Below are 60,948 nucleotides of genomic sequence, written 5' to 3'. Positions count from 1 at the left end.
TCCTACAAAAACGTAAACATTATTACATAAACGCCATTACGTAGGTAGGTAACCTACTCAAATTCGCGTAATTCTCAAGGTAATCCGACGTTTATAGAAATAAGTAGATTTTATAAAAGTTATTGATGAATATGACATGAGTTTTATTTAATTTATTTAGGCAACATATCAAGTATTAGTTTTAAATATGGATAACATTGATACTTACAAAAAATACAGTATTGAAGCACCCAAAAAGCACATTTGCACTAGCCACCTTTTTAATTTTCATAGCGACTTATAAAAATGTTTGCATTGGGTATAATAAGTAACACACAGTCGAAAATACAACTTGTTTTGAATTAACGTGCGTTCTGCGATGAATAGATGCGTCGGTTGGGGAGATACGCTCTGCTGGTCAGGTGGGGTGACTAATAATTAAGGAATTTTCGTTAAAAATTAATGCTCGAGTTATTTTGCGCGTCAGTTTGACCACGGCTTATGTAAATAAAACAACAGTTAGTTTTAATATAGCACCATTTATTATGTTTTATTTTTACAACACGAATTAATAATAATGCACTTTCATTGGTACCTATGTTAATTCTTACAAAATGAATGAAATACAAATGATTTGAGTTTTCTTTAGTGTTAATTCCGCCAATACCCGTCTTTAAACAATTCGACACGTGTTTCGCCTCTACTCGAGGCATCCTCAGGATGTGTTGTCTCGCCAAAATCAAAAGAGTCTCGTGCCAGATTTTGGCGAAATTTTTGAATTGTTTAAAGTAGGGGATAGGCGGAATTAACACTAAGGAAAACTCAAATCATTTGTATAATTATGGATTTCCGCAAGGTAACGCCTACTTCAATAAAAAGAAATGAATGAATGAAAAATTAATTTATTATGCTTAATTCCTCTTAAATTAATAACAAAATCTTTATTACACGGCAACATTTTCTCTGCACATGGTCGGAATGTGAAGCCCCCTCAAATTCCTCCTTCACCCCCTCGTGGTCGCGCTGTTACAATCAGTACGGTTTGCAGTTTCATTACCGTTAGGTGCATGTGATGATATTTCATGCTAAAACTGCTTTGTTTTAAAGTTTTCATTGTTACGTTTTGAATTTATTGTTGCTAATAGTTCTGAAGTTTCTTATCGCTAGAGCTGTATGAAAAATAAATAACTTTTTATTTATTGAAAATAATATCCTAGTGATGTTTCTTTTGAACGACCCGTATAGATTAGTGGTTAGTGACGCTGCCTACTGAGCTAGAGGTTCTGGGTTCGAATCCCGGTAGGTTAATCATTTATATGATATGAATATAATATTGACACACTTTTTACACAAATTATCTTGCCCCAAGTTAAGCATATATAGCCTGTGTTATGTGTTACAAGACAATGATATATTTAATACAATATACTTACTTAAACATACATAAATATATTTAAACATCCATGACTCGGAAACAAACATCCATATTCATCATATAAATGCTCGTACCTACCGGGATTCGAACCCGGGACCTCTAGCTTAGTAGGTAGGATCGCTAACCACTCGGCTATACAGGCTATACGAATATGAATGTTTGTTTCCGAGTCATGGATGTTTATTTGTATTTATGTATGTTTAAGTAATTATGTAAATATATTTTATTATATCGTTGTCTTGTACCCATAGTACAGGCTATGCCTAGTTCCGGGCAAGATAATTTGTGTAAGAGTGTGCCAATATTATTATTATTTAGCGAATATTTAGAAAGAACCATCAGCCTTCTTTACTTATTTCCTCGTCTTGACTATAATTATTGTAATTTGTATTAAAATTCAATATCTTTCTTTCTGAAACCGCCGCATGTTTTCGGTATCGCTGTTATGTCGTCTTGTTCACGCTCGCTTGAATCTTGTAACTCTGAAATCATAAATGTTCGTTTTAATTTGTTTCGCTGCGTTAACGGCAGGCAATGGCGATGTAAAATGTATAAAATACGATCACTAACTTATCGCAACCACTGTCTGTGAACACCCAGGCTTAAACAGCACATGCATCAGATTAATTGAAGTGAAAAGTTCAATGTGTATATACTGTGTAGTGTTTTTGTTTAAATAAGTTGAAATTAATAATTTAATTGTTTTTAAACGTAATGAAATTTCAAAATTTAATTCTCCAAGTTCCAAGTTGTCACTTCTATGGGCTTGCTATTTGTCTCTACAACTGGGAATTTAATATTTAGCAATGATAACCTGCATGGATGTCAGCAGTCAGTTAAACTATTTGACCATCAGGCTCAAGATTACTTTTTTTTATAAAAGTAAGGGGCAAGACTGATGATGGTAATTGAAACGCCTTGCCAGTTACAATGCAGTGCCGCTCAGGATTCTTGAAAAACCTGAGCGGCACTATAATTGCGCTCGTCATCTTGAGACGTAAGATGTTAAGTCTTATTTGCCCAGTAATTTCACTAGCTACGGTACCCTTCAGACCGAAACACAAAAATGCATTAGTAATTCACGGCAGAAATAGGCGCCGTTGTGGTACCCATATTTTAGCCGGCATCCAGTGCAAAGGAGCCTCCCAGTGGTAAAATTTACTTTACATAATTATTAATATAGTATTATGTTTAATTTACATAAAAGCTTATAATTTAGGGGTTCAATGACTACTTTTGAGGAGTTTGGGTGGCAAGTTTAGCAGCCTACCCGGTGGGGTAACGCAAATAGGCGCCCTGTGGTAGTTGCTTATATTATTTTAGAGACACACTGGCCTGTAACTGACCTGATGTCAAGAGATGCATTTTTTTTTTCATCTCAACAATATTATCAATTTTGAAAGGATTATATTAATTATATTGTTTAATAATGTTTTATTAAAAAATGGTTTCGTCGTAAGTCCTACTATTCCACAGCTGAATACCTAATCGGGCAGCCTGGTACTAGATTATGATAATTTTATAGCAATAACAATGATAGTCCAACATGATTTTATTAAAGAGTGCAAAAAACAATGCTGGGAGAGTTTCTTGCGCCGCTACTTTTTTCGTGCGCCATTTGTTTCCGAAGCGTTGGTAGCATTACAAGTGACACCAAAAATAATTCTAAACGAGTCAATTTTGTATAAATAATTTCCTTTATTTATGCTGTTTAAAACACTCTTTAAAACTTGTAAAAGTTAACATTAAAAGTCAACCAAAGATAGGATAAAGGATTTAGAATGCAACAAATCAATTTTAATTATACTTCCACTAGTGCGCCTTTTAGTAACAAAAGTACCTGGTGGTAAGTGCAGCTTCTCAATCACAAACTTCTTCCTCTTCAGCTTAAATGCCAGATCCAGACTGGACGGTACAAAGGGCACCAGAGAGTGCATTGCTGACAGTTTGGTGAGATGAAATAGGCCATGGTATTCGCTGTAAACTGGGTTTGTTTCCTTATTGGAGCCTGAAAATGACTCTATTCTGACAGCATTATCTATGGAATATAGTAGTCTATTCATAAGGTGATCGTCCTGTAATAAATTTATTTATTAATTACGGAAAAATGTTTTGAGGTGAGGTTCCATGGATGTGTGGTGTTCCTCCAAGTGAGGTTTTTCAAGGAACATTCTTCCACATACCGCCATGCTGTCAAATGATCTTCCTAGTTCGGTGTTTCCAAGATTATAGGACATGGCTATGGTCAAAAAAAGCACATACAGTTTTCTAAAAGGCTGACAATGTTAGTCTGATTCCCTGGTGTATGATAATGTAGGTGGCAGTGATCACCTAACATCAGTTGACCCGTACACTTGTTTGTACTCCTCTTCCAAAACAAAAATGCATCAGCAATATTAATAATTACTTTAATTTCAGTCATGAACTTATTAGAATAATCAGCTGATTACAAAATTATTAATGAGAGACCACCAATATTTTTATGACAAGAAGCAAGATATTCACTTGGAATGTGGAATTCTTCTAGCCATTTTCTTTTGCAAAGAGCTCCCCACAGGTGAGAGTAGAAATCAGGTCTATGTTTAACTTTAGACACTGAGGAAATTCACAAACTTAAACCGAAACATGATTTTTAACTTACAGCAATGACAATATTGTGAACAACGGTTTATTGCCTGATTAGAAGTCTTTTTATTTTCCTAAAATATCAATTAAAACTACATAATATGCATAAAATTTGAATACTCACATCAAACAAATGCGAAGGTATCGTTACAAATGCAACAGCATTCTTATCTTGTATTAATCTTCTCAAACAATATAAAAACTTTATCAAGTCCTTTCCATATGCATTACAGTCTAATGGCTCTTCATCACAATCAACAGAAAACCACATTGGTGAACCCAACGCTTGAATACTAATCCGTAAGATGCTTTTATTATTACTATCCCTGTCATATTCTTTATTTGACAAAGTATTTTCAATTTTTCTTATTAAATTATAATATAAATCATTTCTAAATACTGAAAAATGAATTTAAAAAAAAAAATATAAGATTACTTATAATCCTACTAATATTATAAATGTGAAAGTTTGTAGGTCTGGATGTATGTTTGTACTTCTTTAACGCAAAAACTACTGAATAGATTTTGATGAAACATTACAATAATATAGTTTACACACCAGAATAACACATAGGCTATAATTTATAAAAATATTGTTGCTATATTAACCCGAAAAATGAAAAGACTTTTGATCGTGGTTGTTTTTTTTTGGTCGTGGTTGTCGGCTTTAAATAGTAAGTCTGACAAAAAACGGTTGAACACTTAATATAATTTATATGGCAAAACAACGTTTGCCGGGTCAGCTAGTATATTATACACAAAAAGAGATTTTTAATTTTTGTTTGACACATAAAATACTGACTATGACTTAGTATTTTTTGTGGATTTCTTTGTAGATAGTTATTACGTTCCATTACGTTCTATTTTTAACTTATGTATAAATATTTCCTTATACTTTATAATTGAGGAGAGGAGGCGATAGTGTAGGGGTGTGAAGTGTAAGGTGAGGAGAGTGGCGAATAGAGGAGATAGTGTCAAGTATTTTATTTAGAATTAATTATTCTGCAGTGTTAAATCGCTGTTGAGTAATTATCAGAGTACAGATTTGAAAGTTAATAGTTTTAATTGTAAAATCTGTGATATAAAATGATGTTATTATTTTTCCTGACCACTTTACATAACTTTATTCAACAATTTATATGGTTGGCAAAGCTCTTGTGATTACTCTGGTGTTATAATAGAGTATGTGTCTCAGTGATAACTGGTTAGTTAGTCAACCAAATGACTCATATGTATGCTGACCTGTTCGATTTCCATAAAAAATATTTTAAAACAACAGAGGGTACCTTTAGATAACAATATCTGGACGATCGAGCCTTGCTCGGATTTTTAAGAATGTACAAAACTTGAAAAAAATAAATACTATAGGACATCTGGATTCGAACCAGGGTCTTCTGCTTTCCAGATCACCCAATGTCCCATCAGAGCTATTATAGTCTTGTGTATATAATATATATATATATAAAACACGGATAAATTACATTTTTTAATATTGAAACCTAGCTAGGTCGAATTCTCGCCCCCGAAACTACCTGTATACTAAATTTTATTAAAATTGTTGGAGCCGTTTCCGAGATTCAGAATATATATATATATATACATACAAGAATTGCTCATTTAAAGATATTAGATTATAATAATTAATACTAGGGGTGTAAGAGGTTGCACTTTAGTAAGATAACAGATATTCATTACACAAAGATTAAGGACACTGGGATTTTTTTGAACAATTTATTTGGTGATTCTGCTTGGTGAGTTTTTTCAGTACCTAGTTCACATATATGATTTACCTTACTTTATTTTGAGTATGTATTAAAAATATAATAATTGTTGTTAGTAATCAAACTTTGTATCTTTAATTATAAAGGTATTCTATTCTATTCTTTCTAGTGGCTTCTGTGGAAGGGGCACCACAACTTGCCAATGTCACATTTCAGTAGACCAACAAGCTTAGAGTGTGACATTTGAGGTAAATAAGCTATTGTAGTATTACTCATGTGATAAAATTAAAGTTTAGTATAGAATTTTTGGTAGGTTTGTCTAAATTTTGGTTGTTATATGTTTTAGATAAGTATAAGAAAATTATTATTATTAAATATTTATTAATCTCGCTATTATGATTAAAATTAAATCATTATATATTCATTTAATAAATCAATTCTCACCATGTTTTGATTTATCCTCATTAGAATTCTTACATTTTCTTAAATCACAGTAAGTTATACGGCATTTTTTAACTGTTTCAACATCAATATGTTTACTCAAATCAAAATGGTGACCAAAATTTGATTCGTAATCAAATGAAGACTCCACTTTACCCAAACTCTCATATCTCCAAGCTATTTTCATTTCATTATTAACATTACTACTTGTTCTATCATTAGATGGATTAACACAAGGTTGTGGCAATTCCTTAACCTGCAAAATTTATATACTTAATTAATTTCAATTTCACTTACACCTTTGCACAACACGCCACAAGTTAGGATATCATCCCCACCATCTGGATGTGTGGAGGTCCTCCACAGTGCAGTTTTCAAGGAGCTTTCTTCCTCCTACTACGAAGCTGTGGAATGAGCTTCCTTGTGTGGTGTTTCCGGTACAACATGGGTAACTTCAAGAAAAGTGCATACACCTTCCTTAACGGCCGGCAACACTCTTGCGATTCCTCTGGTGTTGCAAGATAGTGTGGGCGGCGGTGATCACTTAACACCAGGTGACCCGTACACTCGTCTGTCCTCCTGTTCCATAAAAAAAAAATGGGCATTTAATTTGTATTATTATCTCACAAAGATGTATAAGGTATTATAATAAAATAAAATAGATGTTAACAACTCCAAAAGCTGTAAAATACCTAAAAATTTGTGATGAGCTGAATGTGGTTTGAACCAAATACAAACTTCAGCTGAACATTCAGTAAAAATAAAAAATTCGGTAAACATCCATTAGCAAATATGCAATCTTCATGACATATATGTTTTTATTACATTTAACATATTTCGAGTTCTTCCGTGTTTAACGAGTTTCTTGTGGCAAGTGTTAAAGGGCTTGTTTTATTTAACAGATTTTTGGTTCTATTATGTTCAATGAAAAACGTACAGACATTTTCTTTAGTTTTTCTTGTCTCAAATAAGCCCAATTTCAGCCAAAGTTCTGTAGAAGCCTCAGAAGTTTGGTTAAGCCAAATGTAAAACAAAGTCAGCCCATCCCTACTAAAAATATTTGAGTCAATTGCTTTTTGTAAACCCTAAAACTTACTGTCTCTTCAGGGCTTTGATCTGCTGAGGCAATAAACAAATGATGGTTGCTCACAACACCTTCAGCAATGAAGTACTTAGTCAAGACTCGACCATAAGATCCCAACACATCCTCCTCTGCAAATATTAATTAATTGCACAACATTTTAGCAGCTGTACTAACAGATTTTTATTACTTAAAAAGTAGTGTAGAGCCAGCTATGCATGTATGCAATTTATAAATTTATCAATAAACTATAACTTAGAGAACCCTATGCAACAAATAAAAGCATTTATTTTACTGATGTTAAATAATCATAAAAGGAACATACCAACACCAAAAATTCCACCTGTTGGCAAACCCCCACCTAGAAACCATATAAAGAGGTTAGAACAGTAAGGGTGAGTCTAAAACACCGATTTTTCTTAATGTTAGACATAAATGTAAGTACATACCAACCACATAATCAAGTGATGGAATACCAGATGACACAAACAGAATATTATTTTTCAATTTGGACCCAGCAACAGTTGGGTGAGCCTCGGTGGTCTTTCGAAAACCAGACGATACATTTAACATTTTAATAATTACAGAGATAACGTCTCCTTAAAAAATAAACGAACACATTTAATATTAATCATTAAAATTTTGAGTTACTGAAATATAAAATTAATATTTTAAATTAAGCAACATAAAAGGATAACAATAACACGAGTTTTGACCTCGTAGAGTAAATAGTGATCTGCTCCCTGGAGTAAATATGTTCCTTGGTGATCTGTCATATGTGTGTTTGACTTTTGACCATGTGGTCAGAACATGGTCAAAACTTACTACAGATGATAGAACACTAACACACGCAGGCGCGTATAAAAAACAAAAGTGTGAATACACCTACCAGCTTTTGACTATTAAAAGCTACTTATACGGTATACTTCGGAGCAAATATCAAGCCTAGAGAAGAAGTTGAAATGTTCAGCACTGGCTTGACTTTTCTAGCTTACGCGAAAAGCAATGCACTGAAGCGAGACAGCTCGCCTGCCTTGAAATTCAAAACAATAACATGAAGCCATTTTATTTAATTTTGTTCACCAGTTTGGTGATCACTGCGTGTGTGATTCAAAGTACTATTTCATGTGATTAAAATTTATATTCAACGTTTCCAAAAACGCATCTGATCCAAAAATATATTGCGTTGCAAGGCTGTAAAAGCCGTAGTAGTGAAAAATCAGATGAAGACGGGAATTTGTTATATCACACGTTAATGTTATGAGCTATTTTTGATAAATGTGTTATAATCTTACGGATTGTGAATGTACTTTGTAAACCGGTTATGTTTATGGATTCCGTATTAAAATAAATAAACTTATACAATAGCCATTTTTTTTAGAAAAATATGCTAAATATTTGTTGCATAGTGTTGTGCAGTCAGATTTAAAATACTTAAGCATAATACTTTAAATTTCTTTGTGTAGGTTCCCGGCGGATGAAAAATTAAAATATGTCTGAGTGACGGCTTCTTGGAGAAAAAATTGGAAGTCTTCAAAACATTCTCGGCTTAGCTCAAAGCATTTTGTTTCTATCTATTGTTCCCCAAGGCTGTGTGCTATCTCATACTCTGTTTCATCGGCATATCATTGCACTGGTGATGCCGTATACATGGGTCATGCAGGTCTCAGGAGTCCTCTCTTCAGAAGGTAGCAGGGTAAAATGAACCTTTTCAAAATTATCCACAGAAGACACAAGTTTGCGAGCCAACCACAAAAAAAAACCATTTGTCGTATCACCGCTCTTCGACAACACCTCCCTTATAGCCTCACCTAGCATCCGAATACTGGGTGTCGAAAGCTCGAGCGATTGTCAATCCGTGATCATCCGGACGGCTAAGCCAAATTGGCAAGAAGCTAGTTGAAATAGAGCAAGTCAATACTTCAAGCCTAAAAACGGCTATTTATGGATTTAAATTGAAGTCAATCGCAGCATGTCGGCTCTTTCTATCGCGCTACTAGGTGTATGTATCTGATGAAAGAGTGCCATTACTTAGAAGGTGTTCAAGTAAAAAGTGCTCGCTCTCCAGTTTATATTATTACTCCAAGATTTGTGCTACTATATATTTTTTTAGTTAGTTTTATTTATTTAGAGCATTAGTAACAAGACCATCAGCTCATATCAAAGTACAATAAAGGACGAATATATAAATGATTTTTCAAAATATTACATTATCTCTCTCACTCCATTACAAGAAAGACCCCCGTTAGGTTTATTCTACTACATATTATTTGCTAAAGCTGCAAGCAAAGCACTACTTTGTTTTATTTTATTAGAATTAGGTGAACTGTTAACTAAGATCTTTCGTCAAGCACTAGACCTACTTTAGCTCCAGATTTCTCAAATTCAGAGCACATGAGGGAAATGGTAATAGATAACCCTGTTTCTAAATTATACTAATGCCTAACTCAGACCTCAGTGTGTGACCTCCGTTTAACAAAATGTGCAGAGCGCTGCCTTTGATAATAATTATCAACCAACCATTATCAACCAATGCAGTCCTCTTTGTAATGATGTCCTATTAAACAGTTACTCCTCTTTGGCTCTTGCCAAGTTGTGATTGTGGCGATTGACGATTTTTGGTTATAAATATATTCACGGAAATATAATATAATTCTTATATTACAGACATATGAATGGTCCATTTAATCCAGTGGCAAGAACATATAAATTGTAATAATGCAGGGCCCCGCAGTTTTTATGGATATATCCTTAGAAGATCAGGTAATACGCAACATAACCCTTCTTAAGTTTTATATGTTTTAGCACAAAATACAATAATTAAAGCTTCTTAATGGAATTCTACTTATTAGAAGTTAAAAATATAATGTAAACTTTAATTTGATTTTCCTCAACTATGGTAAAAAAGATGAGCACCTTTTTTTCTATGCTTCATTAAATACTTAAATCTAAATATGACTGCAGGCGCAGGAGTTGAGAAAATATTTCAAAAGCCTTGGTGCTGAAATATCAGAAGAAAAATCACCAAAAGGTATTGAGGACGACTTGCACAAAATTGTTGGTGTATGTGATATATGCTACAAGGAGAATAATGAAGCAGATATTGAAGCCATATTGAACAGTATTGTGTCCATAATGGTGTCTGTAAGTACCCTAGCATTTTAGTTTCTTATAGTGTGTACACTAACTAATAATTAAATGCATGATGATTAAATGCATTAAGTTATTAAAGTTATCTATAATTGTTTATCATCTTGAGACCAATTAAATCATCTATACAAATCTTATTGAAAAGGTGTTGCCGGAAAGATTCCTTCAAAAAAAGCGCATAAACCTTTAAAGGTCCTGATTCCTCTTTATTTTGAATGTATTCATTCCTTCTATTATAAAATATCCATATATTATTATAAATGATTTGGCATGCTATTGGAAGAATACCTATTTGTTTGAAGTTATTTCTAAGGGATTAAATTCAAAAAAATGTTATAGATATGTCTGTGTTTTTACTTAGAGGCCATTACATGACTCAAGAGCCTTTAAAAACACTCTGTATGTTGTTTGTAGTAGTGTGTAGCAAGAATTATTTGTGCTCTTTTTATAAATTTTTATAACATGATATTTATTTGAGATTTTTGTATGTAACAAGGACATTAAAAAATTATTTCACCTACATAATTCTCCATTAGCAAGTGTCATGGGCGGTTGCTTTTTTTAAATTAAAAATAATGTATATCCTATTACTTTATTTGGGGAAGCAATTGCTGGTCGTGCTTGTGTCTTGCTCATGGCCTCCGCTTTTGTTACCCGGTCAATCCTAATAATTTTCGTAATATAAAAAGAAATTCGTAATATATAGAGTTCAGTTATTTCTTTCGATGATAAAATGCTACTGTAAAACCATTGATCATTTATACTCAAAGGTATTATATTTATAGTATTTATACTCTTTTGTTGCATAAGTTTGCACTCATTGTGTAAACAATATGTAAAATGCTCAAGCTTATACATAAATAACTTCTATGCTCTCGTTTCTCATTAAAACAAAAATGTTATGTGGTGAAAATTGACAATGATTAATGTCAAACAAATAATATGATGTAGTCATCACTACCTACCCCAACCTGAAATTCTTATGGCAAAATCCGTAATAAAAAGATTAGAATAGACCTAATCATCATCATCATATTAGCCGGAAGATATCCACTGAAGGACAAAAGCTTCACCCAAAGATCTCAAGAAGCATGATGATCGATCACACTCTGCCCTCATCCAACCTATTCCGGTATGATCTTATGTATGACTAAAAAATTATAATCTGGGGCTATCTAGACCTAATTGAATAATTGCATTAAAAAAGCAATTAATAATGCAAAAACTCTAATTTGTAAGCATAAAATTATTTTTAACTTCGAAGAGTAAGCCTGACGTTTCTTTTACTTTTGTAATTTTTTTTAAAATATTATTCACAGATACCATTGGAGCGTGGAGAAAATCTTATTGTAGCTTTTAGTCAAAGACTTGGCAAAGCTCCAGGACCTAAGCTTGGTTTCGTGGCTTTACAATCGTAAGTGTACTTTAATATTTATTTATACTGAGTATAACTCAACTTCAAAAGTTATGTTTATGTAATTTCTTTCTTTTATGATATTAGAGCTCTCTGCTTTTCTACAGTCCAGACGAAACTCTGAGGTGAGCTCTGTATTCTTTGGATGGTAAAAAGATGAGTGTGCCAAATATCATTTTATAAGTACACTCAGAATATGTGCAACTGGCACTTCAGTTCTAATGTGTTTATTTTATCTCTCATACTCAAATGGCTCAGTTATGACAACTGACTTATGAAAGTCAGACCTTTTCATCTTCAGTTCCATCTGATTTCTAAAAAAGCATCAAATCCATTTGAAAGTGCTGTGGTTATGATGTACCCATGTTGACAATAAAACATGAGTACCTTATTTAAAGCGAGTACTGTTCTATATGTATGTAATCTGTGGTCCTCTATTATTGTCTATGACTACAGCTAGTGTCTATGTTCTTCCTTCCTCATGTATATGTTCTATTTCTTTTAAAATAAATATTATTATTATTCTTTTAATTATAATTCATGTATAGCGACCTAAAGGGCTGGCAACAGTCCTGTAATTCTTCTTGAGTGTAATACCATAAGAAAATCTAATCTTTCTATTAAGATTCATAATAATATATTGTTGCTGTTGAAAGAACTTACCAAAAATCAATCTCATATATCAAAAAACACAGTTATTTATTAACAATATGAATAAAAACCTCATATTTCAATTGATCACACAACTATGAGCCCAAATAACTTTAATCTTAATGTTAGTTCCATCTATGGATTAAAAAAAGAACATAGTGTTTCCTTACTTGTTGGGTAAAAAATAATCATTATTTTAATTCCTGGAAAGTCTGAGTTATTTCATATATTATACAGTGATAGTATATTTTGGTATAGGTAATGCAGGATAATATATTAGCCGTAGAAATAATTGTACTTATAGAGTTTGCCTGGTAATGTTGGTATTCAAATTTAATTTGTATATCACATAATGTTTTTAATTTGTTGCAGCTTATGGCGGCTATATAACAATCTGGAGCAGGACTCTCCGTTACGGTATCATGTTTACTATCATGTGATAGAGCTTGCAGCCAGGACTGGTGGTGTTGGAGAGGTTTTCAAGAATGTGGAACAGCTGAAGAAGGAGTTTGCATCTTGCCCACCATCCAACGAACAAATGCAAAAATTATACAGATTGTTGCATCAAGTTTTGAAAGATCAGAATAGGTATGTTTTTTGTCTAATATCTGTACTGATATTATAAAGAGGAAATATTTGATTGTTTGTTTGTTTGTGTTTAATAGGCTCCGAAACTACTTAACTGATTTGTAAAATTCTTTCATTATTGGGTAGCTACACTATCTCCGGGTGACATAGGCTTTAATATATTTAAAAAGAATTAGTATCCTTATTAAAACTCCATTAAAGTGTGAGGTGTAAAAAAACTAGCTAAAATATTCTTTACATCACATACCATGCTATATTTTTTTTTATGGAAAAGGAGGACAAATGAGTGTACAGGTGTTAAGTGATCACCGCCAACCACATTCTCTTGTAACACCAGAGGAGTCACAGGAGCGTTGCCGGCCTTTAAGGAAGGTGTACTTTCCAGAACAGATCATTATTTACAAAAATGTCAGTGTACCTTTATTTTAAAAAAATTAATTGAAATGTTGCTACTACATGCTCAGTCTGGGGTGTCAGCTAATAGAATATATATCATGACAGATAAAGAAAAATGATCCTGTATCATGATTAGTATTCACATCATTATAACATTAAACATTTATTTTGTACTTACCCAAATTATTTGTTCCAGTGAACTTGCATCAAAAGTTATGATTGAATTACTAGGCACCTATACAGATGAAAATGCCTCATACGCAAGAGAAGATGCAATCAAATGTATAGTTACAGCACTGGCAGACCCTAATTCATTCCTACTGGATCCTTTATTATCTCTCAAACCCGTGCGCTTCCTGGAGGGAGAATTAATACATGATCTATTAACTATATTCGTGTCTGAGAAATTATCAAGTTATCTGCAGTTTTATAATAATCATAAGGAGTTTGTTCAGTCTCAAGGTTAGTTACATTTTATTTACACGGTAATATGCATAGAATTAAGTTATTCGTTAAAGTATACTCAACTCCCACCAGTGGGAGGCTCCTACACACATGATACTTGCCAGATTATGGGTAATGCTTGAGTTGATCTGTACCTCCACAGATAGCGATGGAAACCTTCTCACTTTATTTGAAGATGTATCTAATATACAGCCTCATCAGATAGAAAATGAGTGCACTATCATTAAATTTTTAAACCGAATTGTATTTATTGTAACTATTTACTGATTTATTATTTAAATGAAATTATAGTAATATATAATATTGCATTTATTAATACAGAAATAGACATGTGAATCTCAATATTTACACATCAAAGCCATTCCTGAACCATTTAAGTATAGGTCCGAAGATACTTAAACTTAAGTATTCCTTATACCTATTAAAGAATCCTTGGGTGACATTAGGGCTGATTTCTTTACCTAAATCTGTACCTACCTCATAAAAGGTCATCTTGTAAAAATAACTCAATGTTTTCAATTGTATAAATAGTTATTTTAAATCAATATTGTTTCGTTGCAAAATCTAGATTAGTTGCAGATTAGTAATGTATGAGTTGGAAGACCACAACACATTGAAACCTACTTAGTATAGCCATCATCAATGGTAATTTCATAATAATAATAATCAACTTAAATAAGATTATTTCAGGGTCTTTAGGAAGCTTCAAAAAATTTTCGAAATTGATTTTGCTTAATTTGTGTTTCTCTATTTTTTAAATTTTGGTCGGATCTGACTATAGGAGTGAACATTTTTAATGCTATACTAAGTAGCTATTTAAGTATTCCTTAAACAACTATGAGTATGGCGGATAGTATCACAAATTAGATTTAAAACCTGACACAGTTTATGGATATTAACAAACATGATTGGAATATTGTTTTATATATTCAATTTCCAGGTTTGAACCACGATCAAAATATAAAAAAGATGCGGATATTGTCCTTCATGCAAATGGCAGAGTCAAATCCAGAACTCACATTTGATGAGATCACGTCAGAGCTGCAGATTGAAGATAAAGATGTCGAGGCTTTTATTATTGAAGGTAAAACTAGTAATACTTTACGAAGTATTTTCTTTGTTTAGTGCGAGTGTTCATTTAAATAATATACATTTCAAAGTATTAAAATGCTTGTAAATAGAACCTGTGTTTTTACTTTAGGTTTTGCGTATTTTTTTTTTTTTATATGGAATAGGAGGGAGGACAAACGAGCGTACGGGTCACCTGGTGTTAGGTGATCACCGCCGCCCACATTCTCTTGCAACACCAGAGGAATCACAAGAGCGTTGCCGGCTTTTAAGGAAGGTGTACGCGCTTTTTTTGAAACCCGGAAACACCGCACAAGGAAGCTCATTCCACAGCTGAGTAGTACGAGGAAGAAAACTCCTTGAACACCGCACTGTGGAGGACCGCCACACATCCAGATGGTGGGGATGATATCCTTATTTGTGGCGTGTAGTGCGAAGGTGGTCCCCCGAAACAGTCACGAAACGTCGGGTTAAATATAAATAAAATAAAAATGTAACTTTTACACAACAACCTAATGTAAAAATACAGTTTCAATTACACGTATTTCTAATCCTTTGAAATGTATTTAATTTGTGAGTAAATCCAGATCTTTCATTTTTTTTATTAAAATAAGGGACGAGATGAGAAGGACGTTCAGCTGATGGTAATTGATACGCGCTTCCCATAAAAATGCAGTGTCACTCAGGATTTCCCTAAAAACCCCAAAAATTCGGAGCGGCACCACAATTGCGCTCATCACCTTGAGACAAGATGCTAAGTATCATTTCAAGGGCGCCGTAGCTAGTCAAATTACTGGGTAATTTCAATAGCTACTACTAATTTAATGGTTTGATTGCCACATAAATGTAATTTTTTGGTAAAATCCACGTGCGATGGCATGGGGACTGGCGGCCATCTTAACGATGTCATAGTGACGACAGGACGATAAAAATCAAAAATCAAAAGTACTTTTTGCAATCTGACGAATGCTGACTGCACATAGTCGTTAATATGACAAAGTTAAGTCCGTGTACCAATACATGGGGTTATACAGGATGAAATCAAAAAACTTAAAACTGATATCTAAAGTATGTTGCCTAATCATTAAAATGACATCAATAACTTTTTTAAAAGGAAACGAGGAGTATCTCAATTTTTGATATTAAACACCCCTATACTTACAACCTTTCTACTAATATCATACTAAATGTATGTTGTATGTATGTATGTATGTTTAATATCAACAATATGTATTTCTCTCGTTTGGTTTTTAAAAAGTTGTTGACGTCATTTTACTGATCAGGTAACGTATTTTCGATATCAGTTTTAATTTTTGAGATATCTGTAATAGTTACGGAATAATCGCCTCGTCATAACGATCGCATCCTGTATATTATAATGTTACCAGTAAACAGTTTACCAGTGGGAGGTTCCTTTGCAAAGGATACCGGCTAGATTATGGGTACCACAAACGATGTCTATTTCTGCCGTGAAGCAGTAACGTGTAAACATTACTATGTTTCGGCCTGAAGGGCGCCGTGGCTAGTGAAATCACTGGGCACATGGGATTTAACATCTTATGTCTCAAGGTGAGGAGCGCAATTGTAGTGCCACTCACAATTTTTGTGTTTTTCAAGAATCCTGAGCGGCACTGCAGTGTCATGGGCAGGTCGTATCAATTACCATCAGCTGAACGTTCTACTCTTCTCGTCCCTTATTATCATAAAAAATGTTATATTTTGATGTGCAGTGCTGAAGACGCGGCTGGTGCGCGCGCGCATGAACCAGGCGCAGCGGTCGGTGACGGTGTCGAGCACCATGCACCGCACGTTCGGACGGGCGCAGTGGCAGCACCTGCGGGACGTGCTGCTGTTGTGGCGGACCAACCTGCAGCAGGCGCACGAGTCCATGAGCTCCGTGACCGCGGCGCAGCTCGAGTACACGCAGCAGAAACCCTGAACACTGCGCCACCGCCACCTGGCTGATATTCAGAAACAACTACCACTCTGTCATATTAAAAAAAAATACAACACAACAGTTACAATATGTACTTTTTAAATACTTTTGTAGAAGTATCATATTTAAATAAAACATTTTTTAAAGGATTAAAACGTGTGTTATTTTAATTATGTCTTTACAGTAGATTTTGCGTAAAAGTTACATTATTATTATTTTAGTAAACCCGACGTTTCGTGACATTTCCAGATCACCTCACGATCACGCAGTCCCCTTGAAACAATTGCACGCATTTTAATACTTTAAAAAGGGTTTATTTGATTAACAAAGAAAATTATTAAAGTAACATATTAGAAAAAAATTTTGGCAATATTGATACAGTCTGTTAACATTTCATCTTACTGTTTCAGATTGATTAGTTATATACAAAATTGTACTTTTTTTGTTTTTCACTATTAACTTTTTACTACAATAATTAGCATTCTAGCGGAATTCATTGTGTCTCTGAAAATCAGCCTTAGTAGCAGGAACTGCGGGGTTTTAATTATAGCTCTGTACATTTTGTATTTTTGAAACGAAAATCAGTAAAAATTCCTGAACATTTCAATTGAATATTCCCGTAATATCTCTGCAAGCAGGGTTACAGACGAATAGAAATAGCCAGAAACATATAGATCCGGGAAGGATCTTGAGCAATGAGACTAACTATTCTAAAACTAAAAGTGATTTTTCATAGCAAATTTTAGTACCACCTCACAAAAATTCACAAATAAGTTAACATCTAAATAGTTAACTGTAAAAGTAATAAGAAAAATGTTACAAAACTATTTATAATCAATTTACTAAGCTTATAAGAATGAATTACGAATAATGACATAATGAGTAATATTCAAACAGTAATTGGACAGAGTAACAACCTAATCAACAGTTGAAGCGAAAGCCAGTAAGACATCGCCTTTCATAGATGTCTCCACCTTCCTCTTTTCTCACTTTCTACACTATCGGCCCAACAAATGCAATTGGCATAAAGTTATATCTGAGAATAAACCTTTACTTTATGCAATACTGAGAAAAAACTTATACGCAAAATGTTTGCTTATGATTGGTTTATTCGGACGTATAACGTTTCCCGCGTTTATATGCAAGGCTACTTGACATTCGCAAAAGTTCAGAATTATATATTTTTTTTAATTTATTTAGTGGCACAGGATGAGAAATAACATTGCATTGACAGTGTTGACAGCGATATAGTCAATATTTTGGATATTCTTGGTGTATAAGCACGTGCGTTGGAAAACATATGTTATTAAAAATCAAAATTAGTTAAGGCGGAACAATAGACAGACAGGTTTATACGTTTATATAACTTAATGCCAAGTTTAGTTTTATATTTATTATACTTTTTGTTAGTAAGGCTGTATATGGTTTTATTTATAAGAAGGCTAACACCTTTCATATTAATGCAGATAAAAATTACAATTATATACAGTTTTATGCGCATGATAATTATATTAGGTATGTATAGTACTTATAATAAAACAAAATTTTTGACTTCTGCACATCCAATCCCGGGATCTATATTATGTTTACACATTAAAAACAGTCTGTCGAAATAATATATAGAATTACTTGACCATTGTATAACTTCTAAATAAAGTCCTTTCTGCCATATTGTGTCAGTGTTTTAATTTACGTGTAACATATTTTATCGGCTCGGAAGAATCGGCTTTTGCCGAACTGTTAACTGAACGACCGGGTTAGTATGTGAAAACAATTTAACACATTTTATGCCCCTACACGAGGCATCCCCAGGAGTTAACTCTCTCTCCAGAGAGACTCTCGTTCCAGGCGGTGGTACATTCAGCATTAGAGTAACAAAACTTAGCGGAATTCAGGATATTTGTTCATTACACTAAAATAATCATCGATTTTATAATAACGCCTAATTTAGTAAATTGTCTTAATAGGTAATTTATACGATAAAATATACAGCGCTCCTAGCGCTTTTTATGTATACAGATGTAACAAAATCGTTATCTAGTCTATGCAATGACGTTTTATACATAGTAGTGATCTCTACTATAATATACTGGACTGGCGGCTGTCAAAGTGCTTTTGTGCCTGTTTGATATTCGCCATTTTAGCGCTGTTGGCCATGTAGTGAGAGTATGCATTACTTAAACTAGTGATGACAACCTTCGCAAACATCAAACATAGATTATTACGTTGATTCTTGAAGTGTAAATAACACGGAAAATTAACGAAATAAAAATCCAAAAATACTTCAGAGTATAGTACGTTCCTTCGCAGCCATTTGTATTATACGTCAAAATAAGTTCTCTGGACGCTCGTGAGTGGCGCTTCAAACGCACAAAAAATTTGCTGTCAAACATATGGAACAGCTTGTCCAGTGGTATTTATACAGGTCAGTGGAATAGACAAATCACGCCGTCCTTACACTTTCAACATCATTACAGCTTCGACAGCTATATCTATAGGCCGCATTTACTCCAGTAGTTTAAAATATGGGTTTTTACGGAAAAGGAGGACAAACGAGCGTGCAGGTGACCTGGTGTTAAAAGACCACCGCCGCCCAACTTCTCTTGCAACACCAGAGGAATCACAGGAGCATTGCCGCTACGCGCTTGTTTTGAAGGTACCCACGGCGTACCCGGAAACACCGCACAAGAAAGCTCATTCCACAGCTTTGTAGTACGTGGTAGAAATCTCCTTGAAAACCGCACTGTGGAGGACCGCCACACATCCAGATGGGATGATATCCTAATTTGTGGCGTGTCGTGCGAAGGTGGAATTTAGCGGGAGGAATCAGGTGAAACAACTCTTTGGAACACTCCCCGTGATAGATGCGGTAGAAAACACACAATGAAGCGACGTCTCTTCGCAGCGCCAAGTGATCCAGCCGTTCACAAGGCACTAGTCAATAAGCAGCAATGTAAAGCATTTATTCAGTTTTGGTTTTATTCTGACAGTGACAGTTGACACCCGTCAACAGCTTACATTGTCTTTATGCACACTTGCCGTTCCGGTATCAGACTGCGAATGATGTCCATATATTGTGTATATAGAACGTCATTGAATCTCTGAGACCAATTCACCATATACCTACGTACTGGAAACTGGATGTATCCAAGGATTTTCTATTAGATAGGATTTAGAAGACCGCCACGCCGCAAAGGTATGAAATAGTTCGAGAAGCTTTGTGGTGTTTATTAGTATATATATTTTTAAATAAGAACCGTAATACCTTAGACCTATATAGATACACAGACAAATCAAACCTGTCACCATCATAAGCCGAAAGACAACCACTGCTGGACAAAGGCCTCCCCCAAAGATTACCACGACGATCGGTCCTGCGCTGCCCTCATCCAACGTATTCCGGCGATCTTGGCCAGATCGTCGGTCCACCTTGTGGAGGGCCATCTGTCCGTCGAACTATGTGCTCTGCCCACTGCCACTTCAGTTTCGCAGTCATTTGGGCTATGTGGATAACTTTGGTGAGAACTAAATGTGGATCCGTTGGAGACTACGGATCTCCTCATTTCTGATTCTCCGAGCATAGCCCTCTCCATTGACCCTGAGCGACCATGAGCAAATGAAATCAAACCTGTACAGACGGGTAAATACATACTACATACATGCTAGTATCTAAGTTTATACTGTCTGTGGTTTTCCTATTTCTATCAATCACATTTACGTCACGAATGGACACAAAAATGAAGCCAATCAAAACAGTGTATCTTACTGAAACCAATAAATGTTCCTTTCAGTAACAGAGCTAGTTAACATATTAAGTATAAGCAATTTAAAATATAAGTCAAATGGATTATGATGACGAGCAAGATACATTTTTGCGAGGCGCATTCAAGTCTTTCGTCTGTGTAGTTCTGTCATTACTCCTTGGTTTTCAAGTCTACTCATATTTATTAACTCCCCACGAAATTGTTAATGGAGATTTTTCAGATATTAAGCATATTATTAATCAACTGTCGCATGGTCTTTCTGAGGTAAGCAAAACAGATAAAATTTGAACGTTCTTGATTTCTTTTTATAACATAGGTTTTATTGGCTTAGCCCTGTTTTTGTGCCAGTTCTCTAGCTTTAGCAACCTTTTCAAGCTTGGTAATGTGTGTTTCCACTTCTTGCCAAGCAGTCCGGCTCCCCAGTGCTTACGTAGATCTTCATACCGCTCGTTGAAGATAGGCCTCCAGACTGCACATTTGTTAGAGCTATGCGTATGCCTATCTTTCGTCTTGACTTTCCCTTCAATCATCAATACAGTATGGGACGCTTATTTTTCGGCACAAAACCGAATCTGAAATGAGCATAAGCTGAGCCTTCTTTTTGGTAACCAACTTGGTAACAAGTTAAGTTTCTGGAGCGGATTGTATTGGACCTCTTCACTGAAGGTTCATTTTGATTATTAGGAATGCTAGATCGATAGATAATTGATACGTCTTGATAGACTGTGATAGCTGTGAATACGTCGGATAAATGCGGCGAACTGTTAGCCTTATTCTCAGCAACGCACTAAAACAAAGTGACTTACGTATCGCGAGTGTAATAGCCTAAACACATGGTCGGATTGGTCCGTTGTCGTACTCGGTACGGTCTGACGGTAATAATAATAATTTTGTGCGATGGATAATACGACATACCATCGAATATGTACCGCTACCCGACCGTGTTGATGGTTCGGCCGTACTAAATCCGATCATGTGTTTTAGGCTATAAGATGTAGTTTTTCATACACACGAATGTAATAAACTTGGCCTGTTGTCATGCGTTGCCTAAAAGTAAAGTCTCTCTCTTGCCGCATAAATTATCTAAGTGGCAATGCATTTACATTGTTTTTTAACAGATTTGTCACTGCTAGCGTTATCTTATCATATCCACACCCCGAAACCATGGGATTCTTCTTTGTATAACGCAAGCCGCTTGTGGAGTAATTCTATAGGTCGACAAGTGTGCACATCAACACTTGTCATTCTGGTGACTGCTTGAGGGGTCTCCTGTATGTCAATGTAAAATATGACAGCCGTTGTGGAACCCATAATGTAGCCAGCATCCTGTGCTAAGGAGCCTCCCACTGCTAAATGCCCTTAGTCGCCTTTTACGACACCTTTGGGTTTGGCACTTCACTATTCTTTTTATGCCCAGGGGAAGCACAGAGCACATTGTGTGGCTGCTCTTACAGATATGAGTGGTTGATTACTCAAAACTTATTAAAACTATTCAGATAAATCGCAAGCACGAACAATTGCAATTTGAAATGGATCATATAGCATCAGCCCTACCTGCTGTGGCGGCTGCGGCAGATCGTGCCAAAGATGCGCTGGGACCTCCTCAACACCAACCAAAACGCGCCCTAGACCTGAACAATTACGACAGACAGGTTGGTAGTAGCTTCAAACTAAAATAAAAATAATATGCTAATATGTGAAGCTCTTTGAAAGTCATGTTTACCAAAGAGGATGTAAATACTACGTAATAAGAGGCCGGACTGCCTGAGTAAAAATTGAAACTTAGTTTAGTATGAAACGCGTAAAAGCGTGTGGCTTTTTGCTCTATAGTAGGTGCATGTCCCAGCCAGCAAAAAGAATGATTCGCTAAGTATCTATTTTACGCATTAAGGTCTATGTATTTACTTTAAACTTCTTCTTAAGTCTGAAGCATACTATTTCTAATGGGTGGTAGTTTTTGACGTTCAATAAGTTACTTTTTAATCCTCTTTGGAAATATTTTAATTTGAATAAGAGGGAAACGTTTCTGATATGGTTTTTAACATCAAAATGATTATGGTAACTATAATTATAATCCCATTTTACAATTTCATTCTTAATATTTCTTATAATTAATACATTGCAGGGGGAATCTTTTAATCAGCAGGGTTAAGATTGCAGGAAAATGACGAAAGTAGGTGGTGCTTGTAATATCTACCCATACCTCAGCTACGAGGTAGTTTTCCTCTATTTTTGTCTAGTTCTTTACATAGATTAGATAGGAGAACATGCAGTGTCTGAGATCATTGAAAGTATGAGTTGGCATAAAAGGCATTTATTTTCTCAAAATTGATTGCTTTAGAATATTTTTTGATGTCAGGTAAAACACCACCACGGCTTTGTAAACAAATGACGCTCTCACAGAGATGAAATGGCGCAAGAAGATTTTTTTGCGTTCTTTTAAATCAAATATACAATTATAACAAAGTTTTTGCTGTAAAATAATAATATCAGCTAGTCCCTGTACGAGCGCGTAGAACTTTGGAGTAGTAGGATTTACGATAGAGTAATTTTTTTAAATAAAACATTTAAATTTATTTATAGATAATGCCTGAACAGTGGCCGGGACTTTAATGTGAAAGTGTATACCTACATTTACCCTTAAAGCTATTATCTATCTTATGAAACCTACTAGAATTCGTTACAAGCAATTCCTTATTTCTTGTGTTATAATAATGAAAATAACCATTTAGTGCACTTTACTATCTAGTTCTTCTCAATAAAAAATTGATTAATTTGTATATATCCCCTAGGTCGTAGACTACGCTTTGGAGACTGCGGGAGGTAGAGTGATAGACACCGGAGACACTATCGAGCATTTTATATACGAGTCCCCAATAAGCTGGGCACTTTACGCGCTCAGTGCCTTCATGTGTCGGGAATGCCTGGGCGCTACCACCGTCATCCGACCCGGCGCTCTGCCTGGAGAATGTTGGGCGTTCAAAGGACCCAGCGGCGAAGTCACCATTCGGCTACTGGGAAATGTTCGTGTAACCGGAGTTAGCTTAGAACATATATCGCCTCAAATATCCCCAACAAAGTAAGTCTAAAAAGTAGTTTTCTGAATCTTTTAAATTTATGATTGCTCCGAGGATCTTCTGTATCTATATACAATTCCTTAAAGTATGAAAATTAAAGAAAATTTATTGAAGTAGGCGTTACTTTGCGGAAATCCATAATTATACAAACTCAAACTTTTGAATCTCGTGCCAGATTTTGGCGAGACAACACGTCCTGAGGATGCCTCGTGTAGAGGCGAAACACGTGTCGAATTGTTTAAAGACAAATATTGGCGGAATTAACACTAAAGAAAACTCAAATAATTTGTATAAAAAATAAATAAAAAAGTGTTTCTGTACCTACTTATGTATGCACGCAAGAAGTTATACTTCTTTGACCTAACGAAGCAGAACCATTAAAAAGATTTATTCCTCGTGCTATTCTACGTTTTCAGAATGAACAATTATGTAAAAAATTTCCAAAGATCGCTTTGACAATAATTAATTATTAAATAATGAATACGGCTGTATGTGCTTGAACCCTTTGCCTGTGCTAATAATTTACGAAGAAACCACAAAAAAATAATGAATGACGCAAACGTCAGAAAATTTTAGGAACCAACTTCAAGTGTTACTTTTGTGTTACAGTGATGCGCGCGCATCTGATAATTTCACTCTTATCATTTTTTTATAACGCGCCTAAAGAAGTATAACTTCAAAAACAAACAGATTAATTGTAGTTGTGTATGGACAGAAGCGCTCCTTTAAATATGGCAGTCATAGTTATTGGAGGACAAAAAAAATATTATTTATTTTATTTTATTTAGGACAAAAAACAATCATACAAACAGTGTTACCTATAACTAATTGTTCAAATAGTTTTAAACGTTTGTTTTTTGAAGTTTACGACATGTTTCTACTAAGTTTACGACATGTTTCCTTTCTAAGTTGGCGTTTCTTATTTTCGGTAAATAATAGTATTTTTTATCACTGTGATGGAATTGCGAATATTTATAAAGAAATGACTGTATTTTTTTATTGATTAACAAATGATTAACAAATACATTACCTACATATCTCAGCGTTGTCAATAATTAAGTCTTAATATAATTTGCATTAGAAATTTATTATGTTGATGCGCACAGTTTAAAGTGTTCATATATGAAATATTGACTAATTTTTTTAATATAAATATTGCAAAGGGTAGGTACCTTTACCTGTAAATAATAGTAAATTATCTAACCTTTAGATCATTTAAATGTCTAGAAAGACTGTGACACCTGAACTAACCTCTACTTTGAGCAATTCACGCACACTAACATAAAGAGTCATACAAATCGCGAGTGTAAGATGTAGCTTGTCACGCACACTAAACTAATATTCCTGGCCTGTTTTTATCGGTTGTCTAACAGCAACAAACTCTACCTATACATTATCTAGTATAAATGATCTAAGATCTAACCTTTGGTGAGATATTTTCGTGATAAATCAGAACTTTTTTTAAATAAATATTAATTCTTAAATATAGGAGTCTTAATACTTCTAATTTTAATTTTATTTCCTCAGAGAAATCTCGTCAGCACCACGTCTCTTTCAAATGGAAGGTCTGGAGTATCGTCGCGACGTGTACCCGCACGATTTTGGCACATTTGAGTACAATAAAGACGGCAAACCGATACAGTACTTTGACGTGAAACATCCGTCCAACAAAGGATTCGACTTGGTTCGAATTAAAGTTATTTCCAACTGGGGCCATTCGGTGTACACTTGTGTGTATCGGGTGCGGGTACACGGAGAACTTGTTCAGAAACAACCTCTGAAAACATTCAAGGAAGAAGACTATCTTCAAATTGACAAGGAATAACAACTCGTATATCATTTACCAGTGGGAGGCTCCTTTGCACCGGGCGCCGGCTAGATTATGGATACCACAACGGCGCCTATTTCTGCCGCGAAGCAGTAATCTGTATGCATTATTGTGTTTCGGTCTGAAGGGCGCCATAGCTAGCGAAATTACTGGGCAATGGGACTTGACATCTTATGTCTCAAGGTGACGAGCGCAGTTGTAGTGCCGAAAAATTCTGAAATTTTTGGGTTTTTCAATAATCTTGAGCGGCACTGCATTGTAATGGGCAGAGCGTATCAATTACCATCAGCTGAACGTCCTGCTCGTCTCGTCCCTTATTTTCATAAAAAAAATATATCATAGCCTTAAAATATACTAGCTTATAGACGAAATGCCCGATAAAGGCAGGCGAATTTTGATTTGTGAAAATGTGCGTTAGCTAGAGGGTTAATATTAAGGAGCTAATGCAAACCGTGGCTGTCTGTTTCATCATTTTAGCTGGAAGACGTCCACTGTTAGACAAAAGCCTCCCCCAAAGATAGCCATGACGATCAGTCCTGCGCTGCCCACATCCAACCAACTCCGGCGATCTTGACCAAATCGTCGGTCCATCTTGTTGCCTACCAACACTGCGTCTTCCGGTACGTGGTCGCCATTCGAGGACTTTACTGCCCCAACGGCCTTCTGTCCGTCTATGTGCCCTTCCCACTGCGACTTCAGTTCAGCACCCATCTGGGCTATGTCGTTGGTTCTCCTACAGATCTTCTCATTTCCGTTCTCGCAGGCTGACTATTTACAACTTGTCCATTGAAATCGGTTACAGTAACATTAGGTTCGCTTTCCTTTTCTATCTTCCTGTATCTCCGTTACAGATATTCTTATCTCTTGCACATTTTGTTTGTCTAACGAACTAACTGCCCGACAATGACAGACCAATTTAAAATTTTCTATGTGTGCGTTAGCGAGTGGTTTAGTATTTAAAGTACTAAGGAGCTTATTTAGACCGTGGCTGACTGTTTACGACTTGTGAATCGAAATCGGTTACAGTATCAATAGTATCAATTTTCTATCTATACACTAGTATATTGTAAGTCTATAATTAATATCGATTTATTAATTTAAACCTCTCATAAATAAGAGTACCTACTTATAGCATACAACGTAATTTTACATGATATCTGTAAAACTGTTTAATATACAATTAGAAAAAGATTTTTTTTTCACTTTAATTTCATAAACTAACCGGCCGCAATAATATAAATAAGTTATGGTTATATAAAATATATTCATATAAAATTGAACAAGTTACCAGGCTTCTTGATAACAGAGTCATCCGGCCACCGCAAGTAATGGCAAAGAGCATGAGGCATGGGCCAGCCATCGCTTCCCTCGAACATATTTCGAAAAAGACAATGCCCTGAACCCGTCCCATTACAAATCCGCAAGCAATGACATTTAAGCGAGCATGATGAAGCCTGGTATGAGAATCTAACCTGCTTACCTCCTCATTGACGTCAAATACACCATTTTGATTTCATTCCCTGAAAAGATAGACGTCATCCCTATGCAATTACTAATTGTGACAGTAATCACGACCATCATGTTCACGAAGCATCCTTACACAAACAATGAAGTCAAGCTCAAATGATCTTTTATTGATGCTCGATTGGGTGGTAGTTTTTGACTCTCAATAAGTGATATTGAATACTATTTTGAATAAAAATATTTGGATTTGAAAAGTGCTACCTACTTATATCATGTGCATCTTTTACTTTCCACAACATGAAAAAACTACTAGCTTTTTTTGACGGTTAATGTCCAGTTTAAATCCATTACCGCCAGGTGCATTGGTGAGTTGTATCCATTGTGTTCTTGCACAAAACGGGTGAAAGCCATAACCAAACGATGTTAATCTGGGTGTCCAGTGCCCAGCAGCCGAATGCAATAAAATGTGTCTTTTGTGACGAGCACAATGACACAAAGAACATAAATTAACATGGACAGAGTGATCATGATGTCCCGCCACGCTCCGGCCGGTTAATGGGTTGAGTTTGTGACCGATCTTTGTGCCGAATACGTGAAAGGATAATGCATCGTTAAGCAAATAAATTACAGCTTGACAGTTCTGGATGCAACTCGGCTTTTTATACAAGCGTGTGTGTCTCTGGTTTATTACTTACATGCCTAGAAAGTTCAGTTAATAATATATTATTAAACGAGCAATTTTTGGAACTTTTGTCTCGGAATCGGATCGAATGGTTTGGATCAAATTAAACATTCCAGTGTTAGGGGCGTAAACAGCTTTTTCCAATATTCTGTAAGTTATAATGTATCCACAGAGCTGAAATCAAGTAATATTTGAATAGTAAGATTAAAATTCATCCTTATAAGTTTGTCGGTTATACTTTTCTCAACCATACGTTTTTCCGGATTTTTCGGGATCCGCAGCCGAAGGATAAGATGAAAACCAAATCCTGGTATTAAGAAATCTGTTTCCAGTTTTTAAAGTTTTTTTTTTAATATATTTATTGCTTTATTTTTATTTTTATCTCAGAAAGTTGATTTTTTATAGAATCCTCGTACATTTTTTTAAATTGAATTTACATATTTTTTTGTTTACTTACTCGAGTAACGCTCAAATTCTTTTGTTGGATCGCATAGATTTTTCTTAAAATAATTTGTTTAACAATGCTGTAAATAATTATTTAAAAACGTGTTGCGTTTAAAAGCAATGATTTGCTTGCCACTTCTTTTCATTAAAGCTCAACTTTTTCGAACCGGTAAATGATAGAAAGAATAATTTTTATGGTGAAATAATTTCCACTGGCACTATTTTGGTCGTTTTTTCACTGTACATTTGGGTAAATAGTTTTGATATATATATCATTGGATAGGTAGGAGTTAACGCACATTTTGAGGGTAGGCGCGGTATCGTAGGTGAAAATTAACCCACCCGTACGATTTAATGAGCGTGGAGCGGCCTAGAACCGTGGCGCTCGCGGCAATAGCCTCTGCGTTACTGGTTAGGTTAGGTTAGGTTAGGTTGCTGTTCCCGGACTCCTCCTACAAAGGCGCGGTATGGTACACCGTGTGGTTTTAGTCGGTTCGATTCCGACACACCACCCTACCGAAAACCACGGTGGGGTGACGGCCCGTGGGGGTTTCCACACGTAAAAAAAAAGTTAGGTTAGGTTAGGTTTCTTTTTCATGAACGAAGTGTCCAAATATGACTATTTTTACAAAATTTATGAAAGTAGAAACTAATAATTCACGCAATATTTGATTATGTCTAGAACAGAAAGGTAATTAAATCGCATCACAAAGAACCTGCAAACTTTGTCATTATGTCACATTATAATAATTAATGGTCGTGTTTGCTTATTGAAGCAAATAGTCTATTCTTTCGTATTGAATATGAGAATTCTTTTGCGACAAATAAGACTTATAAAGGATAGGAGTGGATCCATGAAATTTATCCTTTCACCGGCACCGCCTACAAGCACTATAATATTAATGATGTGTTCTTAGCTCGAAGGTTTCTGGTAGCCTCTGCATGACGAGGATTAATGATCGACGATTGTGTCCAGATCATTCTGTTTGTTCGTCTACTTAACTTACGTAAGTAAATAAACTGGAGCAAATGAAAAAAGCAATTGTGCTATTTTACGAAACCACCATGCAAGTGAATTTTTTTACAAAATAACATATTAATATCAGCATTGAAAAAAAATATATATTATGATTTTTTCTATGGAAAAGGAGGACAAACGAGCGTACGGGTAACCTGGTGTTGTGATCACCGCCGCCTACATTCTCTTGCAACCAGAGGAATCACAGGAGTGTTGCCGGCTTTTAAGGAAGGTGTACGCGCTTTTTTTTGAAAGTACCTACGTCGTATCGTCTTTGAAACACCTTTTAAAACTTAACATATTCATAAAATTAAAAATATAATGTAATAAGAAAAATCTTTGTCAGGTGTGGGATTCGAACCTTCTCTCCCTCTCGGGACCCAGAGCTTAAATCTGGCGTCTTAGACGGCGGACTGGAAAGCAGTACTTAGTTGAAATAAATCATACAATGCGACATGCGATAGATGGGCGAAATAATTTGAGGCGATGTAATACAAGTTTTACTTTAAAACGGATGAAAGTGATTTTATAATTTCTTTTGTAGGATTAAATTTATTTGTTATTTATTTGTTACAATTACATAATTATATTTTAAAACTGCGTGGGTCCATATTTACGCATTTCACAACTAGCCGTCTATTAATGAAACGGCCAATCGTTGAATGCCACGTTAACAAAATGGCTGAACTTCGTTTGGCGATTTTGTAAAATTTAATTTAATATATTTGTTTTTAATAATATACAGTTTTTTTATGAGACGTCCACCCGATGGTAAGTGATCACCCTGCTCATTTGCAGTGCCGTTTCTAACGTGTTCTTTAGGTTTAAGTAAAGTTATCCAAAGTTAATTAGGGTAGGTTGAACTATTTGAACGACTTCAAGAAGAACAAAAGAATATCACAATACATTCAATCTTTGAGATACTGACGTATGTTTTAATGACTAGTAGAGCTCCAATAGAAATAATAAATAACTGTGAATTAAGTGATTCATCTAACTGGGCTCACGCAAAAGTAAATTGACGTAAGAAGGTCGCTCTTCAGATCTAAATGATTTTCAAGTCCAAAATTCAATCGAGTTTTTAACACAAACATAACATAGCTCAAAGAGTTTGCATCTAAGATCACAGCGGGAATGGAACCCACGATTTAACATGGCTTCAACATAAAAAAGCCTATAATGATTTCCTGTACTTATTGTAAACGGGTTTGTAAAACGTAACTGCATAAAGGGTACAATGGATCATCCGCCAAAATATTGAACAAATATTTCTAGGCTATCGCTCGTGAAAGGTTTGTCGCAGTGAAGGATTACCGGCCGTGTTTTATGCTTGACTGTGTAGTTGCACTCTAAAAGATATTGCTACTCGCTTCAGACTACTGTTTGTTTCCGTGTCCGGGCGCAAAATGGAAGATAGAGCGATTTAACTAAATTCTTTCTATTAGTATTTTTTCATTCGAGATCTTATTATTTGTGTACTAAAACGCTCAGATCATTTATACGTCTAGATAGACTGTGAAAGCCGTGAAAACGTCGAAAAAAATTGAGTTTGACTGTTTATTGTGTTAGTTGTGACTGTTAGTGTGCTTGCATTGCTCTATTTTGAGCAATGCAAGCACACAAAGTGGGAGCCTCCTTTGCACAGGATGCTGGCTAGATTATGGGTACCACAATGGCGCCTATTTCTGCCGTGAAGCAGTAATGTGTAAGCATTACAGTGTTTCGGTCTGAAGGGCGCCGTAGCTAGTGAAATTACTGGGTAAATGAGACAACATATTATGTCTCAAGGTGACGAGCGCAGTTGTAGTGCTGCTCAACATTTGTGGGTCTTTCAAGAATCCTGAGTGGCACTGCATTGTAATGGGCAGGGCGTTTCAATTACCATCAGCTGAAGGTCCGGCTCGTCTCGGTCCCTTATTTTCATAAAAAAAGGTTCTTTTATTATAAAAGGAAATACAGACAAGCAGACAGACATTTAAAAAAGTAGAATTGAATTGAAGTTTCAGTCATTCAACGTTTATTCATTACAAAGTTTCTCAAAAACAATGTAATTACAGGCAGGTTACATATTTATACAGTATACTATACTATATAAATATATATGTATAGATTTTACCTATGTCTTTCACGAAGACTGATCGATATTCACTGATATCACAGTAAAATTATCAATGCACAAAAGAATCAAAATTTGCCAAGGTACCTACTACCTATAACATCTACAGTAAGTTATCTTTATTGAAATATAAGACATTTTTGGGTTCATAATGTGAAATAATCATATCTGCTTATTATTAATGAGTTGATATACAAAATATATACTTTAAGTTTCTTTTACATCTTATATTACTAATATTATATCAGTCATCAATGAATGAGTCACTAAATAATTTATAATTATTTTTCCGTCAGTCGATTTGACAGCTTGATTTCGAGTAGACTCGTATACTGCCTGCTTGATTTTACAAAATTGTTCAAAGTGTTATTAAAATTTATACAAACTATAGCATCATATTATAAAGTAAACTGCACTTTTCAATTAAGCGAAACAACACTGCAGAAAAAGAAACTACCACCTTGTTTTCTAAAATAAAAAAAGCATCGGCTTATAACTTGCACCAACCGTCAGATGTTTAACGTGTAGGAGTTGTCTGGGGACGCTTTTTAAATAGTTTCCAAAAGTATTGTTTAGTCTATTCTTTGTGTATCCGTTCTCTATTAGATGCTTATACGCGCTTCAGTGAGTTAGATGAATTTCGCCTTGAGGAAATAGGATTTAAACGATGAAAACATTAGAATTACAAGTCATTGCAACTCAGTTCAGTGCCTCCGGGCAGAAAGGTGCTTGTTGTCATTCTACCCTTTCATTTTATTGTAATGTTTCGACAAACATACATTCTGCACGCGATACAACCAATACTTTAATGTCAATATAGTACTTATATTGTTATTCGTTTCGTTACATGTTAGTACACGTAAAATTGTAGGCACTTACATTATAACGTTAAAATGAAACACAAATACTTGGCAATATGTTATGTTTTTAAAGTGATAACCCTCACTTCTAGGATTATTACACAAATAAAATTTGAAAAACAACATTTTGAAGCCGCAACCTGAGAGTTGAACAAACCAAACAGAATTTTATAACGAGGCGGTACTCGAACGGTTAGCTCAGTTGGTTAGAGCACCGGCACGTAACGCCTGAGGTCGTGGGTTCGAATCCCGCATCGTTCATAAAATGTTGTTATTCAAATTTTATTTGTGGACAAATACTTAGATCATTTATACCTACTTCAAGATAGACTATGACAGTTGTGAAAACTTTGAAAAAAATTTGACTTTAGAACTAACCTTAAAATAGTTAGAATGTGAATTGCTTAAAATAGTTAACAGCCGTTCCCAATATTCAGTCTATCTCTTACTTGAGATTGAAATCGTAACTATCGTTGACTTTTCTGTCCCAATATCGACGGTAACTCACCTTATCCGTACACGCTGCCTGTCAATGGGACGACGTAATAGCTTACCAGCGATAGAAGTTTGTATAGAATTTTCAATTCACGCGTCCCAATATAAGGCGATAAGAATTACTTATCGGGTATATTGGGACAGCTTCAGATTATTGACAGCTAATTACTGACAGTAGAAGGTAGTGATTTATCTCTATCTGTAGATAGTATATTGGGAACGGCCGTAAGAAATTCACGCATACTAAAAAAAAGTGTCATACAAATCGCGAGTGTAAGACGTAGCTTGTCACGCAGACTATACTAATATTTTGGCCTGTTTTTATCAGTTGTCTAACAGCAAGAGACTCTATCTAGACGTATTAATAATCTAAGTCTATGGACTTATGCACTGTTTCCATGAGAAATTATTTCGTGTCTTGTGCCCAGGTGCATAGTCTCACTGGAAAGTCCAAGTAACAAATAAAAATATTTTTTAGGTACTCTTACTATTAGAGATATCTCAATACGATCTAAGACTGTTTTTTGATACAATCCAGTGGGAAGCTCCTTTGCACAGGATGCCGGCTAGATTATGGGTACCACAACGGTGCCTATTTCTGCCGTGAAGCAGTAATGTGTAAGCATTATTGTGTTTCGGTGTGAAGGGCGCCGTAGCTAGTGAAATTACTGGGCAAATGAGACTTAACATCTTATGTCTCAAGGTGACGAGCAGAATTGTAGTGCCGCTCAGAATTATTGGGTTTATCAAGAATCCCGAGCGGCATTGCATTGTAATGGGCAGGGCGTATCAATTACCATCAGCATTACGTCCTGCTTGTCTCGTCCCTTACTGTCATAAAAAAAACATTTATGTTGAAGTCTTCATTCCTGTTTTCGCTGAAAATGAGCTTTTATCTCCTTCTTTCATGGTAGAGGAGGACTAACGAGAGTACGTGTCACCTGATGTTAAATCTCTCTCGGCCCAAGCTCTCTTGCAACAAAACAGGAATCACACGACCATTTAGTTAAATTTGTGTGAATAAATATATAAATTAACCTTTTATATAAACATAAACATTGAAATTTAGTTTAGTATGAAACGTGCAGTCATTTGACATAAGTTTGAAATAGAAGGTAGTATAATTACAATAAGGCGATGGGCGACGAAGTATAACCCGGTTAAGTTTGAAAGCGAACAGTTGCTTAAAACGTAGTAGATTTTGGCTATCTCCGTTTTTTACAATATTATAACCGTCATCTGTCAATCTATCAATGACTGCACGTTTGATACAATCGAGTGAATCGCTTTTTTCTTAGAGTGTTTCGCTAGACTGTTGTCATGACTAAAAAACTTTAATTTTTTTTCAATCAAAGAGTAACAACCAAATTGACAAAATGAACGTTTATAGCACCAAAGAAGCTTCACAGATGGACCTAAACTGCGTGGTTCAAGCTCTGTCAGGCTCTTTTAGGTTAACAAAATAAAAAAATAATAATATTTCATTCTGTAGTAACATTTTGCTGAATTAAAATATTACTTAAAACAGAGCTTCATATCTTGCAGTTTTTATTCCAATGATTGGCAAATTGTAAATGATGCGCGTACAAACGAATAAACAAATCGACAAGACAATATAAAATGTATTAAAGTGAAACTTTTATTACAACGTCTTAAACTTTTTCGTCTGTGTGTCGCGTGACGGTCGGGCAGCGCCTATAGTTCGCAGCAACTGACCGTGTAGTATATAGAGTATAGACTATTACTCATTTGTGCCAGTGCTCCACGCTTTTTTGTTTGTTTTTGTCAGTGTTTAATTTAAATGTTGTTATTTATTAAAGTGAAGCATTTATTTGCTTTTGGTGAACAAAGACACAGCTAGTGAGTCCAAAAAACTGATCAACGAGGAAAAAGTAAAGAATAGTGATTAGTTAGTTTCACTTTAACCGTGGTTTCTACCACACAATCTTTTTTTTCTTTTCTTCTTTCTAGCATGTTCTAAAACTTTGTTAACGAATATGTTTAATAAGATTAGTCAAAACGTGTAAATTCTTGATAAGTCTTCAAAAATATGATGAATGGCTTATTCCATTCGGAATGGAGTTCTGAAAATGTATGAAAGTATGTTTAAGCCCATAAAAATGCAATTGTTATTAACAAAATAAGATGAATAATAGGTAGCATTTAGTTATTCGTTACTCAATAACTATTATATGTTAGGAATTGAAAATGAAAAAAGAAATTGATAGAAGATCCTAAAAGAGAGAGACGAAAATTACAATCAAAAAGTTCTGAATATCTGGAACTCTATTTCTATAATTTTAATTCTATGCCGTGGCCATTACGATATGGACGCACTGATGCTAAAAGACGGTGTACCGCATTAAGTAACTAGTTTATAGTAAGAAATACTAATTATTTTTTAATAAATTATGGTAATTAGTAATTCAGACACTTGAAAGAATAAATCCTCGTTGGATAAAAATTTGAAAGTGAATTTAAAAAAAAAGTTAAACAAAATACTATAATTGTTATTTAAGATTTTTTCCAATATCTGTTATCTTAAGTGACTACATACATGAAAAGAAATTTATTTATTTGTATGAATAATAACATAGTTTAAAAAAAATTGTTGTAGATACCTTAGATTAAGGATTGGTCTCCGCTGCGCTCAATCTAGATACCGCACTACCTAAGAACAATAGCTTCTTTATTACAGCAACTATTAGATGCTTGTGTGCGTGGCATCTTGACACTCAATAGCACCTGCTCATTTTGTAACATAAGCTTCGAGTTATATTTCATTGGAATTAATAAAATACAAAATACTTACCTATGATATGTGATCCCAGTGTCTTTCTTATTTCTTGTTTTTTTTTTTATTTTTTTTTTACAAAATCAGGAATAAATTTAATAAATAATAAAGAAAATAAAACACTGAAAAATTATGGTTTTTACATTTATCTATAAATAAATTTCATTAATTGAAATCCATATTTTTGCTGCTATGAAATAACAGGTATGAAATCGAAGAAACTGGGCGTCATAAATAGAGCACGGCAATACTTCAAGCCGGCCCACATTCTAGCGCTCTACAAAGCGCAGGTCTGGCCACACATGGAGTATTGCTGTCATCTCTGGTCTGGCGCACCCCAGTATCAGCTCGATCCATTTGACCGCGTGCAACGCAGAGCAGCTCGAATGGTCGAGGACCTAGCGCTCTGTGAACGGCTGGATCACGGTCCTCCATAGTGCGGTTTTCAAGGAGCTTTCTTCCTCGTGCTACGAAGCTGTGGAATGAGCTTCCTTGTGCGCTTGTGTTTCCGGGACGATACGACATGGGTAAGGTACCCAAAAAGAAAAGCGCTTACACGTTCCTTAAAGGCCGGCAACGCTCTTGTGATTCCTCTGGTGTTGCAAGAGAGTGTGGGCGGCGGTGATCACTTAACACCAGGTGACCCGTACGCTCGTTTGTCCTCCTATTCCATAAAAAAATATATGAATTCTTATGAAATGCCTTTTGATGGGCTTAAATTTTCCGAACATAACAATTGTAATGTCTATTTTTTTACACCATCGGATAGTAGAGATCGACGAACAGAAAGCACACGAACTTTAAAAAAAAAACTGATATTTTGACGGCTGAATTTTCGATTAAAAATATGGGTTCTTTTTCGATATTTGAGTCAAAATAAGGCGAAAAAATAATTATTACAATTCAAATAAATTGCAGTGTATTTGGGTCATAAAAAGGTAACATTCCAACAAATATTGTGATTTTTTTTGTAAAAGATAAAATTAAAAAACCAATAACTTGGTTTTTGAATTTTTCACATTAATTTTGAGGTTATGTGAAAAAGTGTGAAAAACAATAGTTGTAGATCTTTTTATTACCTACAACTTTGAAAAAAGTTTTTTACCCTAAAACACCCCTCCTTTTTCCACTTCCCGACCTCAGATCACCGGTGATTAATTTTTCCTTTCATTTTTCTTATATTCTCTTCAACTCCCGTTTCCAATGGGTTTCATCCTACTATTATATTTCTGCAGCCTATTTTATATATTTTGCATTTTTATTCTACAGCTAACGTTATGTTTACCTTGGTACCACTTTCAAAATTGTGTAGGTATCATATCATATTTCTTACGTTGTAGTTTTCCCTAAAGAAAACATCCATATTACACTACAAATTTAAATATATTTAAACAAATCTTTCGTATTGACGAAGCCCATGATACCCTTATATTTTAATTCAATTTTCTGTATCGGCGCTAAGAGTATGGTTTCAACTCATTATGTTATATCGAAGGGCTTACTGCAGGTATGTCCGTATGGCGCGATCGGCCCTTAAATTAGAAAAAGAGCCATTTATTAAACCCTTCGTAATTATTGGGCTCACCCTGGCATATTCGCTACCTGCCGATATTTCGCTATTCGCATTGTCTGTCGGCGTGGCGCCCTAAAGGGTTTTAATTTTAAATGCACCGTGTAACTATGCTGGCTTTCATTTCTAATTTCTCTTTCTCGGGTGGTTAGTTCGCTGGACGCAATATGGTGCTTTTTTGTCGCGGGATAGGGTGAGCAATTAACTGGATACGATATTGCCATTGTTGGGCCTTGCGGTCCATCTTTTATTGTTATAAATTATGTTTACATTTAATTGTGGATTTCTGTGAGTGCGTAGACTTGCGGTTAGTAAGCAGATATTACGAAGAATTTTTATCACAAGATATTTCTTTTGATGTGATTTCTGTTTTATAGAAAGGAGTGGGGAGATTACAATAGTAAGTCAAATTAAAATAAGAAGCCAATAGTGTGAATTAATTGCATAAAACGTGTATTGTAGTGCAAGATGTGTACAGTTGAGTGATTTACTTGCGAATTCAATTCTTATTGCTAAGTACTTTTCTCAGCGCGGGTGGGGAGTTGTAGTTTTAGGCTATTAATAAGACAATATACCTTTATTTTTTCAAATTAAAAATAAAGGAGAGACGAGCAGGACGTTCAGCTGATGGTAATTGATACGCCCTGCCCATTACAATGCAGTGCCACTCAGGATTCTTGAAAAACCTTAAAAATTCTGAGCGACACTACAACTGCGCTTGTCACCTTGAGACATAAGATGTTAAGTCTCATTTGCCCTGTAATTTCACTAGCTACGGCACCCTTCAGACCCAAACACAATAATGCTTACACATTACTGCTTCACGGCAGAAAAAGGCGCCGTTGTGGTACCCATAATGTAGCCGGCATCCTGTGCCTTCATAAATGTAAGGTACTGGATTTGGGAGTATGAGTGTCGTAATAATCTTTAAAATTATAAAATAAGAACATTTTCTTTCTAATAATTATCAATATTTAAATTCTTCTGCCGAAGATAGCAAGCGTCGTAAATATGTTGGTCTCAGTGAGTATTACATATTTGTGTCGTTTAGTGTTGAGACTTTTGGCTGTAAGAGGCGCGGAGAATGTACAAAGTACTATGTACGCGCCTCAATAGCGTTACTGGAAACTAGCGCTGGCAGCTATTTAGGTCATCGGATCAGCCTAGCTATTCTACGCGGAAATGCTGCCAGTATTTACGTATTTTAATTTAATGTGATATTGCTAGAGAAGTTTTCTTGAAAACGAGACAACGAAACGTCGGACTAATAAATAATATAATTTTTTACCAAAACAAAAAGTTAGTATATTTATAAGCGCGCTTTATTTAACCCCTTTAAAAGAATTGTAAGCTTAAATCGTTAAATTAAACCCTTGCATTATCTAAAATGTGTTTTAGTTTAATCATACTATATTCTATGCACGGTTGAAACCATCGTTTCGGATAATTGCATGGCATGGGTTCGAGATATTAATACGAGATATTGTCAGATAATATTACACGCATAAGTTGGAGACTGTGTGACCAAACATATGGGATGGAGCTTCCATCGGCGCTGTTTATTCGCAAACACACAATGAATACAGCCATGTTTGCTTCCAGATCGCGTTACAATAACAAATATGTCTGTATATTTATTCGGCATCGACAATCAGCCTCGCATGTAACTTTACTTTCACCCCTCTTCTGGCTAATGTAATGCAGTAGCCATGGCAACGGGCAGCCCTACGACAACATACGAGAGGCCATAAAAAACAAAATGCAGAATGACTCGGGATAACCCCGGCACATGCCAAGTCCGAGAGTTCCCTTCCTTCAAACATAATTTATGATCTCGGGGAAATAAACATAAAAAATAGAGAAGGAAATACGACAGCACGCACGATAAAAAGTTCATCGTAAAAGCTGTATGGCGCGGGGTCTTGGCCGCTTTCTCGTCGCCGCCCTTCAGCCAACCCTTCCGCACCCAGCCCCGCCTCACCTCACACCACCACATTAAAGGGTTACCCCGGATAACCCTCTCCTTTCACTACACTAAACTTATATAGCTACATACACGATCACATCCAATAAACTAGTATATAGAATCCTCAAAACATCAATTGAACGTACCATTAGATTAACTTTTAGGTTACAATGTTTTGTCGTACCTCTATTTTGAGCAATGCACATTTAAACAATTTGTTTTAAAGTAAAGATAACCCTCATTTCTGGGATTAATTAATAACAAAAATAAATTTTTAAAACAAAATTTTATGACATCTCAAGTCAATTTCCTAATATGCAAATATTGGGGTTGAGCAGGTTATCAACTGTAACGTCGATCCTGTAGATTAAGCCAAACCCGAACGGTTAGCACACTTGGGAGAGCACTCGCACGGAACGCGAGAGGTCGCGGGTTCAAGTCCCGCATCGTTCATAAAATTTTGTTTTCAGTTTTATTTGTGTAAATGAGGCTTCTTTGCTCAGAATGCCGGCTGGTGTTTTTTTTCCGTTCTTTAATTACTGGCCAGAGACTTATACTTAACATCTTATATATCAAAGTGACGAACGCAATTACAGTTTTGGGTTAAATCATGAATCCTGGCAGCACTGCATTGTAATGGACATAGGTACCTATCAATTACCATCAGGTGAGGTCTTGCTCGATTCGTCAGTTTTCTCATAAAAAATTATATGTATCTATTTTGAGAAATGTTAAAATTTTAATTTCTCGCATTTATTCAAAATCCACATGGCATAAATTCATTAGTTTTTTTTTTATGTTTAGAGTGAAATTATTTTGACTTTGTTATGTTCTTACTGTAAGAATTCAGCTCTAAACACACTAAGTAATAAGGAAGTACAGTAATACGTAATTATCCATCCTTAGTCTGTGGTACAATCAATAGATTTAAAATGGATTAGAAATAGATTACTAGGTTCTTTTTAATATAGATGTAAAAATAATATTTGCGAATGGCTTAAATCTCGGATTGTTCTATGTTTCCCTTGAGATGTATGAGCCTTTGAATTGTAGCTAAAGATGACTTGCGGGAGAATAGTAACGAGCATTTGATGTAAATGTGATCAGCAGTTTTGCAACTCACGGCCGTCTCCTTGTCTATGCCGCCGTCCGCGACGCCACACTACTAGAAAATATATTATGCTGTACAAAGAGGATGTAAATACTACGTAATAATTTTGTATTTTGTACGAATTCATACATCTTGCTGGCAAAGTCTCGAATTTGACAGCTGTCAACTGTCACTGTCCAAATATGTAAAAAAAGTGAGTACGAGACATATTGAGTGTGGTGTTTTTACGATAGGTAGCCCATTAAAATCATATCAACAGGAGATAATTCTAAAAAAATGGCCTTAAATTCCATAATGTAATTTACTTACGTAATATTATAATTAATATGAAAATTATCTATATTATATAACTATCTGACATAACAGACGTTGTTCTGTGCATAATAAAAAAATCTTGCGGGTGGAATTTCGCTGACCTTAAATTAGCGACCTTTACTCGCCCTATACCTCCTAAGCTATGTATTGACTCATCACGATATCTCTGGAACCATAAGGCGTAGAGACTTGAAATTTGGTAGGAACATTCCTTTCGCCCCGCAAGAGATTATTATCTAGCTCGCCCAATCGAACAACGTCTACTGTGCCAGCTAGTTAAATTATACAGCAGATACCTAGGCACCCATATATAGAACTATAGCTATTCATTAATCTTAGTAGCATTCATAAAAAATTGCAAAATTAATGCAAATATTTTTACATATTAGCTTCAATAGCGGAATAGGTATAACCGTTGAATCTCCGTCCCCCGTTTTGATCTTCGGCCGACACGCACCAATGTGATTTCGAATTCATTATACATTTTTTCGTCGCTTTATAAAGTGGGCTACGCTCTTGTCATTCCTCTGGTGATAGAAGAGAGTTTGGGCTATCACGTGATCCGTATGTATGTATGCTTCTTTGTTCTCCTGTTCCATAATAAGCTACCAATAGCACAGAGTATGGACAGACACTTACGTATAAACTAGTAGTTTCAAGCACGGCAACGGCATTGTTGTCAAGTTCTGTTCATGCTGTATGTAAGGATTTTCAATATCTGTTAAAGATTAAAGTATTTATTTATTATTATATTAGATCTTTAAAAAAAATAATCCAGCACTTGTCAGTTAGTACTTTCACTTTGGCTGTTGGCAGCTATTATGTAGTAGAAAAACAATTGAATTTTTTTGACATAAGTTATAATTTGGCAGTTGACATAAGATGCAACATACAGTCACCTGAGTACAAACGTAAAACTATACATATAAGTTTATAAGTTTTTAGTTAAGTATTGATTTCACGTTACGTTAATTTACTAGCTAAAATATATATATACTTTTATTTTATTTAAAATTATATTTACCGTGACGTCACCAAATGCCCCAACGGTAGGCCAGCGTTTGTTTTCACACCAGCAAATATCCTGAGTTGGGACCATTTTTGTAACATATAGGTAGTATTCTTTCAGATTTTTCATTTTAAGTTATTTGTATATTTATATGTGCTATACGTTTCAAATAAATATTTTTCATCTCATTTCATTGTTAGTATTAATGTAATGAAAGTCCAGAAGTATTACATTGCTTCACAACTCATTCGAATAGTATTAATGTGAACTACGTAGACAATAACAGTATCATTGTACATTAGATACATCGTAACTATGTTAAGGAAAACACAGTCGTATAAGGAGAGGGCCACAAGTCATTATTCTTGGTGGTTTTTTACTCTGTTTCCTCCCGCTGACCACCCACGCGCTTCCCAATGCTTTTTGGCAATTTTATTTATTGGCGATATTTCATCTTGAACCCAGAGGAAAATTCGGATCATGTTAATTTCCTGTACGACACAAGATATTCACTAGATAACGTTACACATACATAAATGTAGGTGTTTTATCTGTTATAGTTATTAATGCAACTGTTGTGTAATAAGGGGTTTTAAACACGAATGTGGGTTTATCATATGATAATAGCATCACATGAGTGTTTTAATATCTAATTATCAACATTTGCATACAAGACTTTATCTACACCCATAATATGATCCTCAATAAAAGATTCTGAAACAGTTAGCCTACTGCTAACATTAAAAAAGCCAATCCTAGTAATCATAATATCATCAGTTATTATGAAAACGGATGGTATAATGTTGTACTGAATTTCATTACAACACTCGTTTGGATGATGTAATGGTTATTAGAACATGGGTGTTTTAATGTTGGCAATAAGCTAACAGTTCTAGAATCTTTAATAGAGGATTTAATATTAGTAGATAAAATTATTAAATAAAAAGTGTATAATAAACTTGAATGAAAGGGACTCGAGGACAGGCTTAACGGCCATTTTATGCGAAGGGCTGGATATAAGAGATGCACATATTTAAATGCCCATTTAAGGAGCGAATTTACATTAAAGTTCTTGGTCGCTTAGATGTGAAGGTACGGTCTCCCCTGTATTAAATTGAGGGTCAGATAAAAACCGTTGAACTTATACAGTATGCCCATAACGTCCAGTCCCGACCCTTGCATTGACGGTGAAAAAGTACGGTTGTGTCTGTTCAAATTCTTTTTATCCCTTTGATGTCCGTTCGTGTAACAATTCAGTTTTTTTCCGTCATTTCATTGATCGCCATCAACTAGTAGCGTACGGGATTATTTTTGAATTTTTAGGGAAAAATTGTAAATTCCGAGGGGTTGATTGTAAGCACATGCGCGAGCGCGTCAAATCTTCAGCCGGCTCACGATGTCGCTCGGGGACGCGTTACAGCTTTTTTAAAACGTCACTATTAGGGAAAGATATTTTTTAAAAATAAATCCAGTTTTTTAGATAGGAAAGTGTGTCCCCGCAGTGAAGTTCAATTGTTGCGTGGCGAACGAGCACGCGTTCATTTTGTAAGGGATTTTTTATTGTGAGGTGTGTGCCACAGTAATAATATATGGTGCAATGTTTTACGGCGCACGCCGTTCACGATAGGAATTATACTTACGTAAATATTTTGTGGTGCATTCTGAGATAGTTTTATACACTTACGTTTCGAACCCACTTACTTATCTGTTACTCGATGTAGTACCTATTTATTCTATTGTAATTTAAGTTACTTTTTTTAATAATTTGAATACTATATACTGACAGCAAGCCTGACATTTTGATAAAAGTCCGGACTGTTCAGTTGATCTCTTTGATTTATATCAAAGAGGATGTTAATACTACGTAATAAGAGGCGGGAATGCTTAAGTAAAAATTGAAATTTAGTTTAGTATGAAACGTGCAGTAATTTGACCAAGTTTTAGATAATAGTAATTACTGTATTGCGATTGGCGATGAAGTATGATCCGGGTAAGTTTGTAACCGAACAGATGCTTAAAACGTAGTGGATTTCGGCTATCTCCGTTTTTTACAAAATTATATCCGTCATCTGTCAATCTATCAATGACTGCACGTTTCATACAATCGAGTGAATCGCTATTTTCTTAAAGTTTCGCTAGGCTGTTTATATTGAGACTTATTTGATATAAGATAATATGTTGTTTTATTACTGTATTCCACCTAATTAAAACTAAAATCCGGAAAAGTAAGAGAGTCGGACTATATCCGGACTAGATTCTAAATGTCCGGTTATGTCTAGTTTAATCCGCACGGATGTTAACCCTATATTGTAATTAACATAACTTAACATGACATCATTTTGGTTTTGCACATTTTGCAGTATCTACATCGAGTGAAAGTCGCATCTTTTTACATTCGTGTTGTGTTTTTGTTGTTAAAAAAACATTTATTTCGCACTTTTCATGTACAAATTAACATTTTATACTGACCCCCACACTAGGCGTAGCCTGTCTCGTGGGGGAAATTGTAGAATTAACAGAAAATATAAATAAACAGATATCTTTATTTAAAGATTGACTATACAATAAATATTATATCAAATACTAGTACAATTAAACCCTGCCACGATTTACATGGCTGGTCTATTTATAATAATTATTATATTAAAAATATGTGCTTGTATATCTTTTGTAAAAATTTCAAAATGAAAGGTAAATTATTTAAGTTATATTTCCGATTTTAAGCAAACGAATATTAGATAAATGTTTTGTAAAAATTACAAAAAGTTGACAAAGAACTTGTTTAGCAATTTTGAACAAACTAATATTCCATTTATATATTATATACCTATGATTAATCTTATATCAATTTATTCTATTTGCTTCAATTAAGTAATTTGATTTACACTTTTTGTTATATTACAAAATTTAAGCCAAATGTTCTAATTTATTAAATAGGTATCACATATTTTTTTGGAAAGGCGATATATTACTTATAAGTGGAAATTATATATTATTTATAAGTTGGATTTACTAGTTGGGAGGCTCCTTTGCACAGGATGCCGGCTAGATTATGGGTATGCCACAGCGGCGCCTATTTCTGCCGTGAAGCAATAATGTGTAAGCATTATTGTTTTTCGGTCTGAAGGGCGCCGTAGCTAGTGAAATTACTGGGCAAACGAGACTTAGCATCTTATGTCCCAAGGTGACAAGCGCAATTGTAGTGCCGGTCATAATTTTTAGGTTTTTTCAAGAATCCTGAGTTCCACTACATTGTAATGGGCAAGGCGAATCAATTACCATCAGCATTACGTCCTGCTCGTCTCGTCCCTTATTGTCACACAAAAAATAAACTGAATTTGACCATATTTATAATAGTGATTGTTTCATCCCTTCCTTAACCAGCTACTTATAAAAAAAACCAATTGTTAACAGATATTTTATGTTGGCAGAAACTTGTCGTATAGTCTGCGATAATAACTTTTCTGTGACAATAAAGCTACGGTTATGTTTATATAGTATAGTAAATAAGGAGTATCGGAGGGTGACAGCGAAAGAGGTGAAGTTCCTAGTTTTTACTCCCTTCGAGGGGAGAGCGCCCTCCCCGAGAGGGTCTCTGGAGATGAAAGTTTCGTGGGGTTAAGCAACTAGCACACACGCACATATGACTCAAACGTGCGCAGTTTAGGTAACTCTAAGTTTAATTGTGTCTCTCAATCAATACTCAGAAACCGCACAATCTCGAATCGTGAATCGCCGTATCTTCTTTTGCGCCATTTCGTGGCATAAAAATTCTGCACTACAGATTATAAATCAAATCTATTGCGACTAATTGGGCACCGTTCTAAATTTAAAATTTTGCTGCTCTAGCCAATGAGTAATGACACGTTCTGTCATTGGTTGTAGCTTATTTTTTAAGAACTATAATTTGAATGTGACTCGTTAAAGAAAACATAAGATATCAGAGTTAAAATTTACTCTTGTTATCGATTTTATTTTTATAAGTATGCCAAGGATTATATTCTAAGAGAGATAGTAACAAAATAAAGTTTTGACGATTCTAGAATATAATAAACAAAGATCATTTATACGTCTAGATAGACTATGACAGTTGTGATAACGTCGAAAAGAATTGAGTTTAGAACTAACTACTATTTTGAGCAGTTCACGCAAACTAACACGAAGTGTCATACAAATCGTAAGTGTAAGCAGTAAAACGTAGTTTGTCGCGCACACTTAAGAAATAAACCTGGATTGTTTTAATCTCTTTGTTCTCTAGCAGCAAGAGGCTCTGTCTACAAGTATAAATTATCTAAGAATACGTAGTAATAATAAGAATTAAAAAAATATGTTATACGCGCAATAATCCTGCACGTCAAGCTTGTTAGTGTCCCGAGCTCAATGGTTGGTCCAGTGATTTATGTAAAATAAGGAGTCTGTATGCAATTGTCCACTTTTATAAGGGATAAGAAGGGTGCGGCACTAGGGGTCGGCCACACGAATTCATTTGCACTTTTATTTGTACGAATATGATGAAATTGTTATTTTGTAAAAATGGCGGATAAAAATAATAATTCTTCAGTTATGACCAAAATGTTAAGACACAAATCTATACATACTTTTAAATATATGAGAAATTTCCATCTATGTATTGACTCATCACTATATCTCTAGAGCCATAAGGCGTCTTGAAATTTTGTAGGAATATTCCTTTTGCTGAGTAGAGGTCAGAGGGTTATCACTAAAAAAAAATAACAAATTGTTTACACATCAAAGAGCGACATCTCAAGTCAATTTCCTAATATGCAAATATTGGGGTTGAGCAGGTTATCAACTGTAAAGTAGATCCTGTAGATGAGGCCACAACCTGAGATGAAGCATACAAGATTTATATATTGATACGTTACTCGAACGGTTGGCGCAGTTGGTTAGAGCACCGGCACGGAACGCCGGAGGTCGTGTGTTCGAGTCTCGCATCGTTTATAAAATTTTGTTTTTCAAATTTTATTTGTGTATTAATCCTAGAAGTGAGGGTTATCACTTTAAAAACATAACATATTGTTTAGATTTACAAGAGCGACATCTCAAGTCAATTTCCTAATATGCAAATACTGGGGTTGAGCAGGTTATCAACTGTAAAGTCGATCCTGTAGATGAGGCCACAACCTGAGATGTGAACAAAGACATATCAAGATTTATGAAACTTATGTCACTCGAACGGTTGGCTCCGTGGAATAGCGCTCGCGCGGAACGCCAAGAGGTCGCGGGTTCGAGTCCCGCATCGTTTATAAATTTTGTTTTCTAATTAATTTATGTAAATATATTTATTAAAATTGGATTGCTGAAGTAACAAGTACCAGTTTTTTTTTACAAAAAAAAAATATGGAAGAGGAGGATAAACGAGTGTCACCTGATGGTAAGTGATCACCGCAGCCCATACTCATACACCACAAGGGGAATCACAGGAGGTTGCCGACCTTGTCAATGTAGTATACACTTTTATAATAAAGTCCGTTCAGGCATTTTCTATAAATATGATAAAGATGGCCGCTGGGGCAGTAAAGTCCTCGAATGGCGATTACGTACCGGAAGACGCAGTGTTGGTCCCACAAAATGGACCGACGAATTGGTCAAGATCGCTGCAATACTGGATGAGGGTAGCGCAGGACCGATTGTCGTGGAAACCTTTGGGGCAGGGCTTTGTCCAGCAATGGACGTCTTCCGGCTGATGATGATTAAAAAATGGCTCTGTCGTAAATGGCATCGTCAAATCGATTAAAACACTTTTTGACCAACAGTGTTGTTCATATTACATGGAATAAATTGCCCAAGGGAGTGGTTTTATCAAGGTTCAAGAACAGACAGGACAAACAATTGGATAATTCAAAGCGCTTCAGTAAATGATTTTAGACACATCAGCGAAAGTTGCTTAGTCTATTATAAATAATAATAATAATCATTCTTAATTAGTACCTAAAATTAAACTAATAAGCAGAGACCGGATTATATGCTACAAAAAATGCCCAAAATATGCATGCAAATATGCAAGTAATATAGCTAAAATATGCACGAAAATCCATAAAAAGGGTCAAAATATGCATACAATTAAACTGGAAAAAATAAAGTCATATTTTTAAATATTTTTTTTCTTTTATAAAGACTTGTACTGTCAGTCGTATTTGTGAAAAAAACTATTGCAAGATATACCTACTTAGAGTAACAATGAAATTTAAGATTTACATTTATAATATGTACTACTAAGTACTGTTCTAAATGTTCTGTAGACAAACTGTGTCTACGATCGCTTAATAAATTTTTGTAAGCGAAAAAAGGAGCGTTCTACGTTTACTGAGGTTACTGGGCAGAATTTAAATTTGAGTGCAATGTTTGGGCGTACTATGAAAATTTTTTTTTCTAAAATTTGCAACTACCGCTGTAAAGGTACGAAATATGCAAAAGCACATGCAATATGCATTTGCATATAATACGGTCTCTGCTAATAAGTATCACTATTACGTAATTATTAAACAGTATATCAGTTCGAAATACAATTTTAACAAGTTTGACTTATTCTTAGTTTCAATTCAACATCTCTAGTCGCATTTAGCAGGTATACATGAAATGAACAATTTATGTATGAATATTTGAATGCCGTGAGGCGTTTTCTCAGAAATTTGATGGGACGTGTTGATATTGTGTTCTTTTAACACATTAGAATTAAATTATAAACGATTTGATTTATTTACTGTTGAATAGCGCCATTTTATTGTCGGATTATATCGATTTGAGTGTTTTAGAACAATGTGCAATAAATATTTATCATTTCGCTACCGTTGACATATTTATAAATTGGTGACATTAAACAGATCATTCGGATAGGAGCTGTGAAATACATTGTTATTGTAAATTAAAATACATTTGGCATGCGAGTCTTCGATAAGTTTCATATATTTTTATTTGTAAATAATTAATTATTTAATCCACCAGTGATAATTACATAAATACAAGTATTAATACAGTATTCATTCTAAAGTTATACATCCATTCTCTTTTAAGGCAGATACAGCATGCCATATGCATAATTATTACTTAATTAATAATAATATAATTATTTTTTTTGTCAATACGTCCACCCGTATCTACTCTGTCGAAATCCAAAGAAATGCTAACGAAAATTTGTTATTTATTAGCAATTCCTCTCACTTTCAGATTAAATATTCAAAATAATTTATATATACCAACATTTATACATAAAGGGGATTCGTAGGTAGTAAAGTAGATCATGCATCATCTAGACTGTTGGCTAAGGCCTTAGTGGTAAGGGTGCTTGGGCGTATGTCTGGAGGAAGGTTGGTAATTTAAACTTTCAAAGAGTTTTTATATTAATTGGAAGTATTTGGCTAAAAATAATAATTTCCTTTACTGTATTTGGTTACCGGATTGAATATTTATAACGTTAATCAAATTAAATGACATTGCTGTGAAATATATGTTATTTGAAACTTGGGCAACGCTCTTGCAATTGCAAGAAAGAGAATTCATCTGATGTCTATTACAAGTACATGTAGGCAAGAAGAAAGTGGGGCTTGCGTTGTTTTATGTCCAGCAAGCCGACATTTTAACAATAAGTTTTAGATTATAATAAGATGTACATATTACTTTAAGTTGAACTTAAAATCATTTTTACTACATGTCAAATATGTGTATATCCACTCGTATGTCATCACATCAGTCTTTTGAATAAAGGGAGATGTAAGGTAAATAGACAGTGGCAACACTAGACAGGAAGAGACTGCCGAGGTTTTTATGTGATAAAACGTCTTCTAACTCTCTAAGTTTGTAATAAATATGAAATTTCCTAAATATAAAGTAATAGTGTATAATAAATATATTTATCCCGTATTCTCTTCTTTATTTTATATAACAGGCTTTAGCCCACATCTCTCATAAAAAGTATATCTTAGCGTCTTTTAGGTACAAAGCTATAACAATTTTGCTCTCAATTATAAAACTTCACTATTCTAACTGTGCACTATTGTTGAATCCATTCCAGAAATACGGAAATCATCGGGCGGAATGTTTAGTTTTCTCATCGATTACGCAAACTGTTTCAAGGGTGCGCCGGGTCTGGCATTATGAAAAAATCGAGAGCGTATATACAAAAACTGGATGCAGCTGTCTCGAACCACACATGCGAATTGTAGCGACCTATACCCGAGACGAAAAGTCGTGGCGTAAACCACAGTTGGGGCTTATAGGCCCGTTTGGTTCTGAGTGTGTTTCATGTGCGTGCATCACCCTTGCGTGCACATAGGGCCACGGAAGGGTTCCTAGTTCAATCCGCGCACCAGGAAGGGTTCGCAAGGACGCCCGCCGACGCGCAAGCGCACGCGATCTCGCAAAAAACTAACACAATACGCTCAACATCGCTGTTTTGTTGTTAATACAACAGATTGTTCGTAAATTTTTATGGAAAAAACGTAATATCATCAACTCGTTCACGCCCGGCCTTTCAATGGGAGCTTTTGAAGAGGGAAGAGAAAAATTGTTAAAAACGGGTAAAAAGTGGGTCAGAAAAGGGTGCTTTATAACTAGTAATCATTACTTTGAGTTGATCGATTCCAGTTATTATAAAAATGAGGACTAAGAATTGAATTTTTAGGTTGGGGTGAAAATAAGGATACTTAAATGTTATATCTGGTTTACTGTGATTATTATTTTTCTATTTAAGGTTTTCAACACTGGATGTGCCCGAGATAATTCAGCACAAAATCTATGCTAATTAATTAGTCTTAGTGATAATAAGTTTAAGATTGTTACTAAACGCATACTATCACAAAAAGCGTGTTATAAGACAGAACAATATAAAAATGACAAAATTATTTGGAACACTAATTGTAATTTAGTGACAAAACAAAATAAATAGATAATAGTTAACAGGTATTATATGTACAATACCATCGATGACATTCATATTTTTATTATTGTCATTTATGTTCTTACGACAATGATTTAAATTTTTATATTGTAAATATTTCAAAGACGTGGAAAAGTGTATTGTTCCTATTTTCAATACCTACTTTCAATAAATTGTTTTGATTTGAATGGAGATGATATGGAGAGATACTTATATTTCATTACATATGACTAGAGACCAAAAAAATAGTCATAGGTATTTTTATTTTATTTCATAAAGGCTTCTACTAACAATCGTATTTGTGAAAGAAACTATTACAAGATATACCTACTTAGATTAACAATGAAATTTAAGATTTACCTTTAAAAATATGTACTACTAAGTACTGTTCTAAATCTTCTGTAGACTAACTGTGTCTACGATCTCTTAATAAATTTTTGTAAGCGAAAAAAGGAGCGTTCTACGTCTACTGAGGTTACTGGGCAGAGTTTAAATTTGAGTGCAATATTTGGGCTTACTATGAAAAGCATCAAACGATGAGCGAGATCCAGCGTAAATTTTGCATATTTTTTTTTTTCTAAAATATGCAACTACCGCTGAAAAGGTCTCTACATATGACAATTCATACACTGAGCAGGCGCGGGGTACTTAATTTATATGGCAATACAACGTTCGCCGGGTCAGCACTTGTGTATGATAGACGTTTAGACTTTGACTAGCGAGTATCAAATCTATTTCCAGATAAAGAAATGACAGTTTGAAATTTGCTTGCCGCAATTCTTCTAACTCCATGTCAACTGAAAGTAATTTACAGATCAAAATAGCCCACAGCAATGCTAAATGATAACAGCTGATAGTTAAATGGTTTATTACAGCATAGCTTTATCTGTCCCATAATAAGGGCTCTGTCACAGTAGTAGCGAATAATTGACAAACTAAACTAATTCGTATAATTATTGTAAAATGTTTAAATTTATTGTTATCAAATGAAAAAAATTCATTCTTATTCTTATAATATAGTTCATTGTTGAAATATTATAACACTTATTAGAAACTATTGTTGTAATCAGTACTACTTAAATTTACAAATTTGTGGACGATGTGGTACTTAAATCTACGCCTCTCGGGCTACGTCCCAGCGCTCTTACCAACTAAGCCAAGCTTGGTATGTTTGTTCAACTCTTAGGTTGTGGCTCCATCTACAGGATCCTAGTACTCTATTTACAGTTGATAACTTGCTCAACCACAATAATTGTATATTCGGAAATTTACTTGAGATACTTACGTATAATTTGTATACTTAATCCAATAAGTGAACGATGTCACTTAAACATAACAAACTGTACTAAGTTGCTCTTGAATTAAGTATGTAGGCAGATACCTAATAAGGCCGCCATTTTATTAGTACCTACCTACCTTATTACCTGTTCGTCCTTTTGCAAATAATAATAATTAAGGTAGCAAAAAAAGTAGCTAAAGATAAATAGATACAATATATGGTAAAAATCGATTTGAGATAAGGTAGAGCTGGTTTATCACAACCATAATTTCCCCTAAATATTGCAAAAAATGAAATCTCAATTATTTATAAATTAGTTTCGCGGACAGTTGCTTTATTCATCCCTTTATCGGTTTTTCAATCGTTGGTAATAAAGGGTATGCCCCGATTGTTAGCGACTTTTTTTATAGCGACGCTTTTTTATTTATTGTCACCAAAATTTATGATTTACTCCGGGATTCTAGCGAATAATAGTAATTTATCTAAATGTGTAACACTTGTATGTTAAGTTAAAGATTTCTTCAAAAATATTTTTATTTATACTTATTAAAGTCGTTCCTGTAAAATCCATTTTTTTGAGTTTAAGTTCTAAATTGATGTATAAACATGGTATTTTATCATAAAATTCAAGAAATTTTAATCTTTTCCGCAATTTGTCATAGATAATACGATAAGTCTGAAAGTCATTTGTTAAAATAGATTATTTTAGAATTATTATGACATCTTGATCTGACAGAGAAGACACAGCGATAAACTCTTTAATAATTATATAACATAAACACTAAATATATTCTAAGTTTAAGTTGTTAATAATAAAAAGAACAATAAAGAAAAAAGTAGTTATACCAAATATAATAGAAGTCAAAATATTATCGTTTTTATTTAGAATAGATTACGAAAGCCACGATATAAACTTCGTGTCTACATTTTTTTATCATTTAACAGTCCTAAATCAATAATGTTACCATAATACAACCCTTTTACCTGCAAATGCTCAAGTATTGAAGTAATTACACGATATTTACACGGACATTACTCTTTGTAACCCTTCCCCAGCCCTTGCATTATAAGTTTTTTGTTGTAGCTAATACAAGTGTGTACCGGACATATCAATTACATACCCGTTATGTGGATAAACACAATTAGTTATTAATAAATTTCACAGGCTTTTTCCAGTACTAGATGTTATGCTTATTTCGAATCAAGTTTAACATTTTTTTTTCTGGTTTGAATACAAATATTTCAATTATTCTTTAAAGGTTGATATTAAATTTGTGATTTAGAGGAATATTCACGCAGAATGTTATGACACACAAAGATTGATAGATATGATTCTTACTATACACCAAAGAATTTAGTTAGCTGTTAAAGTAGTACTAACAGTATAGATTAGTAAACGAATAAAAAGAGCTAGAAAGAAGAACGTCTCTAACGGATATACAGCAAGGAAAGCGAATCTATTGTTACTGTAACTTATTTTGTTTGACAAGTCGTAAAAAGTCAGCAGCGTTGGGCACTAAGGCGTTAATACATGCAAGTGACCTTGCTCATAGGCCGAGGTTGGGTGGTATAACGTATTTAAGGGTTTAGATGATTATCAATAAATAAAAATATATTATGTTTTTAAAGTGATAACCCTCACTTCTAGGATTAATACACAAATAAAATTTGATAAACAAAATTTTATGAACGATGCGGGATGCTCTAACCAACTGAGCTAACCGTTCAGTTGGTTAGAGAACCGGCACGAAACGCCGGAGGACGTGGGTTCGAATCCCGCATTGTTAATAAAATTTTGTTTTTCAAATAAATAATAATTGATGGCTAAAACAAATTGCGACGTATTTGCTGTTGTGCATTTTTCAAGTTATACTTCTTTAGGCGCGTTATGAAAAAATAATGAGAGTGAAATTTTAAGATGCGCTCATCACTGTAACACGAAACTAACAGGTTGAAGTAAGATTTTTACAAAATTGTTTTTTCTAAAAACGTAGAGAAACGCACGAGTAATAGATCATTTTAATTGTTTCTGTTTCGTAAGCCCAAAGAAGTATAACTTCTTGCGTGCATACAAACGTACACACACACAATTTTTTTTTTAAACTATTATATGTTTTTTGGAGTAATGTTAACCGAACGTTTAGGTTTAAACTAAATATTCCGAGTGATTGATTTTTTTAGTTACAACATGTGATTTGAAAAAATAAAAAGTACAACAACAATAAAATACATTATTATTTTTTTACAAGTGCCAGTTATATAAATTTAGAGAAAAACGGTTTTAACTAGAGTTAATTTTCTGTATTCAGAGTCAATTCACGCCCAACTCCTCAGTATTTTGAAAATTAAAACCACTAGTTAACGCACGCACTGACAATTCAAAATTGGACATGCATTACCGGGCTGTCGAGTCGTCTATGAGATAGTGTATTATAAGGCTGTTATTGTCAAATAGTTGTGTCATTAAAGCGATTTTACACAAATTATCGAGCCCCAACTAGGTATAGCCTGTATACTATGGGTACAAGACATCGAGACATTTAAAACTACATAGATATAAACATACATGACTTGGAAACAAACATACATCATAATATCGTTTGCATCGACCGGGATTCGAACCCGGAACCTTTAGATCAGTGGTCAGGGTTACTAAAAACATCAATTATACTAATAACGGAATGGTTATTAAACTATTAATATTATCATTAATAATTGCATATTAGAAAATATCATTTCCACAATTAAGGCTGACTTGCATCATATTAGTTGTTATAGTTACGTTGACAGTAACGCTGACTTTAACATAGACTGTGGAATGTGTTACACCATCGTAATCCTTGGCATAGTTAAAGTTAAAAAGTGAAATGTCAAGTCAATATTTAATAGATATTTGAAAATTGACAGATCGCTATTTAGCTATTTAATATTAACAATAGATTTAACCGGCGAAGATTGGGACAGATACGGTTAGTAGTTAAAGTTATGACGTCACCTAAAATTGTCAAATGGTGCAACTCATTTTTGCGCTAACCGGTATTTTAACATGTTTGTTATTGCTAAAGTTAGTTGATGCAACCCAACATTACTTTTATTAACTGAGCGTCATCGGACGTTTAATTAAGCGGTTTAGAAAAGCGTTGGAAGCGAAATCTCAGGAGATATAGGTGCCTCATCGACCATAAATAAAGGTATAAATTAATTTGTATGTTCAATCGCCATTATACAGAAAAACCAAAGTTATAGCCCAGATGATTGCGAAACTGAAGTGGCAGTGTGCAAGGTACATAGGAGTCTTTGGGGCAGTAAAGTCCTCGAATGTCGGTACCGAAAGACGCAGTGTTGGTAGGCCCCCAACAAGATACACCGACGATCTGGCCAAGAGGATCGTGGAGATATTTGGGGGAGGCCTTCGACCAGCAATGGACGTGTTTCAATTGGTATGATGATGAGGATACGGAGAATGACTTAAAAATAACAAATTATTAAATATTATCAACCTATATCTTTATATATTTAATTCTTCTGTACGTGTGTTGACAGTGAACTACTACTAAACGGCTGGAACGATTTGAAAGAAATTTTCTGTGTGTGTTCAAGTGGATTTGAGAATGGTTTAGATAATTCTACTGCGTATGTTAGTGATCTCCTCCTAACGTCTGGATTTTTCAAATTTAACACGTGAGTACAGGACAATGTCTGTCGGGTCCGCGAGAGCCTTATAAAAAACAAACAGAGCCGTGACAGTAAAACAACTGTGGGTTATAACCCTCACAGGACATGGTGTTTTTTTAAACCGTCACCTGTTAAAGATATAAAAAGCGGCTTAGATAAAGTTTTACTGGACTTTTAAACTTTAATAATCTGAAGTTTAACATTTATCATCAGGTGTACTTTAATTTATTATTCGTGGAGTGGATAGGTTCGGTTTTATATATTCATGCAGCTTGTAGGTAAGTCATCAACTTACCTACCTACAAGAGGAATTACAAGAATATTTCATGTTTTTCATATTTTTTTTTATGAAAATAAGGTACGAGACGAGCAAGGCGTTCAGCTGATAATTGATACGCCCTGCCCGTTACAATGCAGTGCCGCTGAGGATTATTAAAAAACCCCAAAATTCTGAGCGGAACTACCATTGCGCTCGTCATCAGACATAAGATGTTAAGTCTCATTTGCCCAGTAATTTCACTAGCTACGGCGCCCTTCAGACTGATACACAGTAATGTTTTCACAATACTGCTTCACGGCAGAAATAGGTGCCGCTGTGGTACCCATAATCTAGCCGACATCCTGTCCAAAGGAGCCTCCCACTGGTTAATTATGTTACAATAGAAATCTAATTAAGAAGGTAATAGTGATACTATAAGTGCTTTTTTCTTACGGGACGACATTCGCCCACATAATAGTTATTTATGCAACTGTTGTGTAATAAGGGGTATTAAAACACGAATGTGGATTTATCACACGAGGCGAAGCCGAGTCTGATAATAGTATCACATGAGTGTTTTAATACCTAATTATCAACAGTTGCATACAAGACTTTATCTACACCCATAATATGAATCCTCTAAAAGATTCTGAAACAGTTAGTCCTAGTAGTAACCTAATATCATCCATTACTGAGTATATACAAATAAACTAAGTATTAATGAAAAAGTTATATATTTTAGTAGTAATTCACAGTTTGTATAGTGCAATAATTAAAATTCACTTGAATATTATATTCTTTTGCAGCGTTTAAAATGAATCGCTCATTTTTTGTAAAAAAAACAATAAAAATATCGAAGAAAAATGGCGGGGATTCGAATAACCTACTTTTTTTACGGCGCGCGACGTTCTGTTAGTGTGGAACGCGCGTAAACGAAAATGTTCTTTTTTTTAAATTCATACAGATACCACGCATCGTGCAATAAGAATGTGGCTGTATGTTCAAACTCTTTGAGCATGAAGGGATTGAAAAAAAAATAGGAGTGTTGTTATGAAATTCAGTACAACATTACAACACTCGTTTGGAGGATGTAATGGTTATTACAACATTGGGTGTTTTAATGTTGGCAATAAGCTAACTGTTTCAGAATCTTTAATAGATGATTTAAAGCATCGGTGTAGATAAATATACATTACATAACTAGGTCCGCTTGCAAAGGTCCTAAAATTGAGGCACTCATGAGAATCTATTTGAATATTGGTACAAGTGAGTTGACATTTGTATGATTGACATTGATATGAGAATTACTTTATGTAGTATTTTCTTTGATTAACGCGAGTGTTATACATAAAACACTTTTAAAGGATTAAAACGCGTGTAATTGTAACGGTTTTACATTGGATGTTTAGACAAATACTATCTTTGACTCACTTCATCTGCAGTCCCCTGAAAACGAGATCTGGAAAGGTCTTGAAACGTCGGGTTAACTAAAATAAAAATGTAACTTTTACGCAAACATCTAATGTAAAACCGTTACAATTACACGCGTTTTAATCCTTTAAAAGTGTTTTATTTAAATCACTATTTAATTCTGCGGTTTTTTGTCGTATAGCTAATCTATGAGACGGATTTATTAACATTGTGTTTTCAAGTCGAAACGGAGGCAACGCTTCTGTTTTTCCTGTGTATGGTTGGCGGTGGCTACTGACAGGTATTCGATAATACATAGTGGTGTTTTTTGCAGTGTATCTTTACACGCGTTGGGCACTTTTTACAAGAAGAAAATCTTACTCATTCGCGTCACCAACATGCTCATGTATGGCGCACGCGTTTAATAAATAATTAAAATAATAAATATATATATATAGATACTTTTTGGATAGGTGAAATTTCGAAAGATCGCGTCACCGAAATGCTTATAGCAGTATATCTGTAGCTATACAGCTGCCTTATTATGCAACATTAGTAGGTACATCTTATTAGTGAAATTGAAAGGATTTAGTGAAAAGTTCAATGTGTATATACTGTGGATTGTTGTAATAGTGTTTTTCTTTGATTAATATAATATTGAAAATAAGTTTCAAAAATAAATTGAAATTAATAATTTAATGGTATTTAAACATTCTGAAATTCCAAATTTTATTACTGTAAGTTCTAAATCTTCACTATCGTCAGCCTCTTCAATTGGCAATTTTCTTTGTACGCATTTCATAATAACTTTTTTAAAGTCTGAAATACGGATGTATATCGTGGCAGAAATGTATTTGATTGAATGTGATGTCAAAAGCCAAAGGAAATATTATATAGCTATTAATTATCTTTCAAATGGTAATGACTTAACTACAATTGGCAATCTTCAACTTTTTTTTATTAACGGCAGTTAGTACATTAATAAAAGTAGATTTCAGAACGACAAACACAAACTATGTAAAATCTATACTTATAAATCGAGAGCCGTTATTTCCGGTTAAACTGTGAAAACTACTGAACCGATCGGAATAATACTTATGCCATAAGATGCAGCGTGTTTCTGAGAAGGTTTATGTATATTATTTAAGGTGATTACTTATCCAAAAACCTATACATATATTTTGTTAGAAATACCTATATATTCGCAATACTGATATTGATATAACACATGAATATGCGATAATTGAAAAGATTTTTCATTTTGTCATTAAAAAGGCATAAAAAGCATTTATTTTCTCAAAATTGATTCCATTACAATTCTTTTTGATATCATTTCTAATATACTAGACACTACTACCGCTTCGGAAACAAATGGCGTTCTGAGAGAAGAAGCGGCGCAAGAAACTTTCAGAGTATTTTTTTGCGCTCTTTTTAATCAAATATACAATATTGTATTGTCATTGCTATTGCTAAAAAATAATCATAATCTAGTGACTAGTCCCAGGCTGTCGGATCACTTAGATGTTCAGCTGTGGAGTAGTAGGATTTACGACAAAGTCATTTTTTATAAAACATTTAAATTTATTTAAAGATAATGCCTGAACAGTGGCTGGGACTTTATTATACAAGTGTATACATTTACCCTTAAAGTATTGATCTTATGAAGCCTACTAGAATTTTACACAGTGATTACTGAAATAAGTGCTTTTTACACATTGTCTCCTTAAAGCCGTTTTATAACACATTTAAATATTTCCATTACAATTTTATTAAAATATAAAAGCAGATGTTAGCACACATTGCAACAGAAACGTTATCGATTACCGAATGATCCAATTAGTAGATATATCGAAACAATCGTTCGGGGTGCCCCAATAGCTCTATCAAATTCCCTTAGAATTAGGGTTATACGATACTCAGTTGTTTTTTCTCAAGGCACGCGTCTTAACCCCTTTTTTAATCAGATATCGAAGGAGCGTGTCTGCAGTTTTTATGAGCATTAATAAAAACCTCAATCCACCTTACTGTCGGGTCATTTTTTATATCAAAAGCATGGTGTAGGTTTTAATTGAATTTGTGTCGGTTATGAGACATGCAGTAGAATAGTTACAATTATTACTTACGGGGCTGTGTATTTAGTTATCAGTAGAAATTGTTAAGATTTAATATATAAATAAAATAAATAAAATAGCCTTTATTATTACCAGTGTTTTAATTTTTCTTATAAATAAAACTTAGATTAGCTTAACTAGTAATTTGTCTCTCGACAAAGGCCTCCTCTAAAGACCTTATTCGGTCTCTAGCTACTCTCATCCAGTCCGGTCCTGCTCTTCTTTTAAAATCGTCCTCCCACTTTCTAATCTGTCTATCTTTCCTTCGTTTCTCGTCTCTTGGATACCATTCTGTAACGGTTTTTGTCCATTTGTAAGATTAATGATTGATGTAAGATTTGATAACGATGTAAAAATAGTATACTCGTATTACAAGTGCAACAAGTTGTTGCACTTGTAATACGAGTGCAGTTGCACATAATATTTTGTATTACAAATGCGACGATTTATGTACTATTTCCGAGGGCATATTCGTTTTTAAGCTTTTGTTACTTAAATTTTATTTGGGACCAGTGGTAGGCTCCTTTGCACAGGATGCCGGCTAGACTATGGGTACCACAATGGCGCGTATTTCTGCCGTGAAGCAGTAATGTGTAAACTTTACTGTGTTTCGGTCTGAAAAGTGCCGTAGCTAGTGAAATTACTGGACAAATGAGACTTCACATCTTATGTCTCAAGGTGACGAGCGCAATTGTAGTGCAGCTCAGAATTTTTAGGCTTTTCTAGAATCCTGAGCGGCACTGCATTGTAAGGGGCAGGGCGTATCAAGTACCATCGTCCTGCTCGTCTCATCATCTCATCGTCGTATCATCGACCCGTCAACCTCAATTCAGTTTTGATATTTCGAAATTTGCGTGTGCCAAGTATAATTTGCGTGCGACAAGTAAACTTTTCGCATTCAACGCGCGCACGTAATTTTAAAACGGGCAAACGCCTCTTTTTTAACCGCAACAGCGAGCGCCAATATACTACCTTTCCCGCATGAGTTTTTCAATTAATATTTAGGCAACATATTGAACATTTAGCAAGAGCGACCTTAACCTTATTATTATTAAATAATTTTTAATGAAAATAAGGGACGAGACGAGCAGGACGTCCAGCTGATGGTAATTGATACGCCCTGCCCATTACAATGCAGTGTCGCTCAGGATTCTTGAAAAACCGCAAAAATTCTGAGTGGTACTAAAACTGCCCGAGAAACTGCTGCTTGAGACATAAGATATTAAGTCTCATTTGCCTAGTAATTTCACTAGGTACGGCGCCCTTCAGACCGAAACACAGTAATGCTTAAACATTACTACTTCATGGAAGAAATAGGCGTCGTTGGGGTACCCACAGTCTAGCCGGCATCCTGTGCAAAGGAGCCTCCCACTGGTATTAGTATCTAAGTCCGCAACCATTCCAGTATAGAATCTAAGAAAATACACAGAAGTTCCCGGAGATCTTCTCAGGATAATGTAACGTTATTTTGACAGCTTCTAAGATGTCAGATATACTTGATGTGTCAAGGACCGATAGCAATACAAAACTTGGCATTATATAGGTAATAATCAGACCACGGATTATTTTATAAATATAATGAAAGTACAATATGTTTAGTCTGGCCATAAATACTGTTACAATTAAAAATAAACAAAATATTGCATTTGAATTTGGAATGTATCATTTTTATGATTGTTCATTGAGTTTTCTCATTTTTGCGCCACTATATTGTACAATATTTTTAAAGAGAACCGAATCGCTGTGATGGCATTACACAAAGTGGGTAGGGTGCCAAATGCAATTTTTAAAACTCTCCATACGCTTGGTATTGGTAAAATGTTTATGTACCGGGCTATTAATAGGTACAACGAGA

General features: G+C 34.6%; 3 protein-coding genes and 1 non-coding gene across 4 annotated transcripts; 3 read left to right on the top strand and 1 right to left on the bottom strand.

Moving 5' to 3' along the window:
* Positions 1–865: 865 nt before the first annotated feature.
* On the bottom strand, positions 866–8,017 carry LOC126973709 (elongator complex protein 4). Its single transcript, XM_050821037.1, has 7 exons — positions 7,732–8,017; positions 7,608–7,643; positions 7,298–7,413; positions 6,205–6,457; positions 4,164–4,438; positions 3,255–3,489; positions 866–1,896 (listed from the first exon to the last, which is right to left on the bottom strand). Exons 1-7 carry the CDS (start codon positions 7,853–7,855, stop codon positions 1,805–1,807), a joined length of 1,131 nt encoding a protein of 376 aa, XP_050676994.1. The 5' UTR covers positions 7,856–8,017; the 3' UTR covers positions 866–1,804.
* Positions 8,018–9,845: 1,828 nt separating this feature from the next.
* On the top strand, positions 9,846–18,621 carry LOC126973706 (eukaryotic translation initiation factor 3 subunit M). The gene is made up of 7 exons (XM_050821035.1): positions 9,846–10,045; positions 10,247–10,426; positions 11,752–11,846; positions 12,870–13,085; positions 13,678–13,943; positions 14,887–15,030; positions 16,745–18,621. Exons 1-7 carry the CDS (start codon positions 10,001–10,003, stop codon positions 16,951–16,953), a joined length of 1,155 nt encoding a protein of 384 aa, XP_050676992.1. The 5' UTR covers positions 9,846–10,000; the 3' UTR covers positions 16,954–18,621.
* Positions 18,622–20,684: 2,063 nt separating this feature from the next.
* Positions 20,685–25,818, top strand: LOC126973718 (SUN domain-containing protein 3-like). Its single transcript, XM_050821049.1, has 4 exons — positions 20,685–20,978; positions 22,211–22,366; positions 23,507–23,793; positions 25,319–25,818. Exons 1-4 carry the CDS (start codon positions 20,793–20,795, stop codon positions 25,614–25,616), a joined length of 927 nt encoding a protein of 308 aa, XP_050677006.1. The 5' UTR covers positions 20,685–20,792; the 3' UTR covers positions 25,617–25,818.
* Positions 25,819–32,390: 6,572 nt separating this feature from the next.
* Trnay-gua (transfer RNA tyrosine (anticodon GUA)) lies at positions 32,391–32,464 on the top strand. Its single transcript has one exon. It is a non-coding gene; the product is annotated as a tRNA-Tyr (tRNA).
* The last annotated feature ends 28,484 nt before the right edge of the window (positions 32,465–60,948 follow it).

This window comes from Leptidea sinapis, chromosome 30 (assembly GCF_905404315.1).
Source record: "Leptidea sinapis chromosome 30, ilLepSina1.1, whole genome shotgun sequence".
Classification (NCBI taxonomy): Eukaryota; Metazoa; Arthropoda; class Insecta; order Lepidoptera; family Pieridae; genus Leptidea; species Leptidea sinapis.
The sequence above is the reverse complement of the archived record's forward strand: the minus strand, read 5'-3'. Positions and strand labels throughout refer to the sequence as shown.

Excerpts from the sequence above, each read along its gene's own strand:
- LOC126973709 (XM_050821037.1), bottom strand. The coding sequence starts at position 7,855 with ATGTTAAATGTATCGTCTGGTTTTCGAAAGACCACCGAGGCTCACCCA. Across the intron at positions 7,414-7,607 it reads AGGTGGAATTTTTGGTGTTG|AGGAGGATGTGTTGGGATCT; the intron begins GTATGTTCCTTT and ends TAATATTTGCAG. Across the intron at positions 1,897-3,254 it reads GAAGCTGCACTTACCACCAG|AGTTACAAGATTCAAGCGAG; the intron begins GTACTTTTGTTA and ends TTATGATTTCAG.
- LOC126973706 (XM_050821035.1), top strand. The coding sequence starts at position 10,001 with ATGCAGGGCCCCGCAGTTTTTATGGATATATCCTTAGAAGATCAG. Across the intron at positions 10,427-11,751 it reads TTGTGTCCATAATGGTGTCT|ATACCATTGGAGCGTGGAGA; the intron begins GTAAGTACCCTA and ends TATTATTCACAG. Across the intron at positions 13,944-14,886 it reads GGAGTTTGTTCAGTCTCAAG|GTTTGAACCACGATCAAAAT; the intron begins GTTAGTTACATT and ends TTCAATTTCCAG.
- LOC126973718 (XM_050821049.1), top strand. The coding sequence starts at position 20,793 with ATGGATTATGATGACGAGCAAGATACATTTTTGCGAGGCGCATTCAAG. Across the intron at positions 20,979-22,210 it reads TGTCGCATGGTCTTTCTGAG|ATAAATCGCAAGCACGAACA; the intron begins GTAAGCAAAACA and ends AAAACTATTCAG. Across the intron at positions 23,794-25,318 it reads CCTCAAATATCCCCAACAAA|AGAAATCTCGTCAGCACCAC; the intron begins GTAAGTCTAAAA and ends TTATTTCCTCAG.